Here is a 72,089-nt window from a genome sequence, read left to right as displayed (position 1 = left end):
TGTTTGAAAGTCTATAAATTAAGTTACAAATAAGCTAAATTTGGTTTTTATTAGATGATTTTTTATATTACTTCAAATGTAATTAAAATTTTTTAAAATATCTTGGTTTTTGAAGGCTCACAAACAAACATCTCTTCTGATCAAATTTAAGCATTTAGAAGCAAATGGGTTGTCAAATGTGAAAGTTCCACTTTTTTCCTGGTTTGGGTTTAGTTTAAGTGTTATTTTTATAGTCATTTGATGATAATTTTTGGATATTGAAAAAAATCGGTCATTTTCCATGAAAAAGCTCGTATAGAAAAAATGGCTAAAAACCCTATCAAATGATTAAGTTTGAAGAAAAAAAGAACATAGGAACAGTGCGAGGACTCAGAGAGTTGCATGAATATAAAATTTCATTTGTTTTTGAGGGCAGAAAATATAAAGAAATGTTTATAATTTTTGCCCCTAAATGTATGCAGCAACATTGTCCATCTTTTGAGTATATTTGTTTTTGAAAGAAAACGTTGAAAAATTCAATCGAGTCCAAACAAAAAATACTGTTATCGATATTTTAAGCCTTCTGTGCTAAATGGTATCAAAACAATAAATTTGAAGATGATAAGATACGTTTAAACCAAAGTGATCAAAGTTACCCCGGAACTCGAAATCTGGTTTTGTAACAAACATTTAATTATGACCACAAATGTCGTTTGAATTTACTGCAATCAATGATCATGTTTGATACTCCTCACCTCAGTAAGGGTTTTAAAGCTTTTAGGTATTACGAAAAAGCAATCCCTTCCAAAATATTCAGAAATGAATGAAAAAAGTGATCAAAGTTCCCCCAGTTTACGGTACGTAGAATAGATTCAAAAGTCTCACTTTTTATAGAAGAGAGCCCCCCATACAAAATCATGTTAAAATGGGTCATTTTGATTCACGAGCTCGAAGAAGTTAAGAACGTGTAGATGAAATTAGAAATTTATAACGATTTTTTAGTTTGAAGGTAAAACAAAGTTTACCAAGTCAGCTAGTCGAGTATAAATAAAAAAAATATTTGTTCAATGCTTTTTTGAAATCTCGTTAATTTGGGTTTCTTTGTTAAATAATTAATCATTTTTTAATCGTTCAAGTAAATTACAACTATTCAGTCGTTGTATGTCGTTTTACTTAGATTTATTAATTTTTGTTTTTTTGGTTTAATTTTTTTGACATGTTCTTTTTTTGTTATTGCTTTATAAGAAACGGCTCATACCTTTGAGTCTGTAAGAATCTTAATAAAGAGCGAACATGAAATTATTGCGACACATTCAACAGGGCATAAATTTTTTACCATTGGGTAAAAATTAACCAAATTTTGCACACTTTCTAATTGATGTGTATTGTTTACATGCTGTCAAACTCGAAGTCGTGTTTTTCGATTGGGATTGGCCCTGTTAAAAAGAATAAAGCCTGCTCTTTACTTTTACATAGATTTCCATAAGAATGACTGCTAATCGGAGTGAAATTGGAGTGAAGGCTATTTCTCTCTCTGTTTAACACACGAGAAATCGTATACCGGGATTGCGAGCGCGCCCATCGCCCATTCAACCAAAACGGAGGTGAACCAGCGCTAGTTGAGAGAACAATTTTTTTCAAACACCTGGGATTTTCTGATCTGTCGCACCGGCAGTTGGGAAAAATGTTGCACATTCACCATTCAACCGTCTCCAGAGCGTTGAAGCGGTTCCAGGAGCGGTTGACGTTGGAGCACGGCAAAGATGCTGGAAGAAAACCAAGACCGGAGAACAAAAAGACGGAGGGAAAGGTGAAGCGGATGATTAAAGCAAATCCCAACGTCTCAAGCCGCAATTTGGCTAAAAAGATCGGCATGTCGCAGAGCCACTTCCAGAATGCAAAGAAGAGAAATGGACTACATACATACAAGGTAGAGAACTTCCCAAATCGCGATGAGTGGCAACAATCGACTGCTAAAACTCGGGCACGGAAGCTCTACGAGAAGATGCTGACAAAATACGGCTGCTGTGTGATGGACGACGAAATGTATATAAAAGCCGATTTTAAGCAAATTCCGGAGTTGGAAATTTTCACCGGCAAGAGAAAGTTCGATGTGGACGACAAATTTAAGAAGAAGAAAGTGTAGACGTTCGCCTCCAAATATCTCGTTTGGCAGGCCATTTGCTCTTGCGGACTGAGAAGTGAGCCTTTCATGACAAAGGGCACAGGAGACTGCCGAAGACTACTTTTAAATTTAAAAATATTTTTTGAAAAACTGTGAAAAATTTCCCATTATGATAGTTTTTCCGGCGATTTTCCGAAATTCCCGATATTTCCCGGTTTCCCAATGTTGCGATGAAATTCCAAAGTTTTTCCCGGTATTCCCGGTTTGCTAGCAACCCTGTGAATCGAGTTTTGTCTTATTTTTTCTTACTTAATCATTCTTATTGCATCTTGTTCTATTTTGATTTAGTTCGATGTTGTGGAGCTTGTTTTATATTTATATTTTATATAAGTGACAAATCTGAATTCCCTTGCTAAATATTGTTTTGTCTTTCTAATACTATTCTTATCTAGTTAAAAAAAAAACATTATTACATAATTTATTTTTATTATTTCAACCTTTTCAACCCAATACCAAGATTGTGTAGGTTTCATGCAATTTCCGCGATTGACAGCTTCGAAAATTAAAGCGGAAGTCGCCATCTTGGATTTAAAGATGGCGTCAGACAACGGAAGTCAAATTCTTTCCGTTGAGAATCTTCGGGTGATTTACAGGGTGTTAAAAAGTCATATAACAGCTTTATAAGAAGTCTGGTGATACAACGAATGCGCTTTAGCTTTTTATTAAGAATAATGCTAGAGTCCTAAGGGAGTTGCGCTGATCGTAATAAAATTAAAGGTATTACTTGGCCAAGATGCGAACAAAACACACATGTTGAAGATAGGAAAGTGCCAACGTTACGAGATAACTTGTAAGTGTCCAAAGTAAAAAAAAATCTCTCAATTCATTGATTTGATTGATTTTTTGTGGTTCTGACTACGTATTCGCCCCTATAAAAATCTTTTGAAGAAGCAGTTTGTGGAACATCTTAGTTTGAATTAATGTTATCCAACCTTATTTAACACTAAACGTACCGGAGGCGGTCAAATGACGGTTTTTGAACTTTAAACGATGATTACGCCTTATATAATTGTTTTTTCGCAAATTTAACGACAGGACTATTTTTGTTTTTGAAATGCAAGTATTTTTGCGTTTTTAATTTTTTTTTAAGTGTTACGGTTTTCGAATAACGTATGTGGTATACCTATTCATACCGCGAGCGGTCAAATGACGGCAAACACCGTTTTCGCTAAAACTCCCTTGTTTCTCAACCGATTTCTACCAAATTTATAGTTTTGAAAAGCTTATAATTCGACTCAAATATGTTTCTCAAACAATTCACAGCTACAATCAATAATTTTAAAGTTATTTACAGTACAAGAAAAAAATTATGAAAAAACATGCTTCAGGAAAAAGGTTGTAAATCAGTTATTAAGTGCTCGAAAACTTTTTCACTTAGTGCCTGAGAAAGCTGAAGTTAGAAGCTATATGTTGCACATATGGAACATTTTTTTAAAAATTTTCTAAGATCATGGCTACAAAAAATGTAAAAAAGTTGTGTAAAACCCGTACTTTTCAATCAATCAACCGCCAAAGCTGTTCCTGTTACAGTAGAAAATTTTGAAAAAGTGAATTGAAAAGTAGACGTAATTTGTCACATTTTGGCATCTTTAGATTTTTGAAATACGAAATACATAATTTATGACGACTTTTCAAAGGTAGCTGTGTTTCGAACTTTTTATCAATTTGGATTTTCTAAGACAATTCCTACACCTAAGCTCAGCTTTGCACTGGATTTTGAGTACGTTAACGTAAGGTTTAGGCAATAAAACTATATGCAAAAGAAAGCTTATTTCATACCGGTTCTAGTGGTATAACTGCATTGGCGGTGCAATGCTTGGCAAAAATATGATAAATAAAACAGTGAACTAGTTTCTGAATTTTGAGAAGTCAGCACAAATTCTTGCTTGGCAGACGGGCGCAGTGGGTGGTAATATCTCAAAGCCATTTTGCACACGAAGACGGGTGAAAGGAAACGAAAAAACAAACAAGCATTAGCTCAAATTTTCTAGTTTTACTTTCAGAAATATATTTATTATATTTTTGTAAAGCATTGCACCGCCAATGCAGTTACATCACTAGAACCAGTATGAAATTTGCTTTCTTTTGCATATAGTTTTATTGCCTAAACTATACGTTAACGTACTCAAAATCCAGTGCAAAGCTGAATTGGGGTGTAGGGATTGTCTCAGAAAATCCAGATTCATAAAAAGTTCGAAAAACAACTACCTTTGAAAAGCCGTCAAAAATTATGTATTTAGTATTTCAAAAATCTAAAGATGCCAAAATGTGACAAATTACGTCTACTTTTCAATTCACTTTTTCAAAATTTTCTACTGTAACAGGAACAGCTTTGGCGGTTGATTGATTGAAAAGTACGGGTTTTACACAACTTTTTTACATTTTTTGTAGCCATGATCTTAGAAAATTTTTAAAAAAATGTTCCATATGTGCAACATATAGCTTCTAACTTCAGCTTTCTCAGGCACTAAGTGAAAAAGTTTTCGAGCACTTAATAACTGATTTACAACCTTTTTCCTGAAGCATGTTTTTTCATAAATTTTTTCTTGTATTGTAAATAACTTTAAAATTATTGATTGTAGCTGTGAATTGTTTGAGAAACATATTTGAGTCGAATTATAAGCTTTTCAAAACTATAAATTTGGTAGAAATCGGTTGAGAAACAAGGGAGTTTTAGCGAAAACGGTGTTTGCCGTCATTTGACCGCTCGCGGTATGAATAGGTATATACAAAGTGTCGGTATGTTTAGTGTTAAATTACAAACTATCATTGTTTCACTACCTGAACGAAACCAAACCATATGACGGTCGATGACGACCGGAAACTTCATCACGTGCTCAATCGACTTACATCGACCAAAACAGATCCCCGGTAGTTGATAAAAGTGAATATATTGTATTTACAACTGATATCTAGTTCCCGGTCGAGCCCCTACGAAAAAGGTTGAATGAAATCGGAATGCGCTGATGACAGGCTCAGATCGCCTAGCTAGAAATATTGCTGCTGATCAGAAAGAATGCGCTGTCGTTGTCGTCGTATTTATGTCGTTGGTTTTGTTGCCTATCTAACGAGCTCAAATGACGCGTAAATTTACCGATGACGTCAATTCAATTTTAAGTGTCAGCTTTCGGCGCGCCCAGTGCCCCAGGGGGCCGAAACACCATTTCTCCGTTGTCGTCCACTAAAATTCGCGAAAACGGAAGGCCCCACACGGCAGCTCTCTGTTCGTTAATAAAGACGGTGCAGAATGACGCACAGAAAGTGTCACAACAATTGCACAATAAAACTGTCAATCAGTGGGATGGTCGGCCTTAATTGTGTCAATCCTCTACTATGGTCAGGTTATGTTTGTGCTAACTTCAAGGGCCTGTTACCGAAGCTAGTTGCTTACATATGGATGGGTGAATGATCGTTAATTGAATGATCACATCGAAGGTCAATCTCCAAAACAACATGTAACCTCTACCCCTTGTCAATCTTCTAGCTAGACAGTCCGGAATTGCGTGATTCCTTGTTGAAATAAATAAGTTCTAGTATTCCGGTGGAAATTGCACGCATGTTTACGAATTCCGCGTCTTGTGCCTGTTCTAGATCTGTTTACACCAAATCTCGTTAAATATGTAGTTTAAAATTCACACTCACTCTCTTCCGTTTCACACTTGCACACGGCTGCTAGGGTGATGTGTAGTAAGGAAGGTGCCAAACCTTGCCACTTACCGACGGATGTTTTTGCATGCTCAGTGCTCCCTCCCAGAGACCCTTAACTTAACTGACCCGTCCCCTCCCAGAAGATGATTTGCCTCGACTTGACGTTTCCTTCTTCTTTCCCATCCAATGAACTAGGAAAACATTCCATCATAAATACATCACAACTATTCAATAACAAACTACTTATCCCCTACGTAGATCTATAATTAGATACCATGGAGATGGACGGTCGCCACGGGAACCCTTTCGGTCGAGCTCTAGAACTGAATGGGGCGTACAGACGTGGGATGTAACGATCATCTGATGTGATCGCGATGCTTCCAGGGGACTGCCAGCCAGTTCATCAATAACAAATAATCGCAACAAGAGAAAGCGGGAGCGCGGGGAGTGCTGTTTGGGCTAATAACGAGACCAGTTTGGGCCGCAACACGTGGCTTATGCAATTCGGTGACGTGTGCGGTCTGGAATTCCTGGAAACAATTGCGATCCGGGAGGCGTGATTCTGATCCCGTTCGTGAATGTTTATCTCTTGGATCGTGCCAGACTGGTCGGATTTTAGGCAGTTCTATCGGAATCATGTTTGTTGAATATCTACGCTAGCCACACGCTATAGCGAAAATTTGACAGTTTAAAGTTTATTCAAATTTAATTCGTTGAACTTTTATCTTTGAGTCAAAAAATTTAATGGCTTGAACCCTTTTAAAATTTCTGGTTTATATCAATTCTTTAATGATAGGTTTAACGATGAAGAAACAGTTTTATCATATGATCCGCTGATTTTTAGGAAGGAAGAATGTCATACATATTCCTCTTAGAGCACCTGTATCCGTGGTCTATTCTTGGGTCTGATTTATGCAATAATTGAACCAACGAATCTAGATCCAATCCAGTAAAAAAACCGGCAATCCCACTCGTGTTCCATTTACTATCAAACAGTTTAGACGTCAAATTGGATCCAAATCTCATCAATTTTGGAGCAATCCTTATACTAGTTTTAAAAATATTTGAGATGAAACTGGTGTAATGGAACACGGATGCGGTTGCTTGGGTCTGAATTTGGGTCTAAACCGGCTGTTTGGATCACGGATACAGTATTCCCGTTTCTTTAAAAATATTTACTGCAGCGTTTCTAGTGGTCGTACCGATAAGCTTATGACAGCGTTTTGATCTGGAAGGTTTGGCGGGTGGTAATTTCTAAAAAGTTAAAAAGTTATCCCATATGGAACGCGAAAGAGGAGAAACAATTGTGCAACTCTACACTTCAAACTCAACATGTTTTAGAAGGAAAGAACACCAATTAGGGGGATGGCATCTCTATCCTTTGTCTTTGAATTTGACAATCATCAATATTTGGGGCCAAACGATTTATTGGGCCCCCAAACAAACCTGACATTTGACTGTCATGGACTCGAACTAAATGTCAATCCTAGAAACAACCCAAACGTAGAAGAGGAACATTCGACCTATGAGCGGAGGTTATCAGGGCAACTAGGAATAATCATGCTGGCGTCTCCCTCCGTGATTTTGCGGAAAGATTCGATGCAGTACATGGTACAGCAGACTGAGTCGATTTGGGGTTATTTTTTTAATTTCTCAAACCCTGGGGTCTAAGAAGCTTTGTATTGGTTCAAAACTCATCCATTATTTTTTGCAGAATTTTTAAGTAACTTTTACATGAGTAAATTTGATCTTTTATGATTTTATACGGGAAAATTGAATATTTTGTTTTTGGTTTCATTGGTTGTTGTTTTACTAGTGTTTAATACCTGATACCTATTCAATAACTATTGTATGAAAAATATTTCCAATCTATCACTAGAATGCTGCTCACATTCCGTAATATCATTTACCAGACACGTGGTAGTTCGAAAAAATATACGAAGATAGAAAAAGGAGCAAATTTGCTGGAGCCATTAAAACACGTGTTCCAACATCGTGCCATTTGCTACTTTTGTTTAGTACTTTTGGCGGAATAAACATGTGTTTGTAGGTGTATGTGTGCGTAAGTGTAGGTACGATGTGTTGAATTCTAGCTTCTAACGCCCCAACAAAAAATATACATTTGAACGCTACTATGGACGATATTGAATGCATATATTTACAGTAGTGCTCGTTACATTAGCATCAGCCCAAGCAAAGAGATCAGATATCATAGAAAATGCAAAATTTAAGTTATTTGATGATTGAGAACTTTGTAAATTGCTAAAGGCATTTTATCGTTTCGTCAATTTGTTGGCAGTTGTCATTTTTTACAAAAATATTTCGTTCGCAGCTGTTGATTTGATCAGTACTGTACGCTCATGGCACAGTGTCTTATTGCCGATTGGTGAGGTATACTATTTGGCCTAAACAAAACATCATTTACACCTCCTCCAAGCAGCGCTAATTGAGATGCAGATGTGAAAAAAGTTTCAGTTGGATGGCCTCTAAGTGATGCATCTGCTTGCCAACAAAAGTTTTCGTGATTTTTTTTTAGCCGCGCTGGCTCAGATTGTGGAAAAAAGACAAACGAGACAGACTTTAACAACTAAAACGCCCTAGAATCATTTAGTTTGATTTGAATAATCAAAGGAAATACAGTAAGGTTTTTTTTTACACTGGTCCACGAACCGCATAAACAGCGTAATTGCGGAAAACCGTATAGAAAAAAAAACTTTTGAAGTTGGGGCTGAGGGTACCTGCTCTGAAAGCAAACGAGACCCGAGATCAGAGACATGCGACCGGAGACAAGAGACTGAATACCTGAGACCTTAGACCTAAGACTTGAGTCCTGAGGCAAAAGACCCGAGACTTAAGACTTGAGACCTGTGACAAGAAACCTGAGACCAGAGACCTGAGATTTGAGACTTGAGACCTGAGACTGAGACATGAGACAAGAGACCTGAGACATGAGCCATGAATCATGAAACCTGAGACATGAGATATGAAACATGACACCTGAGACCCGAGACTCAAGACATTCAGGAACATTTTTAAAGATGGATATTGCTCGAGGAGGACCTGCGTACACTCGGAGTATTCGAGCGACAAGTGTTAGGAACCATCTTTGGCGGCATGCAGGAGAACGGAGTGTGGAGGCAAAGGATGAACTACGAGCTCGCGCGACTCTACGGCAAACCCAGTATCCAGAAGGTGGTGAAGGCTGGCCGGATACAGTAGAAAAATAAAACGAAAATCAATGAAAAAAAAATTGATGAATTTTCTTCCTCGGCTCTAAAATTTGAAAAAATCTCGGGCACTGAAAGCCACAATCTGCGAAACTTAAACATTGGTTTAAAATTTGACGTCATTTTTCGACCGGATGAAGAAAACAGACTTTTTTGATAAGGGGGAAAATTGTGTAAAAGACAAATAAAATTCAATGAATGTCATGTTTGTTCTCAAAAGCGGTTTTTTTAGATAAGATGATTTTTGAAAGAACAGCAGGCTTCATTGTCTTTTTTGTCCTTAAAATTATTCAAATTAAAGTATGGGAGAGTGGGGAATTATGGGCCACTTTATTTCGTTGTACCATAACTTCTTTATTATAAAAGATAAAATGAAAATAAAAAATGGTATGGCTTTCTACATTTTCAAGGTAACATAAGATATTTTTTAAAATTTTTTAATAAGTTATTTTCCCCAAATTCTGACTGTTTGAAAAAAAGCAATATTTTTTGGATTTTGAAAAATGATGGGGAATCGTGGGCCACCAAATCCAAATTGACCAAATAACATGCAAAGTTTATGAGTTGACCCAAAACTGTGATTCCTAATTCATTTCGTTATTTACGAGCGATTTCAGATGATGAAATAAAAAAGAGAGCTGTGTATGATCGCATAGATTCCAAAACCTGGCTCGCGAACGTCTTGGCAAAATTTCTTATATAGGATGGACAAGATATTTTTCATAACTCTTAATTTGGCATAAGAAAACTTTACAGATAGGTAAAACGTATTTTAAGTTCTGAATGTGTATAAAAACATAAAAATATGGGTGATTCAAGATGTGTGGCCCACGATTCCCCACAAGCTATGATTTGCAAATTGGTTGTGTTTGTGTGACTTATTGATGTTTCATCAAAAATTCCTTTTCCACGTGAAAGATCATGACAAAACTAAGATCATAAGCGTATGAGCATTTTTTTGTTATGCACTTTAGGTTCCCCATCGATGAAATTAGCGGGTGTTTTTTTTAATTATGTAAGTAAATTTATTATTTCCAGCTGAATTTGAATTTCGAAAAAACCTCCCCCTCCACCCATCTCTCTTATTAGTAAACTGACCGTTTAAGCATTTGAGTCCTATGTCCAAAAATGCAAACTGACAGAATTCCAAATGTTTGACTACCATATAGAGTATATGCATTTGCCTGATATTGATGGTCCGTTTCATAAATTTGGGATCAAAATTTGACCTACGGTTAGTTCTTGAGGTTATTTATAATGAAAACAGACCCTATCGTCGGTTCACAATTTTAGGGACATACACACTAGGCCAATTATTTAAACAGTGATAAATTAGCACCGTGTTCATCAACCTGACATATGTACGTGTCTTTACTACCTAAAACACTTTTTCCAAATGTTTCAAAACAAGCAGAATATAATTTTAAAAAAATGATAAAATTTCAAAGTTTGAAGTTCAGAAAATTCAAATTACATACATTTTTGATTCTCAGTTGGGAATCTTCATTCAAGACCGGAAGAAGGATTAAAAACCTATCTTTGGTTGAATTCAAGGCTCTTCAGTTTTTAAAAATCTAAAAGCTGCTTCTCAAGGCAAATTGATAAGATAAAATCAAAGATGTTTCAGACTTAATACATTGCGGACCAAATACGAGATGTCTCGTTTTTTCGTTTGCCGCTAGTATGCTACACTATAGATAAAGAAGCATAACTCAAGTGTTTTGAATTTAATAATGAAACTTTGGTGTTTAACGGCTTCTTCGCGGCCCTTAAGTTACAAATTCTGATTATTTCAAATGTTTAGAATAACACAAATTGTATTCAATATCTCAGACTTTCAAGTTGTTTGGAAGAGGGAATCAAAAATTAAAATATTTATACCACATCTATCTGGATACGGAAATGAAAATCTGTGTTGAAAAATTACATCACAAAATTAACAAATTATCTTGATTTTTTTTTCTAAATATCAACGTTTAAATTTTTCATTTGATTTGTATTGAACCTTTAGACTGCGGCGGCTTATGTCTTTCTGCTGAATCAAGAATCTTCTCTCGGTTTCTCGGATTTCTCGGTTCCCCGGTTTTGGCTAGGATTTGGTCACTTAATTTGCAAAATCAAATTTAAGTTATTATAATTTTTAGATTATTCTGTCCAAACCTAGATTTTTTAGTTAGTCTTTTAAAAAAATCACGAATGATTTTTTGGAAGCCTAAAATAAGATTCCAAACTGATGTGTTCTGATAAAAAAAAAGTGTTTGCCTCTTATTTGATAATATAAAAACTATACGTTTGTATTTTTCTAGGTTTTGGATTTTTTGGTCCAGGCTTCCAGAAGAGGCGTGCGTGAAAAGTTCTTGCAAGCTTAATCTAACACCTAAAACATTATAGATTTCAGTTAAATAAAAAGTGTAATTTTCAGTAAATGAATTTGTCAACAGTTTTAAATCGGAAGTTTTTTGTTCGTAACACCATAAAAACCCAGAGATCAAGTTGGAGATCATTTTATTTCGTTGCGGTAGAGTAACAACAAAAATTGTATACAAATTCTTTGGTAAACAAATTTTATGAGCAAAAAAATATCTGCGGCTCGGTTATCAAAAACCCAGAAAAACAAAACAATGTTAAACGATAGAGAAAAGCATCAAACATGCCAAAAGTAAGCAGATTTTTACTATCCCCATCCATGCATGTCGTTCATAAATAAACTGCCTCATTTCGGTTCATACGACACGTCGTCTTCTATCTTTAAGACACCAGGAAAAATTACGATCCCAAAAAACGGCGACGGGCCATCTGGTTCGATGTTTTGCGGTTCTCTCCGTCGTCATCCATCGGCCGGTTGTTGTCCTTTCCTAATTTTTGCACAAATGTACACCTCTGTCTTTGCCCCTTCAAGACTTCTGTTCGGTTTCCGTGCCATTTTTTCCCTCCTGTTTACAGCGGGAAAACAGGAAAGCTAAAATTCGGCAATCGATCGTGGGTGTTGAAAAATATGTGCAACAACACCACTTTCCATCCGCCGGCCGTTGTTTCACGCACATTCAAAATCGGTCGAAGAAGGGAGCAAAAACAAAAACAAAGATTTCAATCTTACTCCTCTCGATTGTACCCGAAACGGGGTATGTCGATAATGAATGGAACCATTTGTGTCTTTCAATGGCAGGAGGTCACATTTGTCAAGATCGTACGTGTATGTAGATATATGATAAGTTGTCAAAAACGAACAAAAAACCCAAAAAAAGACTTAGCGTTATTTTAAAAAGATTGACGTACATACTTTGACGAGCACAACAAAATACTTTTTTACTTTCTACGATACAATTAACAGGTTTAAGGTTTTTTAATTTTATTTTACCATTTATGATGCGGTTGTATACAAGCGTAGCTACTTCCCAAAATGTTTTATTGCTATGCTGCTATCCATATAGGCTTATAAGGAATGTATTCGAAAAAATGCAACACTTTATTTTGAGAATAACTTTTGAATGTATGAAAGGAAATTGATGAAATTTTCAGTGAAGCTGGTAATTTTTATTACTTGTTTTGTTTTCTAAAGCTTGATTTCCCAAACTACTCAAAACTTTCAATTTGATCAAAGTTATGATAATTTAAGCAGATTTTCCTCCATCGACACAAAAACAACATAAAGCATGGATCACCCAAAATCTGGACGCACTATTTATTACACCATAGCGCTTCTAGTAGTCGGATCTGGAATGTTTTGACAGTAGGGGAAAACTGTACAAGACGCACCAGAGCGGGGTAAAATGGCCCATGTCATTCTTTCTCAAATATACACTAACCTATGGCTTCGAATGATGTTTTTCTTCATTTTTATTGTAGTAAACAAGCTTTTTCATCATTCAATAGATAAAAAGTTCACAAAATCTACTTTAGTTCTTAGAAACAGTGGAATTAATGGAATCAGCGTGAAACTTGTAATTTTTCATAAGTTACATATAAGGTTTTATGGTAAAACAGCTTGCGCAATCTGATCAAACTACAGCTTATCTTTTTACCACTCATGTGCTTTTTCGGAAGACTATAAATATTTTGTTGTATTTTATTAACTTCCTACAAATTTTATCCAAAATCAAAATATGAAAATTGGGGCAGAATGCCCACAAGGCCACGTGTTTTACGCTCAAATTTTGAATGCTTTTAACTTTTGACAAAACCCGAATATCAAAACAAAATGCCTTTCTTTTTATTTGCTGACTCCCAAATGACGATAACATTGCATAATTATAACAAATTTCGTCCTTGTTCGAGTTAAAACGGTGCACCAATATTCGATTCGAAAAAAGTATCGGCCGCCATGTTTGCCGCGATATGACTACATATATCAGTCGAAAAAATTGAATTTCGTTGCCTACTTGAAGGCGTTTTATATATAAGGATATTAAAAAGTGTATTTTGAAAAGCGAAATTTTCGATCAGTTTAGCAATACTAAATGATTTTTAGCCAAAAAATGATAGTTTACAAAACTACGATGAACATGTAATTAAACATTTGGTGTTTCAATGATTACATTCCGTATAATCATTGTTCTATTTCTTACCACCCTTCCTGTTTGGTGCGTTCTGTCCAGTAGTTTTGGCGTTCTACCCCGCGGTTTGTTTTCTGGCTGTTTTAGTTTTTTTACAAAAATATAGTCAAAATCGAGTTTTTATCATATTTTTTCTTTTCGATAATACGTAGATTTCATCCTTGAATCGTTGTCAACTCTCAATTTGGTTCTTAGATGATTGGTATCGCTATAAATAGCAATTATGCTTAGCTGGTGCATTTTGTACAGTTTTACCCTACTTTGTTTGGAAATGTTTCCTCTATCAGTGCTGAGAATTTCATTTCGGTTTGTTTTGTTTCAAAAAAGTTACACGTGACCCGACGAGGTCAAGTTCAAAAATCGCGAAATCTGTAAAAATGGTCAAATCGTCCGTGTGCAGCATTCTCAAATGGTTCCGTGAGATGCATACTATCGATCGGCAGGTTCATACCAAGCGTTGTAGTGGACCTAAGGATCGGAAACTGCATTTAAAAGTGTTGAGAACGATTAAGGACCCAGGGCAGTCGGCCTATGACATCGCCAAGAAATTCAATGCTGACCGGTGAACCGTCAGGAGGATTCGCCTGCGCGAAATAATACGATCTCATCGAGCCAGTAAGCAACCGAACCGGACATTGAAGAAGAATGTAGAATCCAAAGAATGGGCCCGGAAGTTATACAATAAGGTTCTAACGAAGTACAACGGATGCATCCTCATGGATGACGGAACGTACGCACTACGGGGTTTGAGGCGGCAAAAAGTCAAAAATTATCTTCATCGTAGTGATATTATTTGTCATACACCAGTTTGTAGCTTTATATTTAACTAAGATATCCTCAATTTTTCAGATCATTATCATAAGCACTTATCGTTTCACAGACATCAGACTTAGAAAATTTTGAAAAATATACTTAAGATCCAATAATATTTAAATCAATTTTTCTCCTTTGAATGAAATGCTACACCAATTCCCAATACATCGTTAGAAAGCTTATTTTCTAAGCTTCTCTTCGAAATATTTTTCATTTTTACACGGTCAACAAAAAAGTGTAAAAAATGAGTAATTTTATGATTTACTCAAAAGGTTTAAACATTTTGGTCTCTAAGAAAAAAGCCGTTTCCCAAAACTTTTTTTGACTTTTAAACATAGCTAAGGGTCTAATAATTCGAATGCAAGAAAAAATAGTTGCATATATTTGCATCCTTCAAAGTTATAATAAAAACAAAAGATGGTTAATTTTTAACCATTTTGGAAAAATAGTATGCTTTATGTTAAACATCATTAAGCAAACATTGTTCATAACATGCAGGAAGATGATTGTAATTGATTGTGACCAAAAGCTACGATAGAATTGTAGAAATAACAGATTATAAAATTTTAATAGAGCATTTTTTTGCGTGTACTCTTTAATTTTCCATACACAACTGAATAATCATGAACAAAAATACTCTGAGTGGTTTTGCTTTAATCTCTCAAATATTTTTTGTGTACACAGAACTTAAAAATATTCACGCGTTTCCGAAATAAGTTTATTTTAACAATTATTGTTACAAAACTACACTATGCATTTTTACGAGTAAATACTCCAATTTTATTGTCCTTTCTGAGCACACATGTAAATCCAAAGCTGAAAATAGTTTCTATTGGGTTGGAATGTAAACAACTCATTTTATCTTCAAAAAAGTTCATAAATAGCAAAAATATACTTTTTGCCGCCTCATTATATGGGGCTGTCCCATAGTGGTACGTGAAGATGGATTTTGGGCGGCTTCCTGGCCAAAAATTGTACAAAGCAACTGGTCGGGATGATGTCCCCGCCAAGTTCAAATTCGTTTTTGCCGATAAGTTTGCAAGAAAGTGTTTGATCTGGCAAGGTATTTGCAGATGCGGACATAAACCCCGGATTTTGTGAAAAACAAGACCATGGACTCCGAAATGTACAAGGAGAAGTGCCTGAAAAACGTTTTTTTTTCGCACATTAGATCTCACAAAGGACCAGTAAAGTTTTCGCCAGATTTGGCAAGCTGCCACTACAGCAAAGAGGCACTACAGTGGTATCGGGACAACGGGTGGATTTTGTCGAAAAGGACATCAACCCACCCAACTGGCCTCAATTCCGCCCTATTGAAAAGTTTTGGGCAATTGTCAAACAGAAGATGAAGAAGAATGATAGGACGACTCGGAATGCAACAGAAATGATGAGATTGTGAAACAAAATGGCCGCGAATAGGGTGTCCAAACTATGATGAGTGGTACTCGACGAAAAGTTCTAAATTTCATCAAAACAACATCGAAATATTTTTTTTATTATTTTTCCTTTAAAATGCAATAAAAACCCTACATTTTGAGTATTTTGGTTATTTTGTAGAAAAAATGATTTGCCAAAATTTTGCTCTTGTGAAAAAAACCACAATTTTAAAAACGAAAACTATGGTTTTCACTGTTTTCAAAAGCCTGAAAAGAGCGATCTTTTATGTACCTTTCGCAACCTACGAACTATACTAACCGATTATACTTTAAGTTTAATCTCCTGATGGTTTTACTTCGTTATTGCCAGATTTTGCCAGCAGAAATTCCATTAAAAACGCTCAAAAAGTGGCTCAAAAATAATCAAATTTGTTAATTTCGAAACAGCTGTATCTACTAAATTGCCCTCAGTTTCTTTTAAAAGAGAAGTATTGGTCCGAAAAGTAGCAGAAATTGCAGAAGGAGGATAGAGCAACCTAAAATACAGATTAGATGAACCCCCAAAACTGATCATTATCGTGACTGAAAAAAGTGTGCGCTGGCCGATTTGAGATACCAAGAATAAAGTAGAATTTATTTAAAAAAAAAACGATTAATAATTTTTTTCAAATTTTTTCATGAATTATCATAAGATAACCTTCATTTCCTTCATAGAAAGTGTTTAGATCAAATGAAAGGTTTTTGAGATACACGCATTCGTAACTGTCCCATTTCTAAAAGAACTAAGCTTTCCCAGCAAACATTTTTGTAGGTATATTTCTCAACCAACTTTGCTATACGCTTCATATACATTATAAAATCATCTTATATAACTCGAAAAAACAGCATTTACGTACTAAAGTGGAGGCAATATACATACATATTTTAAACTTCTGGCTTATGCGATAAGTGCTGCAAAAATTGGACGATATACAACACCTTTTACCGTACATCCTGACAGCATGCGAGAGAGCGCAAGTTTTGCTCTCAATGCATGCAAACCGTTGCCAGCGACAATATCTGCTGCTTCTCTGATTGGACAGTTTAACCAAACGGACCCTCTGATTTTTAGAAATCTGGTTGCACTGCCAATCGCAGAGAGAACAACAAGGTTGTTTTCTCACTTGAATCCCGCACGCGGGAGACAAATTTGCAAACATGGCGCAATTTTGTCATATACGAGTCGGTAGACTTTAACAAACCATTTTTACGATCATTTACTTGGTTTGGTAGGAATTACGATTCGCATTAACATTGTTAACGAGTTGAGCTGACATTTCTAATGCGTTGTTATGTTTGCTGGGTTACTCGGGAACGAGGAGTTGGTTTCCTGTTAAGCCCGCAGGCCTATGCAACCCTCATTAGATGGGACCCGATAAACGAAATAATTATCGTAGCCAGATTTAGAACACGCGCTAGAAACCTTATAATGGTCCAGTTTTATTATTTTAAAGATAAAGAAATTTTTTAGCGACCCACATAACTCCCCCACACCAAGAGGCTCACTTGAGCCCCCAGGTAATGGACGCTACTGTTCTCAGCACGCCTGACAGCAAAACAAAAAAACTTCAACGCGAGCAAAATTTTAATCATGCTGCGAACACATACACTGCCGGCCAAAAGTTTGGAATCACCCGCTAAAAAACATGCAAATTTTTATCGTTCATATCTCAGCCGTCTTGGGACATATTGCAAATCTTCTGAACTCATTTGAAAGATAATGAGCAATAGCTATTTCGGAGTTATTTTGCCCAGAAATAATGTTTTAGTTTTGCACCTAAAACTTAACCTAAAGTTAGAGCATTTTCAAAAAAACGCACTCAATATTCAAAGCCGATCATCTCGCGATAGGGTGGACCAAATTTCAAAATTTGAGTTGCATTAGAATCCTTATTCTATACTTCTCAATACACAATCAAAAAATTTTGTGCAAAAATTCAAGAATGCACTTCTAATTAATAAAATAGACACTTAAGTTATCGTCCAAAAGTTTGGGATCACCACTAGTATGGTGTATCGACCAAAAGTTGTAACCATCCATTTGATGGGTTACAATAACATCTTGGTTTTTGGGCCAATTTGGATGTTATTCTGTAAATATTGTATACTTCTTTTATTGTTGTTAAATATCTAAAAATAGGACAAGATGTCAGACTCAGTGTTTTATGTTTGAGTGATATCTTTTCCTGTTTTTAGCAGCATAAGCCTGGTGTCAATTCGCGTTTGTTTTGTTTAGCCATTTATTTATTTATTTATTTATTTATTTATTTATTTATTTATTTATTTATTTATTTATTTATTTATTTATTGATTTAATTTATTTATTTATTTTGTACATTTTTGTTAAATATTTATTATTACATTTACTTAGTTTTTTATTCGTAATTTTGTTAAACATTAAAACTTGTTAGTAAATTTCTTTGGAATGCACAAGATAAATATAGATGTATATATAACCGTTTGTAAGTCCGACACCAGCCATGTTTTTGTAAATAGTTGTGAAGCGTTCGTGTGCCTGGTGTTCAACGAAGGGGACAACAACACCCTCCACGGGAAGTGACAAGGAAAGGGACACATAGAAAAAAATTATAAATAAGCTCTGCGCCCGCAGCTCGAGGCTTATTCTATCAAATGATAGTTCCGGTCCGGGTGAAGTTGGAAGAGCGACAGCGACGTTTCATCCGTAATTGGGAGGCACCGACCCCCTTCTGCTTATTTTGTGAAAAAAACAACGACCAGCTAGACGACTACACGCCGTTTTTTCCTAGCTGGTCGGTCGAGTGTGGCCGAGTGTAGTGATTCCCAGGACATTTGTTCTTCCCAGTGCCGATATCTCCATTGCCCAGAAAAAGTCACCGGTGTTCCGCGAGTGCAAAAGGTCGTGCAGTGTTAAAAAGTGCCCTTTACGCTACAACCCCCTCAAGGCACGGTGGCAGTGGTGAGGCCTGGGGGAGACCCGCCTGGGGATCCATTCGCCGACCGCCTTCGTTAGTGCCCTCTCGATTGGTGAGTCACTCGCGTGGAAATAACGTGCACCATTACCACTCCCCGGACCTACCAAGAAACAAGGCCTACGCCCAAAAGGCCGAGTTGTCGCCAGAATATTGGTTCCCCAACAAGCTACGGCAGTCCCGTTCCAGAATCCCGTTTCGTGGTTACCAAAAAAGGTGTCCCCCAACGAGTCGACCATCGCAGCAACGGCCGCAACGAAATCCGGAAAAATTAAAAGAAAATGCGCAAGTACAAAACCTAAATTAAAATAAATTCCTCAAATTCAAATACGATATTTTCCATTTTTATAAAAGCACTAAAGTGCTTAAATATCAATCAACTCCAAATATTGTATGGTCTTTAATGTTCAAATTGTTGTGACTTCATTTGAGTGCATTCCGTAATTTAAACATTGTATTGATTTGTTGTTGTACATATCAGGTTATATTGTTTTGTTAGAAGTCCGCCCATAAACCTAAATGTTACTGTTGTTGTGATTCCTCCTCGAGAACCATTCGGTTTATTCCCCTGTTGAGCTAGCGCAGGGAAGTGGGATCTCTCAGATTCTAACAAAGTTTGGGATCATTTTTTCAAAAACATGCAAATTTATCTCATTCATATCTTTCTCATCTAACATCGTATTGCAGATCTGAAGGGTGCATTTGAAAGCTTAGGAATAGTTGTTTTTTCATAAATTCATACAAAAATTATATTTTAAATCAATAACCATAAAAAATTCACAATCATAAGTGTGAATTTCAAAAAAAAATTAATTTCAAGTAAATTGTTTATGGTTATCACTTTAAAATATAATTTTTGTATGAATTTATGGAAAAACAACAATTCCTAAGCTTTCAAATGCACCCTTCAGATCTGCAATACGATGTTAGATGAGAAAGATATGAATGAGATAAATTTGCATGTTTTTGGCCGATACACCATACTGAGGGGTGATCCCAAACTTTTGGACGATAACTTAAGTGTCTATTTTATTAATTGAAAGTACATTCTTGAATTTTTGCACAAATTTTTTTGATTGTATTTTGAGAAGTATAGAATAAGGATTCTAATGCAACTCAAATTTTGAAATTTGGTTCACCTTATCGCGAGATGATTGGCTTTGATTTTATTGAGTGCGATTTTTTGAAAATGTTCTAACTTTAGGTTAAGTTTTAGGTGCAAAACAAAAACATTATTTATGGACAAAATACCTCCGAAATAGCTATTGCTCATTATCGTCCAAATGAAATCAGAAGATTTGCAATATGTCCTAAGACGGCTGAGATATGAACGATCAAAATTTGCATGTTTTTTATCGGGTGATCCCAAACTTTTGGCCGGCAGTGTAAGTTTATTATTTAGTGTATTATTTTATGCGCCAACTAACGTTACCGATTTGCTGGAGGAAGAGCAGTTTTACAGTCAACTGAACAGCATGGTTGAGGAAATTCCGAAGGGTGATATTCAAATCCTTTTGGGTGACTTCAACGCAAAGATTGGCCCGACAATCAGGACCTTGAGCATGGGGCACCATGGCCTAGGACAGATGAACGAAAACGGAGAGCTGTTTGTTGAATTTTGTGGCAACAACATGATGATCGGTGGATCGCTCTTCCCCCATCGACCAGTACATATAGTCACTTGGGTATCCCGAGATGGCTGAACGGAAAATCAAATTGACCACATCTGCATCAGCCGAAAATTGAGAAGAAGCCTTCTTGTTGTCCGCAACGAACGAAGCGCAGACATTGCATCTGACCATCACCTCGTCCTTAGCGAGATACGACTGAGAGTTACGCGTGTGCAAACATCTGAGCAGCTCTAAGGCGAAGAGGAGTCCCAGAGAAACTAGTCGATCTCATCGAGGCACAGTACGAGGCATTTTCGTGCAAGGTCTTGCACGACGGTGTCTTGTTCGATCCAATTCCGGTAACTGCTGGAGTGAGACAGGGATGTATCTTATCACCGCTACTTTTTTTTATCGTAATGGATGAGATCCTGATTGGATCAATCGACTGTGCACCGAACCGAAAATAGCCGTGGAATCCTTCAGCAATTGAGCAACCGAACAACCTTGACCTGGCAGACGATATTGTTTTGCTCGCTCAAACACAACAAGACATGCAGAGCAAACTCGACGACCTCACCGAAAGCTCCAAGGCAGCAGGTCTCAAAATCAATGTCGGAAAGACCAAGTCGATGGAGATCAACACAGGAAATCCCTCCAGTTTCATAGTAGCTGGGCAACAAGTTGAGAAAGTGGAGTGCTTCCAGTATTTTGGTAGTCAGATAACGCCTGATGGTGGTACCAAGAAAGACATCGAAATCCGGATCAGATCTCTCTACGAACTAAAATCCGAATTTTCAACTCAAACGTCAAATCCGTTTTTTTTGTACGAGTGACAAACTTGGTGCACATATGCGGTGATAACGCGAAAACTGGAAGTATTCGTAAACCGCTGTTTACGGAATATCATCCGCGCTGGGTGGCCTGGCAACGGGATTTGAGAAATGAGGAACTACATCGCCGGTGTCATCAAAGGACGCTAGAAGTGTGAGAGTGGAGATGGATTGGGCACACACTGCGAAGAGATGAGAACGAGATTTGCAGGGAGGCGCTTGAATGGAATCCACAAGGACATCGAAGAAGAGGCCCCAGAAACTTTTGGCCTAACCGCCGAAATAGGAACTGTCGACGAGAGTCTTGACCGAGACCAAGTGAAGACGCCGGCTCCAGATCGTCAACAGTGGAGGTCTTTTACCACGGCCCTATGCACCGGAGGATCGGCGAGGGAACATTAAGTAAATTTAAGTTAAGTAGGTTTATTATTAATTTATAACATTTGAGTTATGCTTCTATACAACACACTAGCGGTGAGCGAAAAAACGAGATATCTTGTATTCGGTCCGCAAAGTGTTACGTGGGAATTGTAAAATTGATTTTTTAGAAGTCATTGAATAGTTTTTTTTTAAATGGGCTTTGAGAGAGCGTCCATAAAAAATAATAATAATGTGAACTTAAAGATCTCATAAAATTCGTTAGAGGGTACCAAAAGATTTTTTTGACACTCCAGAGAGGATTAGAGTGGAGGGATTTGTTCTTTCACTTTCTAGAAACACAAAAATGAGCATTTCCAAGTTTTTAGTTCAATTTTATTACACTTTTCAACAAATATAGGTTCAGTTTCTCTGTCTCGTTAATTGCTCCAGTGTATATGATTTTTGTAAGGTTTTTAATCTTATTTTCTTTTAATTTCTCTTCTATTTCGCACATACACGACCAATTATTCGAAAAAAAGGAATAAAAAAGGTGTTGCAATTTGGAATAGTAAAAATTAGATGCTGGAAGATGAAAAACAATAAAATGAATGCTTATTCAGTCGATTTCAGGACCTAGAAACTCATTTGTAGAATCATTGGAAAATTGGGAGCAAAAAAACGTAGATGCTTGCGTGTTGTTGTGTGCCTTAATTTACCTAAGCCAGAACTTCACTTCTACAGAATTGTAATCGATACAGTTTAGTTATTGCAGCTTGATTTATTCTTGAGGTGTTAGTTTATTTCTCATTCTACTCTATCGGAACTCTAGCTTTGAAATAGCGCCTAAAGAACAATAATATCTCTATTTGCATAGCGTTTAGTTAGTATATTTGCTAAGCCGAAATAGACCAGCACTATGCAGTAAACTAATAAGGAAGAATTCGTGGTTGTAAGGTTTCGACAATTTGGAATGGATGGAGGAAGTCCGCGGGAAAGGCGCCATAAAATTCTGTCTATTCTTGGATATGTCGGTAGTATTCCCATTTTGAACTTTTCTTTTCACGGTTGAATTTCAATGTTTATTGTCAATTCATGATATCTTCTCTTAGAACAATAGCAAAGACTATGTTTAGGTGCCTCGATAATCCTAAACCAACGAGTGGATCTTACTAGCGCTTAGGAAAGCTAAATATAATCTTCAATAGATTCAACGAATAATAACTGCTTGTGTAAAAATAAAGTTGTGTGCAGAACAAGTAATCGAAACGAATACATATATAAATGTTTATTCACCTTGAATTATAAGAAAAAAAACTGAATAAAAGTATAAGACAATGCACAAACGAAAAATTTTGCACCAAAATCTCCAAAAAATTGAAAACCGCAGGCTCAAGGACCTGACATTGTACTTAACTTATGTGAAATTTTTTCAGGAGGTCAAATCTGCCATCGTATTTGATCGGAGTCTTCTCAGTGAGATGTTATTTGACATGATTAACCGAAAATAAGCAATTTTATTTATAAATTTAAACAACATGATAATTTAAGTCATTGTAATTTCAGAAAACGAACTGAAAAATTTTGGAATACCTTAAAAATTATAAGAAGATCTTAAGAAGCGATATATTTTGAAGATTAGGTAATATCATGAAATATTTGCTTCATATCTTACTTGAATATTGATCGATTTTCACATAATGATCATCAAACTAAGGCTTTAGATAGCGTTCAACAACGCTCAAATTTGTAGATCGATGGATTGAATATTTCATGTATAAGATATTAAATTTGATATAAGCTTTTAACTTTTGAAAAAGATAATTTATCAAAATAGCAGTCTTTGCGTAAGAGGGCTCATTCAACTTGGGCTTGTAACTCCTGTAATACATCATCAATCTCCATGAAACTTCCACATTACATTAGGATGGCTCCATTATAATTCAAAAATTTCACATTAGATAAGTATTTTTACCGATCCTCAAATCTGCGGCTTCGATTTTTTTGTGAATCTAGGTTCAAATTTTGCCACTGTGCAATGTTTGCCATCGCACTAATAAAATATGTATAAGTATATTTTAAGGGGGAAGCGGAAACTTAAAGTCTAGTTGAAAATAAAATATCTTGAATTTGACTAACGACTCACATACAACCGTAATTGCACGACACTATGTTTCCAGTCAGTGTACAATACTCTCATTCTTCCGCAGTTTGATTTATTTTGAATTTTAAAGTAGTCTTACCCAACACCACCACCAGATTGACGTACATTGTTTTGCAGTACGCTTCAGTATAGGGTTGTACCGCCAAATTTGATTTTTTAGTTTTTTTCTACTAAGTTTATTTGTGTATATATATTCATAGTTCTCATACCTTATGTACAATAGATTTACAACATCGTTTCTTTTTTTCAATTCTATAAAACAACTGAAGCTACATAATAGTTTTTTTTTCCAATGAAACAACTGAAACTTTTGTTACGGAAAAATATCTTCTTACAATCAAGAATAAAATTATTCGAAAATATTTTTTCCAAAAAAAAATAGATATCATACGACATCTGTTGTTTAATACAACGTTGATAAATAATAAAAGCAATTTTTTCAAACATTAAAATGCATATGCAGGCAGATTTAAAGATTCGTCGAATGTTCTGCGAAGGAAAAATTAAACTAATTTTTGAAATCTTTGATTGCTCTCGTTCATCTATCATATTGCCCTGTTTGGGTCAGTTACTATTTGGAACTGGCTGGACTGTGCTATACTGGAAGGTTGGAAAACCTCAAAAATACGTGAACAAGTTGAATCCTGGACATGAATTTGTTCTTTTTGGAATCTGGAAAAGCTAATTTTAACCGAATGTTTCACAGATTATTTTGCAAAAGTTATCGACATTCGGCTAAAGTTTCTACAATTCGTGGTAAATATTGCGGTGTTTCGGTAAAAACTACCCGTACAAATTGCGAGTTGTTCAGTAAAACTTTTCGGGTCGCAAAGACAATTGCCATTTCCCATATTTAATTACAGTCCCTTGGCCATTAAAAATTACCGAACAAATTCGGTCTAAACTCACATTCTCGGCAATTCCCGTTTACTGTTTAAGAAATAGTTCAAATCTTCTGTCCAACCAATGTTTTTTTTTGATAAACAAAGAACGAAATGAGTGGGAAACCCTGAACTGATTCATCTAACACAACAAAAAAAACCTTAAACATTCGAATATCTTTTGGTTCGAAAAAAATTCCAGCCATCTTCTAGAGAGCGCTTATTGAAAAAATAAACACAAGTCCATCACAGATATCCAGCACGCTCAATGATCGATTACGTACTCCAATTTTATAGAGAACATCTTGATTCCATCCAGACGCCTCAGTAATAAGTTTCTCATGGAATACCTTTCTGAAATAGAAAGGAAGTCTTCTCTACAAAAAGCCGAAAATGCTGTACAATAATGCAATCCTTAAATGCTTTTTTTTTTTTAATATAATCAACATAGAAACATAGATATTCTAAGAAAATCAACTGTTCAGGTTTGTTTTTTTTTACTCTTCAATTCACTACTTGCTCTCAAGAAAATCTGGGTTAACTAAGTAGATTTGTGTGTGATGCTTTTTCTATTGAAGCTCAGATTGTTGTTAAGGAAGTCTTCAAACTTTGCCTACATATGACCACAGTCACATTTTTTAAATGTACCAGCGACAAAGATTTCGCTTGTCAATATTCTACATCATTCCTATCAGAACTATGTCCAGGTTTTGACTTGCTTCAACTTCAGATTGACGACATTTCTTCTGTCACTATAACAAAACCTTTTTTTGCAATTGAAGTGCCTTAAAAATGCAAATCACCATAACATCTAGTACGTACACTTCAAAAACTCTTTGCAGTATTCAAGACCGGAAAACGTGTAACACAACAATCATCTCAAATTCGCTAAATCTATAACGTTCGATTATTCACGTAACGTCGGGAAAAGCCACAATATTTTATCGATCATTCAATCATACATTAGTTGAAAACAACTGTCGATCTTCTTTAAACAAATACACGAATGACTCGAACAATTCGTTTTCCCAGGATAAGAGGGTCGTTCGCCTGTGGCGATCCCTCAAAAGAGACAACCAAAACGCTTCACACTCACAATTGTTTCAATCAAACTCCATATCGGTTATGTTTTGCCTTTTGCTATTTTAAATACTGTTTTACTTTTTTTCTAGTTGATCAATTAGAAATGGACACAATTACGTGTTTAATTTGTTTCCTAATACATTTTTTGATTGGATTCAATGTACATTTCTGTTCGATTTTCAAATTCAACAATCTAACAACTATGTACATCAATTTGTGTTTTTTTAATTCCAAATTTCATTAAGTTCTCCTGCACAAACAAAACTTTTTAGAATATACGCATGGAATCGGTGTCGGTTTGCTAAGTGGAGAAAACAATTGGGATGGGTATGATGGGTTCGAGTTCAATAGGAAGAAGCAAGGATAAATAACGAGGGACTTGGTCCCTTTAGAACGCGGCTACCCTATCACGGTGGTGGCCAGCGTTCCCCAACGTAGATCATTGAAATGCATTAAAGTTGATACCTTGTTGCCGTTGGTTATTGGTAGCGTTGTTGTTGATGCCGTTGAAAAAGTTGCCACTGGCCGCCGCTCCCAGAGTATTACTGCTACTTCCTCCGAAGGCTAATGGAATGTTTGGCTGGGGCTGGTGGAACATTCCACCGCCAAAGGCAGGTTGTTGTTGATGCATCGGTGGGGGACTGCTCAGAGGCATTGGATTCGAATGATGAACGGGGCTCGAATTGATACTTTTCAGTTGATTCATCGATGGTTGATTGGCGCCACTTTTACCCTTCGAGTTGCCTAGCAAGTTGTCCAGATCGATGTTAATGTTGCCAGCATTCTTCCAGGTTGTACCAACGTTAGCGGCAGGTTTACCGGCTGCTAGGCCACTGGCCGTTCCATTGCCCAGCAAATTGTTGTTTGTTGCGTTCAGTGGTTGAGGTTGAAGTAGGTTACCCGATGGTTGCAGGAAAGAGCCTGAGAGTGGAAACAAAAATCCTGGTTCATTTTGGTATCCATGTTTAAAGTCTTGTGTGGCAGATATTCAAGTTCAAAGCTTCAAGGAAGACAAAAGTATTAAAACCATCTAAACACGTTAAATTTAAAATTTTAATAAAAAAAGGTCTTGGGCATGGAGGGGGATCAATGACGTCACTCTGATGTAATTGAGTATGCCTTGTCGCCTGAGTAAAAACTCGTTCAGCTTCAGCACAGATACTATTACAGTTTAACAATAGGAGAGCCCTTACATCACTAAGAATGGAAGTGATGTGGTGCTGGCCCCAGGGTTTTTAGCTGACGCCCCACCAAGCATTCAGTGTGCCATCAGTTATGTTTGTTTGTTTGGGAATTGCAAAATACACTTTACACTACACAATATTACTATAATTGGTTAATGGGTCAATATTTCAATTTTTTGCAAAGTACTCATATTACGAAAAACAGCATTATATCTGTAACAACAAAGCTAAACCATTAAAGCTATTGTTTGTTCGTTATTCATATGGCCGAAATATTGTTTTAGGTATAACGCAGTACAGCATTACACATCATAACAACAAAGCTCTGTCTTTCAAAGACTTTTTAATTGTATGTATCGTTACACAGCTCAAATTTACACACATCAGCTCAGCCACACACAATAAAAAACAACAAAGATAAAATAATAAAAATGGACTTGGCACATTTATTTTAATAACAAAAAAAGGTAGTTATCAATAGTAAACAAACAGTAGAAGCTTAAGGTGTTACAAACTGTTGAGGGTAAAGAGTCATGAAAAGCAATCAAGCAGTTATGTGGTTGAAAGGATTATTCTTCCACTAGCATGCTCGTTGAGAAAAAGTTGACCTTTTTAAGCGACAAAACGTGGAGCCAAATGACCTCAGTCTGGCTGTCGCCATTGACAAACCTTCAGAGCCATGAACTTCAAACGTCGAATTTCGCCAGCTCCAGTCAATGACTCCGATTAGAACTGATTCGTATCGCATTTTCCTAACTGTGTTCTGCTTTAACAAACATCAACGATGACGATGTAAACTGCTTATAAGTGAAATCATGGAGAACCAGCAAGCAAAACGATTTGCCTACCCTCAGTCATTCCGGTTTGGGTGTGGGAAAGCATGTTATCCATGTTTTCGTATCAACAGGGTATCAGTTTTTCACCCCACCCACACTGGCCGATAGGAGTTTGTGGAAACTGTAACCTTGTCTTCGTCTTGTGTTTTGTGAAATCTCCCGTTGGTTCAACGAGATCCCCTGCAGAGTTGATCTAGGAAAATTATTTATTAAATCCGGTTCCCGACGACAAAACACTACAGATAAAGTCTAACTTTTGAACCGTTCGCTCCTGTCAGCATCTAAGATGCATCGATTGTGCAACGGCAGAATTTTGGCAGCAATCTGCAGCCTCGCCGTTTTGCCTGCACTGTTCCATCGTTCCTTGGTCACCGGTCAGCATCAACCAGGCGATGAAACTTGCGAAACTCTTCCGTCCGAAATTCATCTCATTAAAGGTAGGAAATCATCCCCTGACAGTTGGAATAAAGTGCCGGGAGTAAACTTTTTCTTTTCCAACAGAGGAATACGACGAGCTAGGCCGGCTGTTCCGGACCTGCAACGGCGATGTCACGGTTAACAAGTGCGAAGGCAAGTGCAACAGCCAAGTGCAACCATCGGTCATAACGGCTACCGGCTTCCTGAAGGAATGTTACTGCTGCCGGGAATCGTTCCTGCGAGAACGCCAGCTGCAGCTGACTCACTGCTACGATCCGGACGGTGTCCGAATGACCGATCATGACTCGGCCACCATGGAGATTCGCCTCAAGGAACCGATCGACTGTAAGTGCTACAAGTGTGGTGATTTGGTACGTTAGAAGAAAGAAATGGCCCCTTTAAAAGGAGATGTGAAGGCTACCAAAACCGTACTTCATGTGCTATAGGAAGATCGAAATCATTAGTTTTCGTTTTGTGTTAATCGATTTGGTGATCGTTGTTCTTATTGTCGAGTATGTATCTTGTAAGTTTATCGAGCCCATAAGTTGTAAAGTTGTCCTGAAGTGCCCCCTCGGAAAAAAAAATAAATCAATAAGGAAGATTCAGAACTGTTGTTTCTATCGATCTTCGAGCTTCCATCAGTATTTGAACCTCTACGATGAACCTTAAAATGTTCTTGACGATTCCAATTGATGTTCTCTAATCATCGCGGTTGAGATAACAGTTTTTGCGTCATTGTTTTTTTGCACAATAATCCGGATCGGAACGAATTCGCAACCGGACCGATTACTGTCGAAATATTAGTTGTCAGTTTAAATCTGTCCGGTTTTTATATGAATTCTGTTAGATTTTCCTGACCATTTGGTTATTACATTTGGTTATTTGGACAGCTCAATCGCAAAAACTTAGCGTCGTCATGAAAGTTGTGTCACCAGGATTGTTGTTGTTGTGGATTTCTGGTCAGATTTCTAACCGATTCACGGGTTGAACGGACTGAAATCCATGCGATTTCGGTCCAATTTTCCGATCCGGGAATGTAAAGGCTAGTCTACACTAGGAGACGCACACAGGTGTATTTCACCTTTTATCGGTCATTTTTCTACATCTGATTTGTTTATAAGCTGTAGCAGCTGTCGAAACTTTAGTATTTTCATGAGAAAACTTTTTTCGAGAAAACCGTAGAATCAGCGCGACTAAATGAAATCTATGATTAAGCCTTTCTTAAGTGACTAAAATGAAAATTTTAAATGGAGGACTTCAATAAAGGGATGTAAATAATTTTAAGAAGTGTATGGAAAATTAACTAAATGTAAACATATTTGGGCCTTCTACTCACTAACGTGTGAACGCGCACAACTGTGCTCACCTGTATGTATCATCTTGATCTGTCAAGAGTGAACCAGCGCTTTAAAACATTCGTTTCTCCCAAAATGTCGCGAATTTAAAAAGAAGTTAAAATTCGTGTGTTGGACACATGGATGCGAGAGAAGGGCATCTCGATGAATGAAGTGGCGAAACGTTTCGGCATTCATCCGCGAACGTAAAAGCCATCATCCACAAGTTGGGGGAACACTATACGTTCGATGATTTGCCAGGAAGAGGCAGAAAACCAGGACCATCTGATCCAAATCTGGACCGTAAGGTAATCAACCTCATCAACCGGAATCGATCGATGTCCATACGGGATTTGACGAAGAAAGCTGGGACATCGATCGGAATGGTACAGCGGATCAAGAAGCGGAACAACTTGAAGACATACAAGAAGCAAAAAGTGTCCTAATAAATGGCTGAACAAAAATCACGAGCCAAAACCAGAGCCCGGAAGCTGTATCATCGGATTTTGCAAAAGCCAGATGCGTGCATTCTCATGGACGATGAAACTTATGTAAAAGAGGATTCCAGTACTCTTACGGGACCACAATTCTACACTGCAACTATTGAGGAGGATGTGAGTGGCCACGAGAAGTCGATTGAGATGGAAAAATTTGGCCAGAAAGTTCTTGTGTGGCAGGCAATCTGCTCCTGCGGATTGAAGTCGGCGAGTTTTTTTCCAAAAGGAACAATAAATGCCAATATCTACCAAAAGGAGTGTTTGCAGAAAAGGTTGCAGCCACTATATAAGAAACATACGACTCCACCATTGTTCTGGCCGGATTTGGCGTCAGCCCACTACGCTTAATCCACTCTTAGTTGGTTTGGGGATAACGATGAAGATTTCGTTGAGAAAGATATTAACCCACCAAACTGCTCCCAGCTTCGCTCCATAGAACGATATTGGGCTATCGTCAAGAGAGTTTTCAAGAAGGATGGTAAGTCCAACAGGACCATGGCGGTTTTCAAAAAACATTGAAATGCTGCGGCCAAAAAGTGTGATCTGTAGAATGCCAAGAAGTGTGTAATCAGCTGTATGAAATCTAATGAAACGCGTCAAGTCGAAAGTCCGAGAATATTATTAATAAATACTTTTTTACTTGTATTTCTTTATAAACTGTAAGAATAAGCTTTTTAAAACACTTCCGAACTGTTTCTTTGTTTGAATCATCAATAGAATCAAAACAATGTAAAAAAAGTGTTTCTAACAAAATAGTGTTTTTGTTTATGTTCCCTGCAATATGTTAGATATCATTTGAAAATTGATAACATCAGAAATTGTGATATTTTCAAGTTTGAAGTTAAAAAATATTGATAGTTTATTTTACTAAAAGAGTCACCTAGGGCTCCGTTTATTTTCATTTAAAGCTCAGTGAAATTTATTTTCTTCTTCGAATATTTTCCATTTTACAATTCGAGTTTTTTTTTTAACTTTTTGAATTTGGATTTTAAAAAAAATGGTGACAATCACGAAAATAATAAAAAAAAATATCTAAAAAACGTTGGATGAGTTAAAATAAACGCTTTTATTTATTTGTGAGACAGCTGAGCAAAATTCCCGTTACATTTCCGACTTTTCCCCTCATTTTTCCGATGGATTTCAAATCCAAACTTTTTTCCGTCGTTTCCGAATGGGTGGTCACCCTGCAAATGTCATACCGCCAAAATGTGTACCACGAAATAGTTTACTGGGAGATGTGTTACATTCCACTATGGTGTATATTTTTGTATGTGTAGTTTTCCAAAACTAATAATGATGATGATGTTAATAATGGTGTCTAACTTAACTATTGGGTTCAATGTTGATTTTGATTTCATATACTTGATGATGCCTTGTTTCTGCCATACTCAATTTTACACCAAATTTTGTTTCTTGTTTGCCGTCGATACCTAAAATTGGCCTCGGGTTGGTATTAAGCAAAAACTCCTGAAGCCTTAATGATGCCTAGTCTTGCTCTCGTACAAATGCATGAATACCAAAACATGCTATCAGTTATATCTTAGTTTTATCACTTGTCAATTAATTTTTTTTATTATGCCATATTAAAGCTAGGTCACACTTAATGATCAAAAGCTTTTTTTCGGTATTATAATAAGTATCTTCTACATCGAAAAAACCTGTAGACACTGAGAAGTCATCAATGGAAACAACAACAATCCAGCTTCTATGTTGCATAACTTTGATTTATTTCAAATGATTCATCCAAAACTATTGCTCGGTTAGCACACCGCAGCATAGAACATACACGTGCCGAGCCAGATCCCGACATTCTTCATTGACTTCGCCACGCACGAAACCACCGGTGACGCATTCCTCCAACCATTGGCGGATTTCAACCATATCCAGGTAAAAATCTTGCCGCAAAGTTCCCCGCCCGGCAGCCATGAAAACAGATGCCAAAAGTTGCAGCACCGACAGCCGAACCTTGGGCTCTTCACTGAAGCGTAGTACCGCAGCAAGGTTCAACAGTTCCCGTACAAATTTTCTTGCAATCGGGCAATTTTCGGCGCAAATCATAAGCACCGAAAGTGTTTGAAGGAATGTCGTTAGCAGCAGATGATCGGCATCGTACGGAAATTTAAGATTGGCGGTGAAAAGAAACTGATTGGATCCGAATCCTTTGAGAAGTGGGAAAAAGAACCATCCGGCGACATCGGAGAATCGGTTGATTGTTTCACTGGGGGATGTTTTGGTTCTAGAACGAATACTGAATCGGTGAGTTTTGGCTTCGATACGAGCGCGAAGGATTTGTTCTGCTTTTTGGCGTTGCTGAAGATTTTCATTTTCTTCGCGGAATTTCTCCTGGAGTGTGTTTCTAGGTTTAGTTGTAGGATTCGTCGGGGTTGATATCTTCGATTCGGGTGATCCATCTAGGTTGGCAAGGCATTTGGCCGTTTGTGCTAAGATGTCCAACATAAGCAATCGACGGTTAAGCGCATATTTTGAAATATCTGAATGAAACTCTCGGCACAGATATTCAGCGCATTCTTTCGGATAAGTACAGCAGATACATATCAAAGCGGAAAATTTCAGTTCTTGAAAGTTTTCCATGTAACAACGCGCTTCGAGTTGAAGAAAAATTTGTAACAGATCTAAGGCTAGTTTGAGATCGTTGTTTGCAAGTTGCTGTTGTATCAAATTTGGTGCTGCTTGAACGGCAAGTTCAAATTTCTCTGGAGCCTGTTGATCGGAAGGATCGATGAAAACCTCACGCAAATCAAGTAAATACTTCGGAGTTAACTTTTCAGACTCGATTTTCGTATCGTTAGACATATCATAAGGCTCGAGATCGTCATCGGAATCCAACTGTGAATCATCGCTATCTTGTGAATCCTTTTTAGGGATAATTATTTTTCCTGTTTTTGATTCGATATTTTCAATTTCTACAGATGCGATGGTGGGACCTTGACGCGAATTTTGAGCGATTGTCAACAGCGGCACATTTATCAAAGTATCTTTAACACCTTCAAAAAGCTGTTGTAAAAGGTCATCAACGTTTTCACCATCAGAACTGAACAACTCCTGAGACAAATCATCATTTGTAAATTTGCATCGATTTTTTAAGGATCTCAAATTCTGAACCAACATCACAGTTTCTTCATCGAATCCTTCGTAATCAAATTTTAATCTGTTCTCAGCAGAGACATCTCGTAGATCGAAATATTCCAAAACAACTTCCGAGACGATCATCCCAACGCATCGCATTTGCTTGTGCGGCGATTCTAGATGGCACTTCAATCCATCGAACAAAAGCACCCGGAATTCTCGAATGTCTTTTTCCTCGAGTCGATTCACACGGAAACGGTCCAAATAGGCCATAGCCAAAAGCACCAACCGACTTATAAACAAATGTTGTTCAAAGGCAACTCGTTGCAAGCTGATGCGGCTGGACCAAACTGTGAGCAGCTCCCGAGCCAGTTCTTTTAGGGGAGAAACAGATTTGCGATGATCTGAATGACGCGCCAGTAGAAGAATTAAGTTCTCGGCAATCAATTCGTCAGTTGACGAGAAATAGCTGTACAGTGGTATTTTACGAGTTAATATAAAGATCCAGTCGCCAGTCAGTTGTTCCGAGGACAGGAAGGAGTTCAGATCGATGGATTTGCGGAGAGCCGTTACAGCCACTTTTTCGATAGCTGCACGTGACAAATTTGCAATAATTTGCACAATTAATATTTTTAAAGAATCAGCGTTTGAAGTACACCATATAGATAATATTTTGAACATTATTTCGATATATGGTGATTGATCACAGCTGTTTAAATCTGTGATTATTTTACTTAGCAATTTACTTATGAATGTTGGATCGAAAGAAAGCGATTTGTGGAATCCAAGGATGCGGGATAGGCTATGTAAGGCTCTCAGGATATGTTGAGACAAAATTCGACCAAAATTTTCCGGTTGAAAAGTTTCCGATGTGCTTCTTTGCAATACATTGGAAACCCGATTAGGAACAGCAATCAATAGTTGTACTATTTTAGTAGATTTTTCAAGCCGATTATGCTTCACTAGTTCAGGTTCATAACCGTTGCATAAGGACAATTCCACGAAACATCCTCCAAAGAATTCAATGTCTTGAAGCAATCTGTTCAAGATCAAAGGAAATACTTTGCTATTTCGTTCAAGCTTACTGCTTGTGGTTAGAATGCGTAAATTTTCTTGTACAAAATCACAATTGCAGTCCATACTGAACAATCGCCAAACTCGCGAATCAATCTCATAATCAGTGGCGGGAAACTGTTGATCGAAACGTTCCACTAACTCTTCCATGAGATCTACGTGCTGAACTGAAGCCCAACTTGTCCAACAGTCGGTTTCGTCTGTTTGGTCCAATCCTACCAGTTGTTCGGGAGTTCTGGGTCCCGGATAAATTTCCAGTAGCTCATCCAATGCCGCTTTAATTGCGTTCAACTGATCTTCCGATTGTATCTTCGTGATATCTCGGAATAATTCCATCATGCTCTGGAAGCACCGCTCTGGTTCCATTAATCGTCGATGCTGCTGAGCTGCCGAATTGACTGAAATGGGACAAGCGTAATGCACACATGCATTGATTCCCACTGACTAATACACTTAGTTTCACTTGTTTGAGCGCCGAGATTACACGGGAAAGTTCGCGTTAAAGACATGAATTTGTGATTTTCAAATGAATATGTAGGTAGCTCTGAAAACATTTAAAATGCGAAATTTTTTAAATGTTTTCGCAGCATATGGATTTTTTTTTGAAAATCACTTGGGTGATCAAACAAACGCGAAATCGAGTGTAGAATAGTTAGCGATTTCTTTTAACATAATGGCAACATAAGAGCTGGATTCTACAATTAAGGGCATGCTAAGATCATACCTACTGGTCAAGCAACTTTAATATTAAGAAAATCATGAAGCTTTTTTTGATAAAAAAAACTTACCATTTGTATTTCCGAGGTTTAGTCCACTCAAATCCGAGAGCAGGTCAGTCGTCAGTTGCTGCTGCTGTTGAGGTGGTTGCTGAGGCATTCCAAACATTCCCAGCCCACTAGAACTGGTGGACGCTACAGGAGGCATCGAGCTAATACTCGGACTCAAGCCGAACAGGTCGTTCGAAGGTGTGGCCACAAAACTGCCGGAACTGGCTGTCGTAGGCCCTGTACCGAAGGCTGCGAAATCGGCAAACTCATCACCGTGTTTCTGCTGCCCTATGCTTGCTCCTCCACTTCCGAATGCCGACTCAAAGTCACCGAATTCTGCTCCGGAGGTGTTCCTAGAAGAGTCAGTCGCTCGGGGGTCGAAATCATCCAAATCGTCATTTGAAGGACTGCCCACTGATGGTGGTCCTGGGCATGTTTTGAACAGATTATCGCTGCTCACGTCGGCAGTTGATATGATTTCTTCGGCGTGGGTGTTTCTGTGCGTGGGCGAATTTATTCCAAGATCCGTCGATTTGCCGTATGTGCTGGCCGCACCCATGTCGATCTTTTTAGCGCCCTTCGTTGCGTTGCTGGTGACCTTGGCTGCAGCGGCTGCAGGTGATTTTATGCTTAGATTAATTTTTTTCTCTCCGTGCCCACCGGAAGTCGAATGAGAGGATGATTGTCGTGTTGCGGGACTTTTCGATCGTTCTTTGTCAGAGTACCTAAAGCAGAGGAAAACTGTGAGATAAAATCAATTTCAAACTAGATTTAGAGTTTATGATACCTGGCAGAATGTGGTCCATTGGACTCGGTATCCGAATCTTCACGTTCTCCGTCATATTGGTAATCGTACTCGTACCTGTCTTTGTTTTCGTTATCTAAAAACAAAAACGATGATTAACTTTCGAGCCTCCACAACACCATAGGTATAGCATCAACTTACATCCCCGATCCTCTGTTCGCTGATTCCAGCTGTCCCGATAACCGCCGTACTCGCTTCCACCATACCTCATGCCACCCATTCCCATGGCCTCGGAGCTCATACCCACGTACTTATCTTTATTTTTCTTGGCCTTTTTCCGCTCTTCCCGTAGTTTGTCGTCATCCTGAATGAATTCCATCAGTTCCCGAACCTTGTGCCTCACGTTGATACCCTGATCCTTGCCCTGTTCGTCCACGAAGGTGTAACTCTCCAGAGATCGCAGATCGTAGACGTGCTCCCTTGAAGAGGTGACTACCCGTTCTGATCCATTGCGCACCAAATAGTTCAGCAGTAACAAGCTCTGTTTGAGAATGAACAAATAAAAATTTCAAACTTTCAGGTTATCCTAGAAAAAAAAACAACCCAACCTTGTACGTCCGCCGCCAATTCGTTTTGTTGTCCTGGAGCATCCGTTTCCATAGCATCGACATCACCTCCGGGAAGTGTTCGTAGGTGAATGTGGCATGGGCAAGCTCCTGCATCAGCGGACCGGTTGGGCCCCACGGTTCATCGTTCGTTGCTTCCCGCACTTTGCCCTCGATTTCGGTGTAATTCATCACAACGTTCGTCCTGGGGAGGCGAGAGAAAAGAGAATATTATTTACTTTCAAACATATAGGATTAGTTGACATCGATTTTTTTTTTTAAATTTCATTAGTCTTGAATGAGTTCCTTAAGGCAAGTTCTGCCAAGTAAACTGCGGAACCAAAGACAAATTCCAACTCGTATGAGTCCGATCGCTATGTCATGGCAGTTTTTAGTTATTTAAAAAAATCTATATGGTTGGTTTTTCTCGATTTTTTTTATTCAATTTGACATGGACTGCCATGGACTGCCACATCAACCGAAGTTAATCGACGTTTCGAATTCCATAAAAAATAAACTAAAGTTGACCAAATTTTCTAAAAAATTGAAATTGCGCCTTCAATTTCAGCTCCTGAAGTTTCGATGACCAATTACCTACATATTTTTGAAAGATTTCTTCAAATCAGGATTTCATAGGGCAGCGACATATGTTAGTCAGTTTGCTTCCAGCCTTCGTCGAAGTCGGATGTTTCTAGCTCTCGATTCTCGATCAAAAGGCAGTGATTTTTTTTCTATCGATAAAGTGTGTTAGAGCGCGTGGTGATGAGCCCATCACCGGGTGACCATCCAAACCGGACTATTCCGGAATGGATGGATGCCCAAAGTTTGCACGGTCGGTTATATTATTTAACGCTACAAGGTGCTAAGGGAAAACAACTACCAACAAACCCGTTCTTGATTGGACGTTCCATCGAGAACTTTGCGGGTAAAATTGAAGGAGCCTTCTACGAAGAATCCCGGAACTGGTACGTGCTCAAGATTAGAAATAAGAACCAAGGAAGACAGCTGACAACATTAACTACCCTATTAGACGGTTCACCGATTATGATAGGACGTCATCCAAGCCTAAACCAACGGAAATAAGTGGTCACCTGCCGCGAAGTGGATGGAATGGAAGATAAAGAATTGCTAGAAGAACTATCTCCTCAAAAAATCATCAATGTACGCCGCATAACCAAAAAAACTCCTGCCGGAATCATAGGAACATCAACCTTGATTTTAACAATTAACAGCACCATTATTCCGGAATTTATCCATTTCGGACTACTACGTATTCGTACACGTATTTATTATTCCCAGCCTCTATTATGCCGGCAATGTTTGCAATACGGTCACCCTAAGAGCCGTTGCAAAAATATGTTAGCTTGCAAAAATTGCTCTCAAAGTCACGAAAGTGCTGACTGCCAAATCGAACCCTTTTGTGGGAACTGCAAAATAACAGGTCATTCCCCTTTGGATAGAAAGTGCCCCATTTGGACAGCAGAATCTACAGCTTTAAAACTCAGCACCGATGAAAATATCCCCATTAACGAAGCACCACGAATGGTACACACGAGCAGCAACACACTCAGCTACGCAAATGCAGTCAAAGCCAACCAGAAACAACAGATTACAACACACCAACAAAAAGTTCAAAAAAAAGAAGCACCAAACCAACAGACGAGCCTGAACCAAAAACGAACTTTAGAAAAACCACACACTCCAACAGCACCGCAACAATCTTTCCAGACTGAGGTGATCAGTTTGGATTCGGATTCACCGCCTCGAAAAAGGACCCCTCTTCCAACCTCTCTTCCAACAACTTCGGCAAAAGAAGTTGTACGTGAAGAAATCAAAGGACTGAAGCAACTGTCAAATCACATACAAACGGACCGTACCGACTTTTTGGAACCAGAACGTCAGTTCCCCTTTGATTTCAATGGCATTTTGGTACCAAAACGTCAGTGCGGTACTGAAATGTCAGTTCGGGAATTTCCTTCTCTTTCAGCCCCTTGGAAGAAATGGTATCAAACTCTTCTCGATCAATTGTGACGCGCAGCATGCAGCAGGTGCGGCCACCAGAGATACCCAAATAACCTCACCTCCTCCCTCCCACTTCCTATTTCCTTTCATACCCCTTCCCACATATAATTTAATTGAAAGTGACCCTCGGCAAATTATTACTTTGATATTTAAGTTAAATGCCTAATAAACGTTAATTAAAAAAAAAAAAAAAAAGACATATGTAAGTTTTTGTGAACCGTCCAGACATCTCTTTTAGGTAAGGAGGTACATTCTCTGAGCATGCCTACACTGAAAGAAAAATCATGGTATTCCAAAATGAATAAAAATGTTTAATTTTACCATACGTTAATATTGTCGATATAAATAAAGTTTTAGTTATTTTGACGACTTTTTGGTTAATTTTACCATGCGGGGCAGAAAAAAGATGGTAAACCTTTATGAAAAAATAGGTTTAATTATACCATGCGCAAAATTTGTTGATAAATATGAAGTTTTGGTTATTTTGACGATCTTTTGGTTAATGCTACCATGCGGGTCAAAAGAAAATGTGGTAAACCTACATAAAAAGAGGTTTAATTTTACCATGCGGAACGTTTTGTGCATTCGAATATAAAATTTTGGTTATCGTGACAATACTGTGGTACATTTTACCATGGTTGTCAATAGCCAAAATACTTTCAATTAGATGTATCATCTTGCACTTTGTTGCCTCCTTGCCATTGAAATGGCTTTGGATTTTAATTTATTGTTGAAACATTGGAAACAATATTGATTTTGTGCTATGTGCCGCGATCTTAAAGGTAAAGTGTTTTGGTGTGGGATATGTCACAAAAGATAACATGTTTTATTTATCCGCAGAAGGCCATTACAATCTGGAGTGCAAGCAGAGTCATCAACGGCCGCTAATTTCAACAGTTTATAAAATTTTCAAGAGTAAGTAAAATTTATTAGTATTTCTGCACAATATTTAACTTTTTTTATATTTCTAGGGCACGGGGCGATGATGATTCGAGAAGACCAAAATAAAATCTTGGGACAACCGCGGAACACCGGAAACAAAATGTCGAAGGAACCTTCATCAAGTTAGGTTTTGCCATTTAGTTCCTGATCCAGTGTTAATGACAAAAATATTATTTGTGAAGAAAAAAATAAAAGTGATGAATAAATAAACCAGCATTTTAAAAATTTAAATGATTTCATTCAATGCATGGATAAATTACCATAGTTTTGTCTTAAATACCATGGCATAGTAAAATTGACCGTCATTCTGCCATAACGCACCATAACACGTTCACATGGTAATTTTAACTAATGTGTTGTTCAAGATAAACAAAAACGTACTCGAAAAAAAACCATCTGTTTTTATTTTTAAATTTACCCTCGGATATGGTAACGGTTACCATGATTTTTTTTTCGGTGTAGAAATACATTTAGCCACCACGCCATAATCCCATTATGTACAAACTTATTTAAAATTGATGGAACTTTCGTAAAATATTGAAAGAATAGATTTTTTTCTACAGTTTGTACATGGAGACATTCACAGTAAACTGAAATCACCGAATTTTACAGAAAAATACAGTTCGGTAATTAATTTTATGACCGAGTGACTGTAATTATGCTAAGTGCAAATGTCTATGCAACAAGAAAGTTACACTGAAAAATCTACAGAAATAACTGGTGTAGCTAACCCAAAGTTAGAAAAAATACTCCCGGCACATAAAAACTTTATAAGTAAAATGCCTTGATAAAACCATCGTCGTTTCTATTACCGAGCATTCGGTAATTTTTTTTTTTTAATTTTATCGAATGTTTGTTTATCTTTACCAAACAACCGGTAATAACCTCTTTAAGGTAAAGTTTACCTGGATGGGCCAGATTTTTTTTTTATTTCACCGAGAAAAAAAGGTGAATCCAAAAAAAGTAAACCTTATCTCGTAGCGAGGTGAAGTTCACCTGAATTGAGCTGAATAAAAAGGTACAATTCACCTAGAAAAAAGGTAAATCCAGAAAAGATAAAACTTACCTCGTAGCGAGATGAAGTTGAACGGAATTGAGCTAAAAAAACGGTACAGTTTATCTCGAAAAAAGGTAACTATTTGCCGAATCCGTTTTTTCAGGTTGAGTTGTTTTGTCATTCAGGAACAAGTTTTGTGCGGTTCTCGTAATAGAATTTTGTTTACGGTACAGATTGGCCCACAGAGCTTCGAAGTGTTTTCCACGTCATTCCGGAACATCTCCCAGATATCATTCCGGAAAAGCCGAACCTGACCGGATTAGTCGAACGGAGAAGGTCATGAATATGTTAACCAATGTAGGAGGATTCAGCGACCATGGTGAAAGCGGAAGAACGCGCATTCCCACAATAATTATGAGGTAGGGGAAATAAGGGCATAACGAGCACCCGGGGCATAGTAAGCAATTCTCATTTTTACAAAAGTACGCATTTTCTTAAATAAATTTTCATGAGGAATAGATTCGTACTTCCTATAGTATTAATTTTTCGTCAAAAAAGAAATCTTCTTATCATCTTTACAGAAATATTTAAACAAAAACATCTAGGTTCTCAAGTGACAAAAATATTATAACACGGATAAAAAACTTCACCAGTTGATTATTTTCAGGTACAAAGATGTACCAAGACGAATTCATAACTGTAGTATTAATTTTTGTTTCATAATTCATCCAGAGTAAAATAATAAAATAAAAGTTGAAAATTATAATTTTTAGGGGAGAGTGAGGTAACGTGGCCCATGGGGAAACGTGGACCACTTAAAATATCTCAGCTGTGAGTTGAGATAAAAATCTCAATCCAACTATCATCGTCGTCGCTTTGCGTAAGCATGTTTTTCTATATGTTGTTGACTTATGTACGTATCATATGCTTCTTTTATTAAACTAGCCTAGAAAAATGTACTTACATAATTAAACAAGCACCAGCAACATTGCATCTGTGGGGGACCTAAAGTACATAACAAAAATATGCTCATACGCTTATGATCTTAGTTTTGTCATGTTCTTTCACGTGGAAAAAGAATTTTTGATGAAACATCAATATGTCACACAAACGCAATTAATTTGCAAATCCTTGCTTGTAGGTAATCGTGGGCCACCTACATTTTGGTGTTTCTATACACATCCAGAACTTAAAATACGTTATTACTATCTGTAAAGTTTTCTTTTGCCAAATGAAGAGTTATGAAAAATGTTCTATCCATCTTTTTTAATGCGATAGAGACGAACATAAATCTTAAATAAGGAATTTTGCCAAAATGTTCGCGAGTCAGGTTTTAGGAACTGTTCGATCATACACAACTCTCTGTTTTTTCTTCATATGAAACTGCTTTAAAATAACTAAATGAATTACGAAATTTCAGTTTTGGGTAAACTCAGAAACTTTGCATGTTTTCTAGTCAATTTGGATTTGGTGGCCCACGATTCCCCACCATTTTTCAAAATAAAAAAAAAAACTTTTTTTAAAACAGTCAGAACTCGGGAAATCAATGGATTTAAAAAAAAAAAAATAAATGCATAATGATACCTTAAAAATGTAGAAAACCTTTCCATTTATTTCTATTTAATAATAAAGAAGTTATGAAGCAAAGAAAAAAAGTTGCCCATGATACCCCACTCTTCCTACATTTTTTTCAAGTAAGTTTTAATAAAATTTGTGAGGAAGCAAGTGTGTGTTAGCAGTTCACAGAACTGATTTCACTGAAAAACAACAAATCTCCGCACCAACAGTATCTACTAGGTACTAGATCCGTCCAATTTCATGAGGTTCAATGGATTCAGCACTGAAACACATGAGGCGCTGTAGCATTACCATTTGCGGTTTTGCCCTACATACGATACGGTTTTGGAACCGCGTATCATTGGGGGTAGGATAGGCTAATGTTTATTACTTTGGAGCTTAGAGATTGTTGACATTCAACATGCGAGCATAATCCAAATCAAGTCGACCAATGTTGTTGATTAAAAATTCAAGCCAGCAACAATACATATAACATAAGTAACAAGATACTTATGTTGTATGTACTTCCAATGAACGACCAGGCAGAGCGGCATCCACACCTGTGGACCAAAGTGTGTGGTTTTGCACCAACTTGGTATTATCGGTTGCCTCACAATAGTGGATGGCATCAGAAGAAAGTTTGATGCATTATTTATTAGGTTATGTCGCGTGCTCTTTGGCTTCCTTTACTCGCCCATTCTATGTAATCAAGCGTCGCGTCCCTTATTTTATACATATTATGTAAATACCTCTCTCTATGCTGTAGGAGCAACGTGGTCTTGCAGCGCCAAGATAGTGAATATTCGTGCCAAATACTCGATTTACCTGTACTTAGGAACCGGTTCTTTAGTAAGTCTGAAATTAATGGCACCGACTGATAGCAGATATGAGTGGTTTCATTTTGGAAAGTATATGTACCTATCTACATAGTTTACGAAGTAAAACTCTCTTCTTTTTTGTTTCAATTCGCCATACATCACACGTCCTATAAACAGTTTGATTTACACAGAACCTATGCAAATGTTGTTTCCATCCAACACAATGCAAAAAAAAACAAAAGCGAGCACTTTCAGAATTGAAACTTTTGATATTCACACTTGTGATTGTGAGGGTGGATCTTATTGCTCGGTTTCCTCAAACCCCGAAATCTGGATTCAATGCGCATAAGAAAGCGGTACCATCAAAATTTAAGCTCTATCCAGGCGAATGCAACGTTATAGAAGCTGTGTGGAGAACATCTCTCAGATTTTAGCTTATTTTGTCAGATTTAAGCTTTCATTCCCAATGCACTCAAAGCAAAAAAAAAAGCTTAAAAACGAGGTTCACAAGCACTTTGCAAATAGATGTTGGTCACACGTTTTATAGAGTAATCGTGTAACGTTTCATACCCCTTGCTCTATCTGAAAAAAAAAAACAAAAATGTGTATTTGATTCAGCATAAACATAATGAATCCAATTTGTGAAGATAGGGATTGCGAGATCTAGGGTATTCTCGGTCAACAGCGGCGTACCACAAGGGAATCACTTGGAACCCCATCTTTTCGTCAATGTTATGAACGAGTTTCCCGGATTGCCGAGTGACGTGTTTGTGTTGATATATGCAGATGATCTAAAACTGTTCCTACCTGTGGATTGTTTGACTCTAAAAATGTGCTTTATAGATTTTCAGAGTGTTGCAGCAGTTTCGGATTGAAAATCAATGCCTCAAAATGTAATGTGATTACCTTTTCTAGGAAAGTGAGTAATAATGTTCATGAATATTTTCCCCTTAACAGCTACAAAATCCTACTTGAAAGATCTGGGAGTTGCAGTTGTGTATAAGATGCGCCTTAAGGAATTTTGGGTGGCAAGAAGTAATGCCGGAATACCCATCCTTGTGTATGTTGGTAGGACTGGAGTCACTTGAAACTCGAAGGATATCAACAGATGCGCTGTTTTTAAAGGATTTGCCCAGTAGAAAGTACTAATAAAACTGAATATGTCCAGAGAACAAAAGATGTTTTCATCATAGATATGTTTCAACTAGTTAGAATCAAGGGCTGATGCCTAGAATCTGATAAATAAATAAAATAATAAATAAATAAATGAATAAATAGTTACGTTTCCTTATGTAGATCAAAATAACAATTAAAACGATAAGCATTAATCAAAAATTGAGTTCTTTTGTCTTGTTTCCTATTGCCATTTATTATCCAATGGGGACATGGCAACGGTGTGAGCAGAATTATTTTAGTGGATAGTGCCAATGTTTTTTTTTCCTTCAGAAGATCCTTTCAGCGGGAAGTCAGCAGCAAACGCCCCCTGATACCTGACACCTGTGACCTATATTTGAAACCAGAGACCTGGAACATAAATAAGAGCTGGGACCGGAAACATGACACCCGCGAAATGATTCCTGCGGAAGAGCCGAGACCTGAGACATGAGACCTAGAATATTAAACACATGAGACACGAGGAGTGAGACGTTAGTAGTGAGAAGTGTGAAAGGAGAAGTGGCAAGTTAAATGTGTGAAGTAAATATACGTAGCACGTAAGAAGTGAGACGTGAGAACAGAAAAGTAAGAATTGAGACGCAAGACGTTAGAAGTGAGAAATGAGCAGGCGCGGTCCTATGGGGGGGGGGGGGGGGGTGGTTATCGGGGTGATCAAACCCCCCCCCCCCAAGCGGCAAAAAACCGTTACAAAATATTCGTAAATGCTCGAATTTCTATAAAAACTTTGAACTTCCCCTAGTAGATGTGCTATTGAATTTTCAAAAAGTTTCCACTCCGTGGGAGTGTTTAATCAACGAAAAAGTTTGTTTATCACTTAAAGGCTCAAGATTGAAGAAAAGTCGTTCTACCAAACTCAAGCAGCTGTAACTTGCATTTTTCTGGACCGAATTATACCAATCAACTTCTTACTTAGAGTGCTGACTTTGAATTTGCTAACCATTTATCTACTTAACATCTGAGCAAGGTAATGAAATGTAGGGACATTTTTATCATATGCCTAAATTTACATGAGCAAATTGTGATATAATTTGTATTTGCTTTAAAATGTGAGCTACTTATTTCTTCATTATGTTTTAAATTTTAATGGAATGAGAAATTTGAAAAAGTGAAATAGAGGAGTAAATATTGATGTAACACAAAAATTCTTGAATATTTTTTCTTCGGAAATCATACATGGATTGCCTTTACCATGCAGTTTCATTTTTAGTCGGTCAGATAGATGAAAACAATAAAAATACTTAAACTATACACATATGTACGGAATCATAAAATTGGCAATTTCCTTAAATTTTCAGAAATTACTATCATGTTCAAAAGATTTATAGATCTTAGTCATTCCAAGAAGAGAAAAAATACCTTTGGACTTTAAATGTTTAATTTCCCTGATTAGTAAGAAATCCAAATTATATTAAGTCACATTCTCCATTGGAGTGATCAGTTTTCCAGTAGGCGCTTAAGAGACGTGTGTCTCAATGCACAGTCTTTGGTACCGTAATCCGGGGTAATATTGATCACTTTTTTCAATATTTTTCGATTATTTTTTCTGTTAAGGGGAATGTGGCATGTTTCATATTTTTAAAACCAGTACTGGACTCCAATGAACCAAAAACATGGTTGCAGATATTTATTAGACTACTTCAAAATTGATTTAAAAATCGTTTTTATCTCTGTTTTGAATCTGATGTTTTGGGGTAAGATTGGTCAGTCTCTATTTTCGACGGTTTTTACGAGTTTTCTTGATGGCAAAGGATACAAAACACCTTCATTATATTTACAATTGCTAGTTTATAAATTTTACCTTGCTTTTTAACGTTTTCTTTTAAAAACATTTATAATCGAAAAAATAACTATTAAGTTGCATACATTTAGGGGCAAAAATTTAACTAATTGCTAAATAGTTTGAGCTACAAAACACAAATCAAATTTTACCTTCTACATTTCTCTAGACCTTCCCAGTATTACTATTTTCATTTTTTCTTCAAAGATTACCATTTGACAGGGGTTTTACCCATTTTTACAATACGGGCTTACTCTTGGAAAATGTCCTTATATTTTTAATATAAAAAATTCATCACTAAATGATTATAAATAAAGGACTATAAATACACACATACAAAGAAAATAAGTTGTTTTTTCACTTAAAACAACCCGTTTGCATCTAAGTGCTTTTTAATATCATCAGGAGAGCTGTTTGTTTTCGAGCCTTAGAAAACATAGATATTTTAAGATTTTGAAATTGAATTTTTACTAATAGAACAAAATTTCAAATACAAACCAAATTTTGCCTATTTGATACTCAATAAATAGGCTTTCAAATGTAGAATACAGTTTTCAAAAATTCAAACTTAAGAGTGAGTTATTGATGATAATGTGCAAAAACTTATTGTTGGTCAAAATTACCCCGGAGATCAAAGTTACCCCGTTTTGCGGTACCTTCTAATCTTTCTGTTTGACACCAATATTCCACAAAATACATCCAATCGTTATATACAACAAGTTGAGGCCGCATGAAATCCATTTTCAAGGAAGATTCGGCAACGGAAAATTCCTCATTAGGATTTTTCTTTGTAGTTCAAAATATCTTAAAAACTGAAGGACTGAAGGGACAAAATATTATAATAAAACTTTACTTCAAGATTAAAAAGCTAAGACGAATCTGAAATTCAAATAAAAATTAGAGTTTCAAATTTTCTATTTTTTCTTTTGTTTACAGTTGGTTTATTGACAATTTTAAATCTTTACAAAGTGATGTCTAACTCATTCCAAAATCTAATGCAGTTCTATTCTCACTGGCGTTTACAAGAAATTCATAAATTGATTGCAAAATAACGATTGAGTTTTTGAATCGCAGTTAAGATTCTCTCCCTCGATTTTACATCATTCAACTATGAATAATGAAACTTCAAATTGACCTATATTAAGAAATTAAAAAAAAAATAGATTCAATTTAATTTAATTTGGTTTAACATCTATCACATCAAGTATTCATATAATGGATTACCGTAAAAGATTCAATTGCATACTACCAAACAGAAATTGAAATTGAATATGAAAATTTCAAATTTTAATAGAAAGAGTTTAAGTTTTTAAAACCTTCTAAAGATTTCTAAATTCAAGTTAATGCGTTGATAAAACATAAGAGATTTCAGAGCAACAATAAATCAAAAGAAAACATTTTGAGCAGTGTTTGTAATTTTTGTGTTTCCTATGAGTTTTAGAGCCAAAATGGAATAAAAACTATCTATAAAAGCTGTGGATTTGGTGTTTTGAGAAAGAGATTTAAATGTATCTTCAAAACTCAAAATCTGCATTCACAATTATAACACAAGGAAGAAAAAATTCACATTTTTCGATGTGCAAAGAATTTGAAAACTGACTTTGACTTATCAAGGGGTACTGAATGCAAATTTATATTTTTTCTATCTGCTCAATTTTGCGGTATAACTTTTGAAAATACAAGGTTAAAATTAATTGTAATTGTAATTGTGATTTTTATTTACATAAAAAATAATTTACATTGAAAAAATTTGTGCACTTTTTAGCAAAAGTGTACAGTAGACTGAATCGATTTGGGGTCATTTTTGAATTTCTCAAACCCTGGGGTCTAAAAAGCTTCGACTTGGTCCAAAACTTATCCATGATTTTTTGTAGAATTTTTAAGTAACGTTTACATGAGTAAATTTGAACTCTTAAGTTTGTATGGGAAAATTGATTATTTTGTACTGAAAAATCAACATCAATTTTGTTTCTTCTGTGGAACCGAGCCAGCTTGTAGTTTTTGTGCCAATTTATAAAATTCCTAAAGGAAATTTTCCTCTGAACAACTTTGTCGAAGACTTTAATTTCGTATCTTATCAAGCAAAAAACTTATTAGCTGTTTAACAAGGGTATGTCTTTTGGCATTGATAAACAATAAATTCAATTGACATCACTGCTGAAGCCTCGCGAAGTATTGCTTGAAAAGTAGTCATGCAATACCTCGCGAGGCACCCTGCAGGGATGTCAATTGAATTTATTGTGTATCAAAGCGAAAAGACATATCCCCATTCAACACCGAATAACTTTTTTGTCTAATAAGATACGGTCTTCGACAAAGTTGTTCAGCGAAAAATTTCGTTTAGGAATTTTATAAATTGGCACAAAAACCACTAGCTGGCTCGGTTCCACAGAAGAAACAAAATTGATGTTGATTTTTCAGTACAAAATATTCAATTTTCCCATACAAACCTAAAAGTTCAAATTTACTCATGTAAACGTTACTTAAAAATTCTACAAAAAATCATGGATGAGTTTTGGACCAAGACGAAGCTTTTTAGACCCCAGGGTTTGAGAAATTCAAAAATTACCCCAAATCGACTCAGTCTAGTGTACAGTTTCAAAAGATTTAGAAAAAAGATTCTAACTTCATGATTCATCAATTTTTCTGAAGACTGTGAATTACTCAGAGTCTACCGTGACTTCTGGATGACAAAATTATAGAATTAAAAAAATTTTAAATTTCAATTATGATGTTATAAAATCGCTTGGTACATCTTTGTACCTGAAAATAATCACATTTTCGTAGGTGATGGAAAGAATTAGAGAAACATGAGCTATCAAAGAACGAAAGAGCATAAGCCGCCGTAAATATCATGAATTTTTCGAAAAAGATACAACGGCTCACCGGCAGGACTTGAACCTGCAATCTCCGCTTCAGTACAACGGCGTTTTCGATAGAAGGTCCAGTAGTTGATTGGCAGAACTCGATTGCTCGTGTTGGCCGGTTTCATCATGTTCACCGAGGTGAAATTGGCTAACTCGCCGTTGTACTGAAGCGGAGATTGCAGGTTCAAGTCCTGCCGTTGAGCCGTTGTATCTTTTTCGAAAAATTCATGATATTTACGGCTTATGTTTTTTCGTTCTTTGATAGCTCATGTTTCTCTAATTCTTTCTATCACCTACGAAAATGTGATGTTAAATTTATTTTTTTCAAATCGTTGTTTTTTAGGCACAAAATCTGTATAGTTTTTTTTCGGGAATTAGTCACTTAGTGGCTTTTCCCTAAAATCTGCATCGTTGAATGAATAAAAGATAATTTATAGATTCAAAATAATTATTTGTTACTCATGTATAGGTCAGTTGTCATTGATCGATTCTTCTTCTTCTTCTTCTTCTTCTTACATCAACATGGCCAAAACATGTAGGCATCCTGGAAAACGGAAGACTTGCGTCTATCATTTTTCTTTTCAGCGTATTACCTGTTACATATTCCTATGCATTGCAGATATTACTACGGCCAGGCCAACCATGTGATGAATACCGCGAAAGATACAGGATACAGGGGCGGAATGAAACGTGGAGATCCCTACCAAACGCTTCATATAATATTTTGATATAATATGAATTTATGTCATTTGGGAAAGTATATATGGAATATTGATACATTAAATGCTGTTGAGGAATTAGGAAATTACGATACTTACCAACATTATACTCACCGCAATAATAATTAGAATAGAGAATATTACATTTGGGTTTCTGTAGATCAGCTATTTTCACATTGTAAAAATAGTAATTTCCAAGCATGGATTACCATTAAAGTTCTCCCTTTAAAATAATTCTGTTTTTGAACGAAAGATTCAAATTCACTGGTTTTGCAATAACCCTTAAAAATATATTGAGCTTAAAAATTCAACAACATTCTCAAAGTTTAATGATCACATAAATTTTTAACGCTGATTGGCGTATAAAATTGAACAACTTTCTATCGGAAACTGCACTTGAAAATGTCGGGTTGGGCGGATGTGTAATATCACATCCTACAGAACATACTTTCTCAAAGTTTTAAATATCAACTCACGAAAAATCTAGAGAGGACGTGTACATGATTGAGTTTCTGTGCACAAAATTTTCAAATACGGTTGAATTCGACTGCTCAAAGTTCTTTTTTTGTAATTACTTACTTTCATGACTTCTCAAATCCATTACTACTTAAATTTACGATGCTTGATCAACAACATTATAAAGGGAGAAATGATGTAGAATGAAATAACAAGAAAAAATGAGCTGTCTTAAAGCTTAGTTCTTTTAGAAATGGGACAGTTACGAATGCGTGTATCTCGAAAACCGTTCGTTTGACCTAAATACTTTCTATGAAGCAAATGAAGGTAATTTTATGATGATTCATGAAAAATTTTGAAAAAAATTATTTATCGTTTTTTGTAAGAAAAAAATCTACTTTATTCTTGGTACCTCCCATCGGCCAGCGCACACTTTTTTCATTAATGATATTGATCAGTTTTTCAAACATATACTTCGTCTAATCTGAATTTTAAATTGCTACATCCTCCTCCTTCAATTTCTGATACTTTTAGGTCCAATACTTCTCTTTTAAATGAAACTGAGTGCAATTAAGTGGATTCAGCTGTTTCGAAATCAACAAAACTTGGTTATTTTTGAGCCACTTTAAAGCGTTTTACGTAGAATTTCTGCTAGCAAAATCTGACAATAACGAAGTAAAGCCATCATGAGATTGAACTTAAAGTATAATCGGTTAGTCTAGATCGTTGGTTGCGAAGAGTACTTACAAGATTACTCTTTCAAGGCTTTTAAAAACAGCGAAAACAAAAGTTTTATTTTTGAAAATTGTTGCTTTTTTCAACAGGTGCGGAATTTTGGCAAATGATTATATTTTATACAAAACAACCAGCAAATACATACTTCAATATGCTCGGGACCTTGCCACGAGCAGACATGGTATAGAATTCAAACGCAGAAATTTGTTTGAAATAGGGTATTTAATAAGGATTGTTATTCATTAGAAATCATCTATCATGTTGCCTCGGTACCGGTTATGCAGCTTACGAGCTCTGGAAATAGCAAAAAATTGTTGTTTAAAGTTGGGTTTGAATGACTCATTACTAGGTAACACTTTCAGCTTATCGGAGAATTTTTTTTCGAACATTTCAGCGATCCACCCTAAGTTTTGAGCTTATTCCAAATAAAAAATGCTGCTAATGAGACTTGACTTCTCAGATGACCCTTAACCGTAGTTGCCGATCATGTGCTTCACTTTAATGCTTAATTTGAAATTTTTGGACATTTTTGACAGTGTTTGCATACTTTTCCACCACTCACACACAGTAATTCTTTGAATAATCAACGGTTTTGTCAGCTATCAATTTGATAATGATGGATTTTGAAGGAAACTGTGCAAAATTATTTTTTTCATTTTCTCTTGCATCGTTAATATCTCAAAAACGCATTAAGTTAAAATTTTGAGAAAAATATGTCAGAAAGTAGTTTTCACAGGCAGCAAAATGCTGTCAAAATTTTGAATGTCCGATCACTAGTAAACGAGCTATTAGCAAAACAAAGTGTCCCATTTCTAAAAGAACTAAGCTTTAATATATAAGATCATCCTAATACAAAATAGATCGAAACGGACTCACCGAGGCAGCATAACAGGATAACAGGACTCTTTTGTTGGCCGATCTGATAGCGCTTAATTAACCGGAAGCGAGTATCAGTAACGCCATAACCAAATTTGAATAAAAACAGATACACTTCTTGACAACTTGTTTTCAATTTTTTCTTTCTTCTTCAAATGGTCCAATTTAGTATTTTTCAATTTTTAAAATAACGCTTCCATAGTCAAAAAAATCTATCACGGAGCTCTGTAGGTCAGTTGTCATTGATCGATTAAACTCTAAACTAATTAGTATTCTGACAAAAAATCTGAAAAAAAATCAAGTTAAGGACGCAACAATTTTCCAAAATCAGTTTGCCTCTGTTTTATGTTTTCCCTTGTGGATTAAAACTTTCCCGTCACCAGTCGATTATTTTTCGGCAACAAAACAATCCATCAAGCTAACATTCGAATGAGCTTTTTGTAAATTTTGACTTATACTGCTGGATTTCAAGATCTACACCAATTATATTGCCGAAACTGCTTTCAGCTCATCCACATAATAATTTTGAAATTTTAAGTGAAAATCCAGTTTAAGGTTTCACACTCTATTTCTGAAAGTTTGGCTATTTCAATTGCAATTGATAAAAACTCTTCACTAAATTAACCCTTCATGGCTTCCTTCCATGTTTTTTTTTGTATTATAAATCAATATCATTTCAAGAGTTTGGAATTATGAATAGGTACCTACATGAAGAAAAAAAAATCCGTGGGCGTGATTGAGTGCTCATTTATATCACTTTGATATAAATGGGTATACCTTGACGTATAACAACATTAAATATAGAATAGTGAGAGTATCACAATTCAGCGTTGTTATAGGCATCAACGGATCACTTCCGACCATAAGTGAAACGGAACCCCTAGATGCCGGTCCCACGGCTTTTAACTAAAGCTCAATCACATGGTCAATCTGGTCCGATCAGAAATGATTGTTTGACCTTTTATTGTCATTTTAATGTTCTTTTCTATTTTTCAGATCATCCGAAGGTGGAGTTTTTATTTTTTTTTTGTTTTTGTTTTTTTTTTTTCTTCAAATATATTCAAATAGTAGGAAAGTTAGAAAGGAGTAGGTTAACATATTCAAATACCATATTCCTCCCCAATGCTCCAGTGGATGTGTATTTGCGGTTTATGAATTACGATGGCTTATTCTTAAATCTAGCTTTTTTCAATCACTGGGGGCTAATTGGATGGAAATGATATTTTGTGGTTCAAGGTTTGTGAAACGGATCTTCCTCCTGAGTTATTTTGATAGTATTATAGTTCAAAGCAAACAGTCTTGGAAATTTTTAAATCTCATTCAAAAGTAGGCATTCAACTATGTGAGGCAGGTAGGGTAGGGCGATGCTCAAACGGTAAGATAGGCTGTTATATCCATATTTTGGTGAATTCGCATGATTTTGTGATGTTGTGATAGGAATAAGGTAGCTTACTTCTACTATTCATTTGAGCTAGAATTTTTATTAGTTTGAAATAGGCTTGCTTCAAATAGCAAAACAGGCTCTCACATCCATATTTTGATAAAATAGTATGGTTCTATGATATGACAGGAACAATGTAGCTTCCCGATCAGGAGGGAAAAACTTAATTATATCAAGATGAGATATTTTGATACTATTTTTTCCTATCTAAATGAGTTATTATTCAGTACTCGTAGGATGTTAAAATATCTCAAATTATATCAAAAAATCTATACGATCATATCTAAATTATATCAATTTTAAATATGCTCCTTTCAAGATTATATCTCGTTCAGATAGCATAGTTTGATATTGAGCAGAACAAAATCTATCCAAATTATTACTTATCAAGATATGAGTGCATCGAGAAAAATTACTAGTGGAATGTCAATAAACCATATTATTTGCTAAAACCATGTTCCACTTTTGGTTTCCCAAAAATAGGATCCAATTTTAAGGATCTGTTGAGCGAAACTCATTAATGAACGGTTTGGGCCGTTGACTTCGATGTCCGTGTTTCAGAAAAAGTTGTACGTATATCAAAATAAGATATAATAATTTTATTTTAGGACAATCCGAAAAAAACTTTATCATTGAAAATGAGCCAAACCCCATTCAAGTCTGTCAATCAGAATAAGATATAATTCAGATTGGAGAAACTTAAAATCGAAATGTTTGAGTAATTAATTATAACTGAATCAGATGTAAATAGCTTGGTGAGATACGTTTGAGTTATTATTTTTGATATGCTCTCCTGATCGGGTTACTTCTACTATTAATTTGATCTCGTTATTATAAGTTTAAGCTAGGCTTCTTCTTAGATATTGATAGATGATATGAACTAAAACTCTTTTTTTTCTCTTTTCTTTTCTCTTTTCTTTTTTTCTGTTTTCTTTTCATGTATCATTTGGTCCAATGATAACGTTGAGCGAACCTTCAAGCCATCCCCTAACATCATGGGACCCAGACGTTGGCTTTCGCATGACATGGTTGCCAGCCCAAGGATCTAACCATAAATCAACTGCTGAAGATGGTGTCCTGTAACTTGGTGAGATCCTTCCTGTTTATTTTTAATATTTTCAATACGCCATAAATAATGTAGATAGATGCGTGGGGAGTATGTAGAGGCCAGTCTCGAACCCGCCCATGTCCTTCCTCCAACTGGTATCGGGAGGGGTTGGTTTATTATCTTGAACTGCATTTTATACATACTCCATGGATATAATGAAGTGCTTGATGGTCTAACCAACGTCTCAAGATCGCTTACTATTCTACGCTGCCTTCTCTAAACTTTAAATTTTCTTCTTCAAACTATTCTAATTTTCATTTCCAGCGTCCCGAGCTATTTAAACGCCATAAAAAAAAATGAATAGGTACCTACATGAAGAAAAAAAAAACGATTTTTAATTTTCTTTATAATTTATTTGTTGCTATTTCATTTGTTTCAGTACAATTAAAATTGAAAATTTTGTATTATAACCTGAAATTCAAAAGCAAATCAATTAAAATTAAGTTCCAGAAGCTTCATACTTCAGTATCTGATTTTGATAATCGTATTTTCAACTAAATTTATGTTTAGAGTGTTAATTTTTTATATTGAGAATTTGAAAAATCAAAACCAGAATTTTGAACGAGGATTGTGTTTTCAAATTGAAAATAATATTACGAAATTTCCAAATCACTATTCAGAAAATTACTCCAATGAAAAATCTAATCATTTTGAAATTCATAGCAAAAATTAACTAAAACTTACCTCAAAACTATACTTTTTGTTTGGCCTAGCGCTTATATTCAGAAGCTCAACAATGAGTGTATTATTTCATTTGTAAAATGACATTTATAACAAGAAATTCTTTAAAGATCTTTTAAAGTGACAACTTCAAACGATTGTATCCCATTTACCCGAAAACCATTGCCCAGAATGATTTTTTTTCCAGAATGACAAATACCCGAAATCAAACCCCAGAATGAACCATTTCCCAGAAAAAAATTCCCCAGAATGCACCATTTACCAGAATTTTTTTTCCCCGAATGGACCATTTCCCAGAATTTTTTTCCCCAGAATGGAACATTTCTCAGAATGGCACAAACCCCAGATTTTTTCCTCTAGTATTTTTGTTTGTTTTTTTTTTCTAATGAATTTTTGTAAATTTCATATGATTCGAAATTTATTTTTTCAAAATGATTTTTTAAATGAAACTACAACTTTGAAATTTCCCAAATAAATTTATTTTAGAACCAATATTGTGCTTTGTTTATGATTTGGGTACTTTAATTGATTCAATGCTTACCATGGTCCTTTAAAAAACCGTTTTGGTATCCGACTCCTCACGCTGCGCGTTCGAACTCGGAAGACGTTTTGTCCTTCACGCTGTCGCGTGGCGGACGGGGCTAAGGGATCACCCCTAGCTTTCACGCAGACCTAGGAAGCCCCGGCAGACCTAGACAAATGTCTTAGGGCCGCCGCTTCCGACGGCGGGTCGGCGGCCACCTCGGATTTGGGAGCTTTGGCGGCTTTGTGCCGCCTCGGCCCCTTCATCCTCGTTGGTTGCGGCTTTGCCGCAAAAATATAAAGTTATGAAAACCGATTTTTTTGCATCAATTCCTTCTTTTTTTTATTCCTAGTTTGTTTTTTTTTTTTTATTTTCATTTTTCTGGGAAATGGTTCTTCTGACAAAAAAGTTTCGGGTAAATGGTTCATTCTGGCGAAAAATTTTCTGGGGAGTGGTTCGTCTTAGGAAAAAAGTTCTGGGGATTGGTTCTTTCTGGCGATTGAAATTCTGGGGATTCTTCATTCTGGGCAAAGGTTTTCGGGTAAATGGAGTACAACCCTTCAAACTACCAGATGTACAAATCATGACAATTTTCTTTTTATTAACATTTTGTTTGCAGTGAATATTATGGATTTGCTGGTTGTTCTTAAAATATTGAAAAATGTTGTTAAAAGATTTCATTATTCTTCTTTTATTTCATATTTTTCGAAATACATCAGATTTTGTTCAGTGACATTGAAGTGGGGGAGCAGGAGCAGTGTGCAGCTTATATTGTACTGATTTGAAAGTGGCACCACAATCATACACCCCCGCCCCCCACCACCTTTCCCCTTTTTTTCTCTTTTTCAAAATGATCGTTTTTTCACCAGATATTACGTTCCTTCATATTGACTGATTTTTGAAAATTTGGAAAATCACCCCCCCCCCTCCCCCCCCCCCCCCTAGAGCCAACTCTAGGACCGCCCCTGGAAATGAGCAATAACAAATGAGTAGTGAGATGTAGTAGTACTAGTAGATGAGATGTAAGACATTTGAAATGAGACGTGATTGGCTTTAACAGTCTGGTCAGCTTTCCGGAGAAGCCGGAATTGTTAAAGAATTTACAGCTCGTCATGGTCGATCGTGGTATATGCGGCTTTGAGCCACTGAAAAGATGGTGGTGTTCACGGCATTTATGGAGGATTTGCCATAGTGTGAAGATCTGGTCCGTCGTAGAATCTGTTGGCTTGTGATAAGGAATATATCCTCTTAGATACCGTGTTAAATTGCGAAAACCGTTTAAAAAAAATTGTGCGTATAACGAAATTCTGTGTAAAAAAATCGATAACCGTGCCAAAAACGTGTATCGGTAGACTGCTAGATAATTCGGATTGTAATATGTTTCAACAACAATAAACTGTTAAAGTCGTACGCAAAAAGCAGTTCAGTTTGAAAGTAGTGAAAATATAGCACATCCTTCAAAACAAACAAAAATACTGAACCAACCATTGTCACATTTGAATTCTTACTGTGCCACCCTTATTTGTTATATCAGAGAAAACCTGCATAGTAAATAAAATATTATTGAGGCGCGTTACAAAAAAAAAAAACTCAACAGAAATAAAAAATCTTTACCGATGTGGATAAATCCAATAGACCACCAAACTTAAACACAGCCAGCTTTTAATGAATATTGCTATTTGGATGTGAAGGGAACACGGATTCATATGCATCGGCAAAGCTAGCAACTAAGAGGCCCAGTCGGCGTCGCCTTGACCTTTGCCTACTTCAGAGTGCAAAATCCACATCCGGTAAAATTACTACAGTTACATTACTTGAAATGAAAACACAATTCGCTCGAGTAGGTGTACTAGCACCAAATCGATCGTTAATGGCAGCGCAATTCATCGATACGTGACATTTCACATAATTTCACCCCATTAAGCACGTGGTGCGAGTTCTTCTCTCGCCATAAAAATTCAAAAAAAAAAAAATCGAGACGAAGTGAGCTTGAATAGTTTCTTGTCGAGTTGCTGTGGCAGCTCTACCAATGCATATATCCATTGAATGGTTGATGTTCTTTGCAACTGTTCTTGCCTTCCTACAAGTAGGAGTTCCGACATGCTTCACTAACTCTGAAACAGATAAACGAATGTCAGACAAGCAATTTTCGCTTCGCTGTTTCTTTGCTTGTGGTGGGGAAGGGAAGCTTCGGTGAACTTTAATTCCCTCCTCTGATTTGACTACCTTTAGATAAGAAATGTTCCGACCCTCCCCGTCATTGTAGGTTTATCGCAGACCGATTCTTATCAATCGTTCATTTACTTACGAAGAACTTGACCGCATATAGGGTTGTGAATTGTGATGCAACCAAAGCGATTTAAATGGTTGGTTTCACTATTAATGTCAGAAAAATCAACAGAACACTGCTTGCTGCAACAGGTAGAATTTCGTTTCAGAGTCTGAAATTCAGACACGTAAAAGGGATTTCCGATTGAATGCTTCAGTATAGACATAGTTTCTCTCTTTCCAGATATATCCACATATAGCATGACGTAATGAACCAGTTGGGTTCGGAAAGGCAAGAAATTTTGGACTCGTTAATGACTGTGACCCATTTTTATTTTAGCATTTTGGATAGTCTTTACTGACATTCTTTCACAGTTTACAAAAAACTACAAGTGTTTTACTGATACAAAAATACAAACTTCCAGATTTGTTTCCTGCATTACAGACCTCTTTCGATTTTGACAACAAATTTTCAAAATGTGTTTCCAGATTCTGATTTGTATATTTTGCCCTAGGTGGAATAATTTTTGATGAGGGCCCCTGTTTACAAAATGGGGCTAAAAAATTACTAATCTCGTTGTGTGAAAATCATTTGTATCAATTGCGTTAAAATCAGTTGAAAAGTTGTGCTATAATTGAGAAAGCCTCTTGCCCTTCATAATTAACGGTTAGGGTTTTTCAATATGAATAATATTTTCATTAATCGAAACTTGAACAATATCAGAATAATAAATCATCGTTGAAAATTGTTCAAGGTAAAGTTAAGACACAGTTACGTTCAAAAAATGAATGAAATCGCGTGAAGCTGCGCACTCTCTCCAAACTTTGACAATCTGCCATTTCTTTTTCGGATAATATTTTTTCATGAAATTTTCACACAATTTAGTTCAACTATGCAACTAACGCTCTACAAAATTTGAAGTCTTTACAATGACTGGGAACGAAAAAAAAAGCTAATCCCGTAAAAAAGGGAAATAGCTTCACTAAATTCGCTGTATCTTTGGCAATAATAATTGAAAAATTTTGGAACATCTTTGGATTAAATTTCAAGATTTTTCAATGAAAATTGTCAAAGATGCAGAGAAGTAATTTAAAATTTCCCTTTTTATCTGTAGCTGTATCTTTGTTTCGAGTCGATGTGAAGACTTCAAATTTTGCAGAGCGTTAGTTGAATAGTTGAACTAAGTTGGGGGAAAATTTCATGGAAAAATATCAACCGAAAGAGGAATGGTAGCTTGTCAATGTTGGGAATAAGTGCTCAGCTTCACGCAATTTCATTCTTTTTTGAACGCAGCTGTATATTGTCTCCATTTAGGCAATTTATTTGATCAACCAGCGAGCGGAAATCAAAACAAACATGAATTTTTCATATGACAGACTCCGAAATATTCTAAATATTTACTAGGTAAGTATTGCAGAATTTAGCTTCAGAAAGATCGCAAAAACTCGCGGCATCTTAGGGACCCGAAAAAGGCTTAAGGGGGGGGTAGGGTCTAACACTTTCAAAAAATCGATTTTTTTATTTTTCTATTTTCTTATTGCAAAACATTTCAAGAATGTTGTGTCAAATTTTCAAGTCAATTGAAGCAAAACTGTAGAAGTTATAGGCTTTTATCTCCTCCTATCTAATACTGCAAGAAAGCAAGAGCAGAAACTTCAAACGCATTTTTCTCGAAAGCACATTTTTAAAGTCCGTGGACATCGTCATTTGAAAACTACTTATCCGATTCTTTTCAAATTTGGAACATATTTTCTACATATAAAATACCAGACCCCAACGTTTTTCTTTTTTCATTTTTTTTACTTTGGGGATATTTTACAGATTAAAAAAGGCCGAATTTTTTGTGAAAAATCGTAGTTTTTACTTCAAACAGCCACAAAAATTTCATAAAAATTTTTTTAAGTTAAATAAAAACGTTGGGGTCCAGAAAAACATCTATTAAAAATATTTTGCTCGGATTTTTGGATTTCAGATGATTCTGTGCTGAGATACAGTGTCCACCGCAAATCCTGTTTTCTAAAAGGCATCCTCAAAAGTGCTCCGTCACCGGCTCATTTTTCAATATTTTTCTGCGAAAAAATTACTAAATGTTCTTTTAACAATGCTTTGTATAATGCAAAAAATTTGAATACATTTGTTTGAACGATAGCTCTAGAAAAAAATCGTGAAAATGGTGTTTTTTTTTTACCCGTTAGACCCTACCCCCCCCTTAAGCAAACTTATAATGACTCACTTTTTCGATTGTTGCTTTTCTGGTTCGAATCTGTTGCTCTTCACGGTCGACCTTCGTTCGTTTCCCTAAAGGGTGCCAATTAGAATGAGAGAAGAAAAAAAACCACCAGAGGCAACATCTTTCTTTTCCTGAAGAGTATTAACCTACTTTGACTTGTATTTCGTGAATTTCTGAATTCATTGGTGACGCCTCTGATCGAAACAAAACTACTTGACAAAATTTGATTCCGTCCGCTTCTGGCTGACACAACGCGACGACCGAATGGTTCGCATTCATTTGAACGTAGAGAATAATTATAATAAAACTTGGAATCGCATTCGTTTAATCCGAAAAGGTAGCAGAAAAAAATAAACTGAAGCAACAGAGAGAAAAAAGGGAAACAGTAGTGAATGGGGCTGTCACTGAACGGGCCTAACGTGCCGACAGCATTGAACGCACTCATAGAGATGACAGTTCTCAAATTGGGACGATGAGAGAGGGAGAAAAGAAAGCTGCAAATTAAGCGGGAAGGCTAGAAGCAATAACGTAGACAAAAGTAAACAAACAAGAATCATTCTTAAAAATTGAGTTCTAGTGGTGTTCGAATCATAGCTTGATTCTAATTGAGGCTATATTAGAAAAGATCTACTTCAAATTTACGTGCTTAGGTGAGACTTGAGTGTGAGAAGCAATTTAGTTTGAAATTTAACTTAAAGTTACTTAATCTAGGTAAATAACTTAACCTAATTAGTACGCTAGTGCCGGTGGAGTTGCTTATCCAAGCTAAGTACTAAGTTATCCGGAAGTGCGCAACTGTACAATTTGGAGTAAGCATCATCGAGCAGGTGAGAAAGTAGTTGAGAACCTTTAGAATTTATTGTGAAATTGTACAATTAATTAAAGGTGAAGCGTCATAGCGAGTGCAAAGGCTGGAATCTAGACAGGAGGAAAGAAAGAGAAAGGTCACTAAACGTAAGCTGAAAGAGATATCCTAATATGTTCAAATTACTTTCATTAGAATTGTTATCGTAGGATTTTAAAACGTACCACAAACTTCGAACGGATTAAAGGAGCGTTTACGAATTCGGAACCAAATCTTTCTCTGTTACCAGCGATCCGCGAGTAACGAAAATCAATAGGGCGACCAAACCAAACCACATTCAACAGCATGTTTTCGTTCGGCAGGTCTTTTGGTGATTGTTTACATTCAAGGGCGAAATTCTTCTATGCTTTATGGGCAATATTTGCAGCTAGACTGGGTGCCACTATGAATGAGGCGCCTCAGAAATGTTAAAATATCTTTGGGTACGACTGATCTGGAAGAAAACAAGCGTAGCGCCAATAATTTGGGGAAAATCGATCGACATTCCTCTGTTAAACCCAATAATAAAACCGATTTTGAACCGAATATGAAGTCACTAAGTTTTACATGACTAGCAATAGTAATTAATGTTAATTTAGTTTTGCACATCGAACAATTTACAATTGCGGAAGAAGAGGCAACCATATCTGGAACTATTGAGAATGATATAAGCGAGGAAAAAAGTAGAAGCAAATTTAAATATTCTTCGACAAAAAGTTCAAATGGCGATTCGTCCAAATTGAAGATCCTGTTTGGACATCGGAAAGGTTGCTCGTCTTTGAAAGAAGTCTGACGTTTCCTAATTCACATTCCTCGTTTGCCGCCCGATTAGAGAAGCTCTACATTTGACCAACAGGCCAAAAGACTTCGGTATCGAATTTTGAATACGGCGAATGCGCCAAGACCTTTGTTTTGAGAAAAACGCATTCCAAGTTTCAGAAAATAAAATCAATTTCCTATTTAGCTGCGTACAATCATTTTCCTAAATAAGTCGCTAAAATGCTTTCAAATTGATTTAATTTCATCACCCGATCGATAAATATAGCTTTTCCGTACTAATTACTTCAAAAAGTTAATAAATTCAACTGTGGGCCCTTTTACCACAGACTGGTGCTCTCATTTTGTTCATTCGCCAAATTGGTGCGCCCTTTTGAATTGCAGAATGACTGTTCGCCTTTTGGATCACTCATTAAAGAAGCAATATTCAAGCAAATTTCGGCTTGAAAGCGAGTCCAAATGATCACATTAAAACATTAGCACATTTAATGATCTTATAAATACTGATTTGTGCATCTCCTCGTCCTGGAAAACAAATTTCAAAAACGTCAATGCCCTTTTTCTATCTCGAAATAACTATTGGCCCTTTTGTTCGCGACGAAATTTTGAGGGGAAATGGGCGAATGAACTGTGGGATTACACACTCATAAAAAAGCTATTCGCCTTATTTAAAAAATTAAATTTAACTTCACTAAAATAAGAAAAAATTAAAGGAGATCATATTTTCGGATGTAAAATTAAGAGTTTAACGCATTTATGTGATTATCTGGAATTGTTTACAGTTGGCGCATTCGCCGTATTCAAAATTTGATACCGACTTGGCCTCGTGCTGTTATGCCAGGGTTTCTCCTTTTGCGTGACATATTGAGGAGATAATTTTATTGCGAATATCTTTTTTTGTTATTCTCATAATTCAGGTGCAAGTTAAATTTAGCAGTATTCCTAAAGTATTGCAAATTAAAAAAGCTTTGAAAAGCAATTAGGTAGAAGAAGAAAAAGTCAAAAAGTGACAAATTACGTCAACTGGAATATCAACACACTTGTCAAAATTCTTGTAAAGTTTCGCCTTTATACCATTACATTACATACCTTCATTCCTTACATTTCTGTGACCATGTTAAAAAAACAGAAGAGGTTTCAGTCAGGAGTATCAAATTGGCACTCGGGAAGGATAAGGGCTTAAAATTTAATTTAAGTTTTAAAAAAGATGCTAATCGCGGCGTTCCCCGCTTTAAAATACAACTTCCAGTAAAGGGGGTATCATCTTGCGTAGATGTCTTTAAGCATAGGTACGCACCAAACATAATATTGAGTGCGTTTACTGCTAGAATAAATTAAAATAAGTGAGCAAATTCACTGTCATCTCGGAAATCTGCACCACCTCATAGCAGTAACGGACGGTGTTCCTATGACCTTGTAGAAACGTGTTTGCGATTCAACCATTCGAGTAATAACAAAAGGTAGTGAAAAGTATTTTCGTTATCGCCTTAACTTTAAAAAAGTAGGTACTTACACTTTATCGGCGAGTTCTCGCACTTTCCACATGCTGATAAACTTATCCATTCTTCTAAGTTCAAGTGGGTTCTGCTCGGGAAATTTTATTTACTTATTTTTACTAATCACTACAAGCTCGATGATTTTTGTCGCAATTCGAAACACAAAATCTGACGTTTTCTCCAGGATTGTGTGGGTTTCTTCTTCTCACGTTGTTCTTCCCTTCGTAAATCGAAACGCGCTCACACACACCCACAACTGAACCAAATCCGAATTGATGAATGAAAAGATGAACAGGTCAACAAACAACTACATGCGCGATCAAAACCTCCAGCAAGTCACTTCTGAAGCCCCGCCTTCCGCACACACCCACTCCAATAACCCGATGCTGGATTGATTCAACCAGGGCCAACTCAAATAAAAAAAAAAGAACAGAAAATCACACCTCTTGTTTCTTCGAACCCGAAAAGTTACCCTAGCCCGATCGTAAACTTCCGGTTAACAACACTCAACGACGCTCGATCAACACCGGAAGCATTCCCCGATAGGATCTTCCGGAAACGTTCACGAATTCCCGACGAAAAAAGTGAAGGAATTTTCCGTAGGCACGGGTTGCGCGATTACACCAACAAAACTAGCTCTTCTGTCCAACCTTGTCAGTCAGTCATACACGCTCTTTTTTTTTAACTCAAAATTAAGTATGACCGAGGTTCAAAACATAGTTCGATTCTATGAACTTAAAGTTAAGTACCCTTTTTCCTCCTTGCGATGGATCAAAACGGAGTTCGAACTGCGAACTCAAAATTGATCCCTTTTTTTCCTTCGGCGAGGGATCAAAGCTGAGTTCGACCTTATGAACTAAAAATTGAACTCTTTTTGTTGGACTGAAAACACTTAGCGAGTTCAGTTCGAACCGGAACAGCAACCAACAAACACGTCGCAAAATTTTGTCGCTCCGGAACAATTACCGGAAGACTATGAAGGAACTTTATAATGAAATGCATGTTCACCGTGTCAGCGTAAAATTCTGTCCGTCATTGTCATCATATGGTGAGCGGCTTGGAATGTCCGGAAACTTCCGGATGTTGTTTACGTGGGAAGTAACATCCGGAAGTTTTCTTTGACCGGGAGTGTAAAAACATTCCACTGCTCTGTACCGGAACAGCAACATCCGGGTACAACAAATTTTAATCATCCTTCAATTCCCTGAAAATAAGCTACCCTCGAAAAAAAAGGATAAATTACAGTTCGGCTGCCGAACTTAGTATTGAGTATGCCTATCAGAACTTAGTTTTGCTATTGCCCTGTTAAACTCAAAGTTGAGGGATGCCACCGAAGTGCTGTTTTGAACCAAAACTACTTAATTTTGAGTTTAAAAAAAAGAGCGTGTATACACGTCGCGAACTTGGCCCGAGAATGTGGTGATTTGGCTACCAGAGGAAAACTGACTGAACAAGTGAACGCGGATGAATGGATCACCGCACTTTTGGCATCGACGAGGCAGTGTAGCCAAATTTTAATTAGGTGTGTTCAACAAAACCCAATCGAAATCAATTGGAATGGATTGACAGTTGATCAGCTGTTTTTCCAATTGACTTCGATCGATTTCTATTAGGCTGTTGATTGAACAGCCATTCACTAATACTAACGCACTGGCGCAGTGTTTTCAGATGTAATTTTCTTTATCAGCTTCGTTCAGAATTCGAAAAGGCGGTTTACTCAAGGCAAATTGTAATGAATCCATCATTTTGGCCATATCTCAATAGCAATTCTTTCCCGTATACAAGCTGTCCGAAAAATTTCAGATTAGAAAGTTTGTTGTTCGACTCGAACTATATTAGAATACTAAAAAGGAATTTGTTTAGAATAATGAGCAATTTTGAGGGATAAGAAAAGCACAAAAGCGAAAAATTGCTGCTATAGGAAAATAATTATTATTTTTAAAACATACAATCATGATATTATGAAACAAAATACAGAGGATCGATAAACTTTATATTTTATTTGACATTTTATCGTATTTCACAACATAGACCAAATTTCACTTCCTATTTATTTACATAGTAGTCACATAGTTGGTCACTTCCTATTTGATTATTATAATAATCCAAGACCGACAGACAGATGTATTGTGAAAATGGAGTCCTAACAGAACAGCACAGAACAGCGACGCCACATCGACCGACATCTCTTTGAGCACCACGGACCAGCACGACTAGCACAGCACCACCGACTCAGGATACCTGGCACAGCCCCACAGACCCAGCATGTCTGACACCACCAGACCTGCGCGACTAGCACAGCACCACCAATCCAGAATACCTGGCACAGCCATACCGACTCAGAATGACGTGCACAACACCACCGATCCAGCATGGCTGACATAGCACCACCGATCAGCACCACTGACTCCGCACGACTAGCACTGCACCACCGACTCAGCACACGACAGCAAACACCGCACCGAATGACACCGCTTTCATTTCTTCTAATATTTTTTTCACAACAAACCAAATCTGCTGTTTTTGACAGCAAACAAATACATATGTGTTAGTGCGATGGAAATCGATCGAAACGAATCCTGCTTCCTAGCTTGATCGGTTTTGACTGGTTTCGATCGATTTCGATTGGCTTCATTGAACGTCAATTGGATTAGTTTCGACCAAAACATTGGCTGAGTGAACATCCATTTACCAATCGAAATCGATTGAAACCAATTGCAATTGCCTGTTGAACAGGCTTATTGCCTCTTAGATGAAGAAGCTTTATATGCATTCTCCAAAAAAAACAATATCAAAGCGTACGCGTACGTAAATTGATTAAAAAATAAATGCAAAGCAAGTTATAATAAATAAAACTGTATAGATCTAGGTAAATTGAAATAAATTGGAATATTAGAATATAATATATTATTATTTAATATAATATAATATATTATTATTATTTTATATAAACGTTCATATCATGAACAAGCATTGATGGCTACCCTGAAAAAATGAACGCACTTTTTTGTATTCACGTGCTAAGTGCTCTCAACGCTGATGAATGGTTTATGTACAGCGGTTGAAGCACTGAACAGGCTTCACGCTAAGAAAATTGTACATATCAGTACCGTTATTTAAAATACATATTTTGGAGTACGACAACTTTAACGAAGAACTGAGTTTCGGAAATTACATACTTTGTCAGTTCTTCATAATATGAATTATTATTCTACAAAACCCTCTCTGTAGAAGCACAGCAACTTCAGTAATTTTTTTGTGATTGCGTTGTTCTTCTCACTCGCACCATCAGAGAGTCAGCCTGTGATTTGCATTCTACTTGAGCACACGCAACAACTTTTACAAAACTGCCCGTTAAGTCTTTGCAAAAAAATCAAAATATCTTTGCTTCTCTGAACGTTTTTTTAACAAACAGCAGTTTAACACAAAACCCTCTCTGTAGAAGCACAGCAACTTCAGTAATTTTTTTGTGATTGCGTTGTTCTTCTCACTCGCACCATCAGAGAGTCAGCCTGTGATTTGCATTCTACTTGAGCACACGCAACAACTTTTACAAAACTGCCCGTTAAGTCTTTGCAAAAAAATCAAAATATCTTTGCTTCTCTGAACGTTTTTTTAACAAACAGCAGTTTAACACACGTGAAATCGTATACCTCTCTAGAGAAAGCAAAATAGCCTTCACTCCGATTAGCTGTCATTCTTATGGAAATCTGTGTAAGAGTGAAGAGTTAGCTTTATCATTTTTAGCAGGACCAAGCCCAATAGATACATAACAAAGAAATATGATTGTACTTTTTTCTTTATTTTCTATCGCCAATTTTCAAATGCAGTTTGAGAATTACTGGCAGAATTATCATGTTTGCATTTTCGTACCGCTACAACCACAAATCGATTCAAATAATTTAGCGTGAATTGGGCGCCTTCCAAAACTATAGATTTTGTGATTCTATCCTTTTATTTACGTGTAAATTCTGGCGATTTTGGCGAATGTGCTGAAAAGGTTTCTCGCAGATTGATTACTGAAACAGTTACGATGGCCGGAGAAACTTGTGAAGTGTGCGGCCAGAAAGACTTCACCGCTGAAGGAGGATTCTTTTACTGCGTGGAATGTGGTACAAAATCGCGTACGCATGGCCAACAGCTGGTTGAAGAGTTTGATACGGAGGCCGTGAACCAGGGCGTTCGCGGTATCAAGCTGAAGGTGGAGAATAGTAAGTTTTCAAATGGTCAAGAAGAGGCATTGCATCGATTTAGATGATAAGGTATTGATTTCTTTCAGAAATTCTTATGATCACAAGCTACGAGCAGATCAACTATATCTTGTTGGCATTTACCGAACGTTTGATCAGTTTTGGTGCAGGGGAGAACCTCAAATTAACGGTCCTGCAAATGTGGACCAGTTATCTGCGACGAATGGAGATAGCTTTCTTTGATAAAGAGAAGCCGGAGAAACCTCGCCTCAGTGCTTTCTTTCTACCAATGTAAGTAACTGTTCAAGTTTAAAACTATGATAAAGAAAATTGAAACACGTTTCTTGGATTCTTTCCTTCAGCGACGCTGCCATCATCTACAGCCGCAAGCTGCCTAGGGCCCCGAAAAGGCCACGTCGGGCAAGCACGGGTCCTTCGCAAACTTCTGAGGGAGAAATGTCCGAGACGCAATCACTGGCCAGCAGACGGATCCTGAATCGTAGGTCCCGTGCCAACCAACGGCGTCTTCTGAATGCCGAGCATGATTCCTTTTTGTCGGACCAGCAAAGTGATGTAAACCGTTCCTTGCACGAAATGTCGGTACGTTCTTTGAATACCAGCCAACAGTCGGGGGAGGAAAGTGATGCTAGCAGTCGCAGCAGTTTACTTTCCGCAAATGGGGGGCCAAAAGTTCGATTCTCTCGATTGGCACGGGTGCGAATGAAACGGAAAATGAAACTTTCCTCCCGGTATATCGATAAGCTTGAACAAGACACCGATTGGAAAGTGATCCAGCAGAGCAAACAGAAGGGTGGGGTGCGAGGTACATTGAAAAGGAAAGGCAATGTAGAGTTAGGTGATCCGGAAAACCTAGTCCCGTTAGTGATATACGGTTTGCTGGGGTTAGCTTTAAATGTCAGCGGCAGTGAGGTTCAGTTGGCAGATGTTGTAAGATTTATCAGAGAAGATCATCTGTCCAACGATAATCTAATCCAATATTTGCCACAGGAAATTGATCCGACATGTTATGCCAGTACACTTCCCAGATTACAAAAAACGCCCGTTACCAGCCATACCACATTAAGAAACAGTGCTTTCAAGTTTGCCGAAATGATACATGCTACTCCGGTTATGCCAAATTTAGCTAAACTCTGTCTTCGGTATTTACAAGAGCTTCAACTTCCGCTGGAATTGCATGGCTACATCAACAACTTGATGGATTGGTTTCATCCCGTTATGAAACGTTCCAGTTCCTGTATGCCCAATTATGAGGGTCGTGCTATGGCCTTTATCCTTTTCGCTCTTAAATTACTCTTCGGATTGAATGATAACACAGAAGTAAGGATATCAAGTTCTGTTGCAGATTTGAATCGTTTGAATGCTCAAACGGGAAATCAAACAAAAACAGCATTCGTATTCACTGAATGGCTTGAATATATAGAAGCGAGAAAAGTCATTATAAGTCAGGTGTACTATCCGGTCAACCGGTTGACAGCAACCGATGACAACGTTGCTCCAGATCCAGGTCTTTTTATAAGTTTCAATTCCAAAAAAATAAACCCCACTGACGCTACCAAACCAACTACTAGCGACAAGTCTCGTCGGGAGCATTTAACTAGACTTAAAGATATAACAAGTACCATAATTCAAACATATTATAAACCAAACAGGACTAAGCCTACAACAAGCATCGATTTCGAACCAAGCCTTACACCATATCGATCTTATCTTGAGACGATAATGTTGGCGCAAAAAAATGACAGTAGTATTCACATTCCCGAGTTCATGTCCGTGGATCATACAGATCGAACTATCGAGCCGCTTATCAACATCTCCGAGTTCAGAAGACTTCTCCAAGAAAACTGCCGAATCAAGCTACGTGCCAGAAAACTCAAATCCAATCTAGAGAGCTTCCATTTCATAAAACCTTTGACGAATGTTAGCTCACAGGTGATCGACGATTTTTATAAGGTTCATGTGAACTGCACCGAAACCGATTGGTGCCCCTTAGATAAATCGCAAAATCCCGCACCAACCAGCAATGAAATCCTTGACGAAATTGTCGTTCGCAACGAAATCGACAGACAGTACACGGCTTTACAAAAACCCAAATCATCTGACGGAATCGCTACCAAACTCGCCAAACTCGACGAATCGATAGCAGCTTCTGAAAGCATGTTTTCCGACACAGCGTCGTTCATGTACTATCCATATCAACAATCCCCAATCGAAACAGCCAACCTGCCGCTCAGGCATCACACCTTGCTGGTTCCCAATTACGACTACTGGGTCCGACCGATAAATCGGCCAGAGCAAGCTGCTGCTACCTTGAACTGTTGCTGTCTACCGGACAATTTTTACCTGGTGCTGAACGAGTGTGCCCGGGTTGTGGAAAATAGCCCTTTAGTTATTTATCAAGAGTTGATCGTTTTGGAGGACTACTTTTTCTACGCGGTCCAACCGCCGGAACGATGGTGTGAAATGGCAGACCCCTGCGCAGCCAGGAAGAATATCTTTCGGGAAAACTCTAACATTGGAGACAGGTCAACGACTATGCGAGTTGTCAATAGCGTGTCGAAATATTAGGTAAATAAGTATACATTTTTTTTATTTCAATCTCAAATTATTCTCGAATGTTTTGAAGAAAGTCCTATCTATACTTTCAGGATTTAAAAATAAGTTAAAAGTAGAGCCACCCCGTTGTGGAATTTTTTGTTCTGAGGCTGGCCTAAATTTTTCCGTGTCTGCCTCTTTGACCACCTTAGCGACCTCAGCCACTTTTTCCGCCACATTTGCTTACAAGAAGGAAATGTGTCTGCAATTTTGGCTCTGTGTTGTCCTGTACAGGGCCGTAGGAAGAACCGACTCATGGGGGGGGGGGTTTTGGTGACTAATGTTTACCTATGATTTTATGCTAAACAACACATGAATAAAAAAAAATTAAAACAAATTATGTTTTTAACTATATGATTATTCACTTTTAAGTACTCATTAATGGTTCCCGTATGAAAAAGTAACTTAAGAGAAGACTCGAATGCCACAAGGATGGTAAAGTGTCTTTAATAAAACCTTTAAAAAAGTAACTTTAGAAAAGTGGTCCTTAGCCTAAAGGGTGAGCTAAATTTTTTATTGGTGAAACCTCTAGAAACAAAATATGAAATTTGCTTTCATCAATGGATAATTTTTTAAAATTATTTTAAAAGTCTTGTTAATCAAAGTTATTTGATTTGAGCATAAAATAAGTTCTTTTGGGGTAGCCTTCAATTTCTTAAAAAGAAACTTATTCAATACTCAAATCAAACAAGCCAAATCTTCTAAACTCTTTTACAAATTCCAAGATTCTAACCTTTGATGAAAATAAATACAATTTTCCAAAAAGAAACAGTAAGAGATAAAAAAAAACGGATCAAATTTGCTTGATTAAAAGTTGAACGAAATTTATGATTTTAGATTGCAATTTTGCTTAAAAAAAGCTGCATTATTAATAATGTTAAAAAAATACTTCGAGGAAATAAAGAATTTTGTGCAGATTTTTAAGTTGAAGATCAGGTACTTGTTTCTTAAACGGAAAATATTTTTCATAAAGAATCAATTCCATACTGAAAATTATATGGATAATTTTTTTTAAATATAATTTTGGATACTTGGCATGAATCAAAACTTTGAAAATTAACTTAAATTCCACTTTATATTTGTGGTTTTCAGCTGAATAGTGTGTACATACTAATTCTGATTAAAAACTTTGAAATCTGGATATTTAATTGACAAATTTTGAAGTTCATGTTCTTTTAAATTTCTCAACAATTTTATGTTGATTGAAAAACTCATTCACAAGCTAAATCTTTTTCTGAATTTTAAATCTAAATTTAAACCTGAATTCAAAAATTGACCTTTGAAACTGTTTCCGAATTTCTATACGATTTCCGAAATGTACAAAAAGTTCGATTTCCGAATTTTTATTCCAGATCAGAATTTCATGAGCCAAATCTTAGAGCTCTCATTCATAAATCTATTATTTAAATTCTGTAGAGCTGCTTCAGTCTTAATTCATTATTTCAATTATTTATTTTTAATCTGTTTTATAAATCAGATTTAAAATGTAAATTTCGAATGATGAATCTAAATCTGGTTTTCAATTTTGGATCGCCACTTAGAAGCTTTTTATGTTGAAATTTTGTGTTAGAAAAAAAAAAGAACTTAGAATTTGAATATAAAACAAATTTCTTCTTTTTCCATATTCGGAATACTATTATCAAAATATTAAAAATGCATTTGATCTTTAAAAAACATGATTCAAATATCATATAAAATGCAAAATTGAAATCGAACATGGATTTCAAAGCAGCATGTAGCAGGATTTTTAATTTCTTATGATTATTCGAACTGAAAATCAAGAATCCTAAACTTGATACAAAATAAGAAATTCAAAAATAGGTAGAAATACAATTTTGGTTATAGGAATATGGAACCAGAATCTCCAAAATGGGTTTAATTTAAAATTTAATATTCAGACTTGAATTTCTATGATGAGGTTGTCAAATTGCCAGGTTTTAACCAGATTGGCCCGGATATTTAATATTAAATTTGGGTAAGTCCGGTCCTACCCGGTTTCCCAGGTTTCATTGGAAAAGCCCGGATTTGGCCCGGGTTTATTCTCATTCTCGTTCTTAAATCAAACTTAAAAAAACTAATAGTGTTGAAATTTTTTTTCTATGTGTCCAAAATTTTTGCTTCAAAAAATAATCATGAAAGTTTTTTAAGTTTTTTTTTTCTAGATTTTTGAAGAGCAATTCCTAGGTTTTGACCAAAATTGTCCGGTTTTGCCTGGATTTGGTGGACAATTTTTAAATCAAATGCATACAGGGGTTTTGCCAGGTTTTTATATAAAACATTTGTCCGGCCCGGTTACGTGCTGAAAAAAATCTGACAACCTTATTCTATGAACAAGTGAGAAAATTTTGAAAAATAGCAGCAGAATTATGAACTTGAAATGGGTTTTTGAGGTTTTTGTATTAGTTCTTAGTCCAGATAGTGACTCTTGAATAACTTTGTTCTACTATCATGCTCGAGTTCACATAGAATATATATACCGTGACCGACCCTAATTCTGCGCAGTCCCAAACTCTGCGCATTTTCATATTCAAACAGAAATATTTCAAGATGTGATGAACAAAATATTCATGAAACAAGCTGAGTTTCTTCAGTTACTGTTTATCTTCAAAAAGCTTCCAATTATTTTGAAATCTGATGAATGGTTCGCGAGAAATGGGAAAAATCAAAATAAATGTAGGAAGCAAACGTTGAAAAATGGCCGCCGTTAGCAGTACAACTTAAGTGTTAGGAAAA

At 36.5% G+C, this 72,089-nt stretch overlaps 4 protein-coding genes across 7 annotated transcripts; 3 read left to right on the top strand and 1 right to left on the bottom strand.

The window, feature by feature from the left end:
• Nucleotides 1-21,942: 21,942 nt before the first annotated feature.
• Nucleotides 21,943-63,456, bottom strand: LOC129740412 (clathrin interactor 1). Of its 2 annotated transcripts, none has more exons than XM_055732070.1 (6): nucleotides 62,571-63,232; nucleotides 36,246-36,447; nucleotides 35,839-36,178; nucleotides 35,680-35,773; nucleotides 34,914-35,617; nucleotides 21,943-26,617 (listed from the first exon to the last, which is right to left on the bottom strand). In XM_055732070.1, exons 1-6 carry the CDS (start codon nucleotides 62,618-62,620, stop codon nucleotides 26,136-26,138), a joined length of 1,872 nt encoding a protein of 623 aa, XP_055588045.1. In that variant the 5' UTR covers nucleotides 62,621-63,232; the 3' UTR covers nucleotides 21,943-26,135. The 2 variants fall into 2 exon arrangements, with proteins under 2 accessions (XP_055588045.1, XP_055588044.1); XM_055732069.1 differs by lacking the exon at nucleotides 21,943-26,617 and adding an exon at nucleotides 31,064-34,523 and having other exon boundaries at nucleotides 62,571-63,456.
• On the top strand, nucleotides 27,101-28,727 carry LOC129740415 (partner of bursicon). Its single transcript, XM_055732076.1, has 2 exons — nucleotides 27,101-28,153; nucleotides 28,218-28,727. The coding sequence occupies exons 1-2, from the start codon at nucleotides 28,003-28,005 to the stop codon at nucleotides 28,511-28,513; spliced, it is 447 nt and encodes a 148-aa protein (XP_055588051.1). The 5' UTR covers nucleotides 27,101-28,002; the 3' UTR covers nucleotides 28,514-28,727.
• LOC129740414 (uncharacterized) lies at nucleotides 36,918-38,387 on the top strand. 2 transcript variants are annotated; one of them, XM_055732075.1, is made up of 2 exons: nucleotides 36,918-37,207; nucleotides 37,294-38,387. In XM_055732075.1, the coding sequence occupies exon 2, from the start codon at nucleotides 37,353-37,355 to the stop codon at nucleotides 38,271-38,273; it is 921 nt and encodes a 306-aa protein (XP_055588050.1). In that variant the 5' UTR covers nucleotides 36,918-37,207; nucleotides 37,294-37,352; the 3' UTR covers nucleotides 38,274-38,387. The 2 variants fall into 2 exon arrangements, with proteins under 2 accessions (XP_055588050.1, XP_055588049.1); XM_055732074.1 differs by having other exon boundaries at nucleotides 37,273-38,387.
• LOC129740413 (TATA box-binding protein-associated factor RNA polymerase I subunit B) lies at nucleotides 58,727-69,609 on the top strand. Of its 2 annotated transcripts, XM_055732072.1 has the most exons (4): nucleotides 58,727-63,617; nucleotides 63,666-66,764; nucleotides 66,833-67,034; nucleotides 67,106-69,609. In XM_055732072.1, exons 2-4 carry the CDS (start codon nucleotides 66,587-66,589, stop codon nucleotides 69,327-69,329), a joined length of 2,604 nt encoding a protein of 867 aa, XP_055588047.1. In that variant the 5' UTR covers nucleotides 58,727-63,617; nucleotides 63,666-66,586; the 3' UTR covers nucleotides 69,330-69,609. The 2 variants fall into 2 exon arrangements, with proteins under 2 accessions (XP_055588047.1, XP_055588046.1); XM_055732071.1 differs by having other exon boundaries at nucleotides 58,727-66,764.
• Nucleotides 69,610-72,089: the final 2,480 nt, after the last annotated feature.

This window comes from Uranotaenia lowii, chromosome 1, assembly GCF_029784155.1.
Source record: "Uranotaenia lowii strain MFRU-FL chromosome 1, ASM2978415v1, whole genome shotgun sequence".
Classification (NCBI taxonomy): Eukaryota; Metazoa; Arthropoda; class Insecta; order Diptera; family Culicidae; genus Uranotaenia; species Uranotaenia lowii.
This window is presented reverse-complemented; position numbering and strand designations above follow the sequence as displayed.

Bases quoted from the DNA above. Each gene is read 5' to 3' on its own strand.
- LOC129740415 (XM_055732076.1), top strand. From the start codon at position 28,003: ATGCATCGATTGTGCAACGGCAGAATTTTGGCAGCAATCTGCAGCCTC. The intron at 28,154-28,217 runs GTAGGAAATCAT...CTTTTCCAACAG, and splicing joins CGAAATTCATCTCATTAAAG to AGGAATACGACGAGCTAGGC.
- LOC129740414 (XM_055732075.1), top strand. From the start codon at position 37,353: ATGGAAGATAAAGAATTGCTAGAAGAACTATCTCCTCAAAAAATCATC.
- LOC129740412 (XM_055732069.1), bottom strand. From the start codon at position 62,620: ATGGATAAGTTTATCAGCATGTGGAAAGTGCGAGAACTCGCCGATAAA. The intron at 36,179-36,245 runs GTTGGGTTGTTT...ATTCTCAAACAG, and splicing joins ATTGGCGGCGGACGTACAAG to AGCTTGTTACTGCTGAACTA. The intron at 35,774-35,838 runs GTAAGTTGATGC...TTTTGTTTTTAG, and splicing joins GCGAACAGAGGATCGGGGAT to ATAACGAAAACAAAGACAGG.
- LOC129740413 (XM_055732072.1), top strand. From the start codon at position 66,587: ATGGCCGGAGAAACTTGTGAAGTGTGCGGCCAGAAAGACTTCACCGCT. The intron at 66,765-66,832 runs GTAAGTTTTCAA...GATTTCTTTCAG, and splicing joins CAAGCTGAAGGTGGAGAATA to AAATTCTTATGATCACAAGC. The intron at 67,035-67,105 runs GTAAGTAACTGT...TCTTTCCTTCAG, and splicing joins AGTGCTTTCTTTCTACCAAT to CGACGCTGCCATCATCTACA.